Raw genomic sequence first — 72,089 nt, forward strand, 5'->3', positions numbered from 1 at the left:
GGGGTATGGAGGGAAGGCAGGTACAGGGTTCTGAGTTGGATGATCAGCCATGATCATAATAAATGGCGGTGCAGGCTCGAAGGGCCGAATGGCCTACTCCTGCACCTATTTTCTATGTTTCTATGTTAACATTGTTCTTGATTTTGAGAAGTGCTTTGTTTCGCAAATAGATACATAGTGTTTTATTTCTAACCAAGCAGGTTGTGCAATGTTTAAGGGTTGAGGGCAAGGTAGATAAGGCTACCATATATTCTCCTTCCCAGTCTGATCTGATGAAGGATCTCGACCTGAAATGTTGACTATCCATTTCCTTTCATCGTTGTTGAGTTCCTCGAGCAGTTTGGTGTTTTTGCCCCAGATTCCAGTATCTACAGCGTTGTGCCTCCCACAGTCATTTGGTTAGACAATTCCAGAAATTTGATATAGTAATCATGAAGGAATGTTGATGAACTTCCAAGTCATTGTGCTATGCAGAAACTCAAAAAAAAAACTGCAAATGCTGGAAATCTGAAATTGAAACAAAAAATGTTGGAAAATCTGAGCAGGTCAGGCAGCAACTGTGGAAAGAGAAACTTAACATTTCAGATGAGAGCCCCTTCATCAGAATAGGGGAAGAGAGGAACGAATTAGTCTAGTAGAGGGCAATGGGTACAACAAGGCAAATTTCCACCATTAAGTTTCTTTGTCCCTATAATATGTTGCTCTTGTATAGTTCAGCCTTTTAGGTCATACCCAACATACCAGAAGATATAATGAAAAACCAAGGAGTAGCAGACAAAATTGACTGCGAATAGAATGAAAGAATGAATTATCTAAGGGGGGAGGGAATTTGATATTGAGCCCTGCAGGCTGCATTTCTGTCTAGACAGAAGATGGGAAGTTTTCTCTCAAGCTTGTTTTGGGTCTTAGTGTAACAGTGCAGGAGGTCCGCCAGCAAAGTCAGAGTGGGAGTGTGCTCGTGAATTAAATCGGCAGGCAGCTGAAAACTCAAGACACACTTCTGTTGGCTGTGCAGGTGCTTCTCCTTCTCCAAGTTTAATATGAGTTGGATGAAGAAATGGAAGTGGTGATGCTCCCATGTATCTGCTGCCCTTGTCCTAGACAGTAGAAGTTGCTGGTTTCAAAGGTGCATTTGAAACTGTGCCCCATTGACTAAATTCCAATTTATTAAAATAGTTCCAACAAATCTAAAGTTGCTTTTTTAAAGGAGTAAGCTGCCTACTGAATTTATTTTGCGTTATTATATTCTTAATGCTGAGTAAAAACTGTCATAGAATCAAACTGCTTTTATTCTAATCTAAACTACCTTGGTTGAAGATGTTGAGGTAGTTTTGAATCAGATATTTACTTGTCAAGTTCTTAAAGTGATGAATCTTCTGGGAACAGTTCTTTACTCCATCTGTAACACTAGCTCATTGAGATGTGGGGCTGAATGTTTCCTTACTCTTTCTAATGCCATTAAAACCATATTATGTGTCATTATCAACTTGCTTGTGAAGGTTGCACACTGGGAGGGACCTTAGACTTTCAGATGGGAGGCTCACAGAATAGTGCTGCCAGGATTTCCTATTTAATAAACACAAAAGATTCTGCAGATGCTGGAAATCCAGAGCAACACACATGAAATGCTGGAGGAATTCAGCAGGTCAGGCAGGATCTATAGAGGAGAATAAACAAAGGTCCTGACAAAGAATCTTGGCTCAAAATGTCTACTGTTTATTCCCTTCCATAGATGCTGCCTGACCTGCTGAGTTCCTCCAACATTTGTGTGTGCTTCCCTGATTAATGCTGTTTTTGAGCTAACTGTTAATGCCCAAACAACAAAGAAAATTTCTTTTGTTTAAACAACTTTACCTTCAATGTTTCAGTTCAATACCTGAGGGCTGCGTCCTTTTTTCCCCACCACCACCCCACTGCCGACACACACGCGCATAACAGCACAAGTGCACATGCCTTCTAAGTACTTACTTAGTTCAAATGAACAGAACTCAACATTAACTGTCTCAGTATGCTGTTCCCTATCAATATATTATAAGTTCATGCTGCTTTCAGCACTCAGGCTTGCTGCTGCAAAGTTACCTCTTGGGAAAATGTAGTACAGTTTGATCAGCACTCAACTAGCCGCAGGGAAACATTAGTAAAAAAAAAGGGTTGGGAGATTACCTCTGGGAAATCGTGTCGATATGGATAGGTGGTGAAGAACAGTCCAGTAAAAACATGTCCCTTGTGCAAGGGGTCCACTGCTATAGCCATATGTTCCTGGCACAAGTCTGAGGAATAGAGTGAATCCTGTACTTTGGGGAAACCTGCAATACAAGTAAAAGCTCATGCCTGCTTCTATGGATAGAAGGAAAGACAAATAGGTGGTCTGTCTAACTGATCAGTGAGCAGCAATCTGATGGACACAGTAGATTAGCAGTAGCAGCCTTGAAATAGTCTGGAGGCTGGGAAGCTAAGACAGAAGATGACCTCGTCTTCTACAGATAAAGCAGACAAAATACATGTGATGGGTTGTACTAGTGGTGACAGGAATTTACAGAAACACAAAATACTCTGCAGATGCTGGGGTCAAAGCAACATGCACAACACGCTGAAGGAACTCAGCAGGCCGGGCAGCATCCGTGGAAACAAACAGTCAATGTTTCAGGCCAAGGTCCAAGGGTCTCGGCCTGAAACGTTGACTGTTCATTTCCACGAATGCTGCCCGACCTGCTGAGTTCCTCCAGCGTGTTGTGCATGAGGAATTTACAGATATCCATGATGATAGAATGTAATTTCAGTGTTTGAATAACATGGTTACAAAGGAAATGAGATGAGTAAATCTTGGCTGTTTTGAGGATGAGAGTTGGGACTGTAAGAACGATGGGCGATGAACCATGCCACCATGGTTCAGGGAGCCATCGAAGAGCCGGGAGAGAAGAGAAATTGTGTTGTAATTGGGGATAGTATACTCAAGGGAATAGACAATTCTCTGTCACAAGGATTGAGTGCTGTTTTGACTGCCTGATGTCCAAGTTCAGGAAATCTTATCCGACTTGCAGAGTAATTTGGAGAGGGAAGGTAAAGATCCAGTTGTCATGGATCATATGAAAACCAATGACATAAGAAGTATGAGGAAAGAGGTTCTGTTGAGGGAACTTGAGCAGCTGGGGACTAAATTAAACACAGTTGCAAAAAGGCAATAATCTCTGGATTGCGACTTGAGCTACTGTACATACAAAATTCGCACAAGGTTAACCAGATCAGAAGCTTAAATGTGTGATTCAGATTGGTGTGGAAGAAGTGAGTTTGAATCGGTGGGACATTGGCACCAGTATTGGCAAAGTATCTCCTGCTACCTGCCTTTTCCCATAACCCTTAATTACCCTACAATCTATCCAATCTTGTCTTAAATATTTTTACTGAGGTAGCCTCCACTGCTTCATTGGGCAGAGAATTCCACAGATTCACTACCCTCTGGGAAAAGCAGTTTCTCCTCATTTCCATCTTAACCTACTCCCCTAAATCTTGAAGCTATATACCCGAGTTCTACTCTTACATGTCTCTATATTATCTATCCCTTTCATAATTTCATATGCTGTATAAGATCTCCTCTCATTCTTCTGAATTTCAGCATGTACAGTCCCACGCAACACAATTTCTCCTCAGTCTAAGCTCCCTCATCTCTGGAATCAACCTAGTGAGCCTCCTCTGCACCACCTCCAAAGCCAGTACATCCTTCCTCAACTAAGGAAATCAGAAATGCACACAGTACTCCAGGTGCGGCCTCAACAGTACCCTGCACAGTTGCAGCATAACCTCCCTGCTCTTAAATTCAATCCTTCTAGTAATGAAGGCCAACATAGTATTTGCTTTCTTGATAGTCTGCTGCACCTGCAAACCAACCTCCCAAGTCCCTCTGCACAGCAGCACAGTGCAATTCTTCACCATTTAAATAATCTGCTCTTTCATTTTTCATTCGAAACTGGATGACCTCACATTTGCCAACATTGTACTCCATCTACCAGACTCTTGCTCACTCACTTACCTATATCTCTCTGCAGATTCTTGGTATCTTCTGCACAATTTGCTTTTCCACTCAATTTAGTGTCATCAGCAAACTTAGATGCACTACACTTGGTCCCTTCTTCCAGATTGTTAATGCATATCGTGAACATATACATGGGTTAAACACCAACCCCTGCGCCACACCACTCACCACTGATTACCAACCAGAGTAACACCCATGCATCCCAACTCTCTGCTTTCTGTTAGTTACCCAATCCTATATCCATGCTAATACAACACCCCAATTCTACACATCTTTATGGGCAACTCCTCTGGAAATCCAAGTAAATAATGTCCATCTGTTCTTTTCCTTATCAATTCTTGACCATCCTTTGTTGAGGTCTCAAATTCATGTTTGTACAGTTGCAAGAAAAAGCAGCAAGCATTTTCATAGATTTAATACTACATTTTATTTTCCTGTAACCCACAGCTGGAACACTTACTGTTATGCTACTTGCAACATGATACAATTCTTCTAGTTTCTAGTCTGTTTACTTTCAACATCTGTATAAATTCACAACAAAATTTGCATTTTTAGCATTAAAACAATAAGGAACTGTGGCTTTGGCATATGACCTAGCCAACTGACAACTTGCCAAAAGAAACCATGTGATTAACTTGATAATTTTAAAAGATTAAAAGCAGCCACATGCCATAAGGAACCACCCTTATATCAGCACCTCTGGGCATTCCAGAGCAGGTCACAGCCAGTGAAATATTTTTGAACTGAGGTTTTGAATTACAGGAAACAAGAGTAGTCAATTTGCCCAACAAATTAGTAAGATGATAATGACTCGATCACCAAATATTAGCCCAAGATATAAGTGAAAGGACATACTAGGGAACTATTGACAGATGGGCCATTTGCTATCTTTCTGATGAGATGCTGGCATAAGCATTTCTTATGTGAAGAAATGCTGTTATGTTCTAATGCATTACAACCAGATTATAAAATACAGAGAGTTGGGAAATACTACCAGATTCTTAATGGCCATTATATTCACCAATGAAATGTCCATTAAACTTCTAGCTCATTTATATTTGTGATTTTCTATGTGCATGCTGACTACCATGTTTTCTTTAATGGGTAAGTGCCAATCCAAAATTCAGTAATGGCTGTAAACTATAGCTGTTAGAGGTGCAATGCAAGTACTTTTTTTCTGCAATCCACTTAAGGAAAAATAGAAAAAACACCAGGTTTTAAGAAATACACATCTTCTGAGTAAAAAGTAATCTTATCTAGTTTTTCTTATAATAATTTTGAAAAATTTCTGAACAGCAAACATGTCTGAGACTTCAAAAAAAAAAAAACCTGAAGCTGTGGTTGTTTTCAGAACATGATTCGGGAATCAGGTTTGTAATTGGGGTCCACAGCATGTGGTCAGAGCCAGGATCTGGAACATCAGGAACACAGATAGGTTTACATACAGATTAAAACTGAAGTCTAGTGCTGAAACTTACACAGAAGTTATATCCAAAGACTGGTTGACCACCGTCTGTCATTATAGCCTCTGTGTCACTTTCAGTGGCCTTAATGGCATCTGCAATTTTGTAATCTGTGTCCTTTTCCCTCACAAATAAGGACTTAATGTATACCATGTTGCTTCAATCCTGTTTGATATTAGAAATTCCAATTGCTGAGCAAAAGAAGTCAAAAAATCACAGCTCTGAGAGAACTGGTAGCAATCATCCCTGACAGAAAATAAATGATACAATTCTGAGGAACTGAGTGAAATTTGTTACCACAACCTAAATGACATAGCAACATTATGGATAAAACTTACAAAGAAATGTTACCAAATTAATTTTATATAATTTAGTTCTGCAGAAGAAATAAGTATATTACTGAAATTAAAGTTACTGATAGAAACCAATACTTTTTCCTGAAAAGTGGTGCAAACCTAATGATGAATAAATATTAAAATCACAATACTGTGGTTCATGAGTATTTCCTTCAGATGAAGGATTAGAGAACAGGTTACAGAAAACTGTTTCCAGTCTAAAGCTAATTATACATTCTTATCTTCACAAGGAAGTTTGCAACATCACTGAAGCCCCATAACTTCGTAACTGTAAAATGAGGGTCATTCAATGAAATAAGAATGGAAATGCACTTCGTAAAATCTATGTGTTTGCTCGAGCAGTATTGCAACTGATTACAGAAAATTGTTAGTAAAGGTTTGGTATTTTATTGAAAGTGCAATGTTTTCAGCTAGAAGAATTTAAACTTTGACAGTTCCAATGTCAGGTGGCTCTTTCAGAGGTTTTATCCTGAGGATTTCAGTAAAACCATCTCCAAACCAAGTGGTGATGTGGGCAGTGTCCAGAGTGAAATAAAAGAGCATGTCCTGGCACTGTGTCCTCCGATATATGGATCTTGGATCAGCTGATAACACAGACATCATGGCAGATTTTATTTCCTCTACGGACTGGAAATACTTCAATGTCATTTTCTCTGGATCTGTAAATGGACAGAAGGTGAAAGATTTAGATTGGAAGTCAGATATGATAATAAAATCTAAGAAACACGAAAGAGCCATAAAACTAAAATTCTACAGACGGTGGTGGCAGTGGCAGTGGCGAGAGGTGGGGGCTTTAAAAAAAGATACCATAAATATTGAACAAATGTAAAAGCATATGAGAAACAGAACTAACATTTCAGGTCTATGACAGAAATTTCATGAGAACACTGGCTTGACACATCAATGCTGGGCCAACATTAATCAGGTAATAAGGACTGATGAGGCAGGCATGTAAAGCAACTTTCACATTCCTTTCAGGTCTTCCTAAGCATTTAATATTCAATTAAATGCTTCCAAAGTGTGCTTACTGTTGCAGTGTAGGAGCTGCAAGATTATCAGGAAATTCTGTTCTATTTTGATCAGGAATGAGAAATAAATAATGGGCATTACATCAAGGATGAGAACTCCCTGGGTAGGCCTTTTCCATTTTTATGTCTTCCTGACAACACAGCCTTACTTTAGCAATTCATCCAAAAGACAGCGCCCTTAGCAGCAGAGCAAATCTGACTTTATTCTCAATTTTCAACAATCCGTAATGTTCCGACTCAAAAATGAAAATATTTTTCACTGAATGAATCACACCCAAAAAGTATAACTAAACACTCAACACATAAATCAAGACTGTCAGATTAAGGCATCCTATACTTTTCAAAAGTAACTTCTTTTCATAGCCAACTGCACAAACTTAATTCATTTTTATCAACTTCAAAGAAATCTAAATTAATGCATACAAAATGTAACATCTTACCTGCATGAACACCCTAATGGCTCACTGTAAGCAGTGGTGCAGAATGTGTGTTTGGGTGATAACTACACTATTTGGAAAAGTACATGTCCCCCTTTCCCCACATTTCATTCTAGGATCACTTTAAACAGAAAATCCATACATGAGCAGATGGGTGGATGCAATTGTACTCATCACACAGGATCTGTAGACTTACTACTATAATGTATAAGGCAGCTTTTAGACCTCAGATGGAGTGCTGAGTTCTAGTCTGCACAAGACACCTTGGGAAAAGGATGCCAGACATACAACAGAAAAGCCTCTGACATCGATTACTTAGAAAAAGTAAAGGAATTAATGCTGTCCCTGGGTTACAAACCCTGACTTATGGACATAGTGGTGATAGAAAGTTTGTGAACCCTTTAGAATTTTCTCTATTTCTGCATAAATATGACCTAAAATGTGATCAGATCTTCATGGAGATCCTAAAACTAGATAAGGAGAACCTAACTGAACAAGTAACACAAAAAATATACTCTTTCATTTATTCATTGAGAATAAATATCCAATATTACATGTATTTGTTGGAAAAGGTATGTAAACCTTGCTTACAGTAACTGGTGTGACCCCCTTGTATAGCAATAACTTCATCCAAAGGTTTCCAGCAACTGTTGATCAGTCCTGCACATTGGCCTGGAGGAATTTTAGGCCATTTCTCCTTACAAAACTGCTTCAACTTTGGGATGTTGGTAGGCTTCCTTGCGTGAACTACTTATTTCATGACCTTCCACAACATTTCTATAGGATTAAGGCCAGGACTTTGATTCTGCCATAACAAAACATGAAGTTTCTTCTGCTTTAAACATTCTTTGGTAGGCTGACTTGTGTGTTTAGGGTCATTATCTTGCTGCACGACCCACTTTCTCTTGAGTTTCAGTTCACAGACAGATCCGCTGACATTTTCCTGTAGAGTTTACTGGTACAATTCAGAATTCATAGTTCCTTAAATAACGGCAAGCATGCTGGTCCTGAAGCAGCAAGCAGGCCCAAGCCATGACACTGCTGCTGCCGTGTTTCGCGGATGGGATGAGGTTCTTATGCTGGAATGCAGTGTTTGCTTTTCACCAACTATAATGCTTCTCATTAAGTCAAAAAGTTCTATTTTGGACTCATCCATTCACAGAACATTATTCCAATAGCCTTTGAGCTTATCCATGTGATCTTTAGCAAAAATTAGATGGGCACCAATGTTCTTTTTGGAGAGTAGTGGCTTTCACACCGCTGTTGTTCAGTGTTTGCCTGATGGTAGACCAATGAACACTAACATTAGCCAAAACAAGAGAGGCCCGTAGCTCCTTAGATGTTACCCTGGGGTTCGTTGTGCCTTGCTCTCGGAGTGATTTTTGTTGGCCGACCACTCCTGGGGAGAGTAACAATGGTGTTGAATTTCTTCCATTTGTACACCATCTGCCCAACCATGGATTGGTAGAGCCGAAACTCTTTAAAAATGGTTTTCTATCCTTTTCTAGCTTGGTGAGCATCAACAACCTTTTTCAGAGGTTCTCAGAAATCTCCTTTGATCAAGGCATGGCTCACTTCCAAAAACCAGTGTGGTGAAGATCAGACTTTGACAGTGAAGACCCAGGTTTACATTCATTAAATAGGGCAAAACCTCCCACACTCACACCTGATAGACATCTCATCGATTGAAACACCCGACTCTAATTTCCCCCTTAAGTGAACTAGATGTTCACATACTTTTTCTAACAAATACATGTAATATTGCATTATTTTTCTCAATAAATGAACCATAATGTTTTTTCGTGTTATTTATTTAATTAGGTTCTCTATCTAGTTTTAGGACTTGCATGAAGATCTGATCACATTTTATGTCATTCTGATGCAGAGATAGAGAAAATTCTAAACAGGTCACAAACTTTCTGGTACCATACAAATGGGCTCCTGTAATACTATTAAATTCAAAAGACCAATATTTGTACAAAAGCTGGTTCCAATGTAAAGTAGAAATAGTATTTTTCTCTCTCCACTTTTAGTGATTATCCTTTCTTATCAATCTTTTGAAGCCATTCCTTACAGTATTGTGAAGGTTACCATATAGAGATCAAAGTAAACTTTTTATCAAACTATATACATGTCACCATATACAACCCTGCGATTCAATTTCTTGCAGGCATACTCAGGAAGTTCAATAACCATAATAGAATCAACGAAAAACTGCAGCAACTGGGCAGATAACAGTGTGCAAAAGTCACACAAACAGTTCAAATGTGGGGGGGGGGGGGGAAGAGAGAGGAGATTAATAAATAAATAATAAATAAGCAAGCAAGCAAGCAATAAATATCAAGAACAAGAGATGAAGAGTCCTTGAAAGTGTGTCCACAAGTTGTGGGAACAGTTCAGTGATGGGGCAAGTGAAACTGGGTGAAGTGATCCCTCTGGTTCAAGAGCCCGATGGATGAGCAGTAACAACTGTTCCTGGACCTGGTGGAGAGCCCAGAGACTCCTGCACCTTTATTCTCATAGCAAAAGTGAGAAGAGTTCATGGGCTGGGTGGTGGACGTTCCTGATGAAGGACGCAGCTTTCCCAAGACAATGCTCCATGTAGATGTGCTCAGTGGTGGAGAGGGCTTTACCTGTGATGGACCAGGCCAAATCCATTACTTTTTGTAGGATTTTCCATTCAAGGGCATTGGTGTTTCCACACCAGGCAGTCATGCAGCCAGTCAATATACTCTCCACCCCAAATCTATAGAAGATTGTCAAAGTGTTAGATGTCATGCCAAGTCTTCATAATCTTCAAAGGAAATAGAGGCATTGCCGTGCTTTCTTTATAATTGCTCTTGCGTGCTGAGCCCAGGACAGGACCTCTTATAAAATAACACCAAGAAATGTAAGAGTTGCTGACCCTCTCCACCTCTGATTCCCCCCCCCCCCGATGAGAACTGGCTCTCATGGACTTCTGCTTTCCTCTCCTGAAGTAAATCATCAGCTCCTTGGTCTTGCTGACATTGAGTAAGTGGTTGTTGTTGTGGTACCGTTCAGTCAGATTGAAGATCTACCTCCTATATGCTGATTTATCACTGCTTTTGATTTTGCCTATGGCAGTGGCGTCATCAGCAATCTTAAACATGGCACTCAAACTATGGCTAGCCACACAATCCTAAGTATAAAGTAAGTAGAGCAGGGAGCTAAGCACACAGCCTTGTGGTGCACCTGTGCTGATGGAGATTGTGGAGAAGACATTGTTGCCAATACAAAATGACTAGGTCTGCAAGTGAGGAAATCGAGGATCCAATTGCATAAGGAAGTACTGAGGCCAAAGTCTTGAAGTTCATTGATCAGCTCTGAGAGGATGATAATATTGAATGCCGAGCTGTAGTCGATAAACAGCATCCTGACGTATACATCTTTGCTGTTCAGGTATTCCAGAGTTCAGTCAATGAAATGGCATCTGCTGTAGTCCTGTTGTGCAGGTAGGCAAATTGGAGCATATCCAAGTCACTTCTCAGGTATGAGGTACTGTGTATCATCAGTCTCTCAGAACAATTCATCGTTGTGGATGTAAATGCTACTGGACAATAATCACTGAGGCAGGTTACCACATTCTTAAGGCACCAGTATAACTAAAGCCTGTCTGAAGCAGGTAGGTACCTCAGACTGCCAAAGCAGGATCTCAGTGAACACTCCAGTCAGTTGATCTACACAGGTCTTTAGTACTCGGCCAGGTAACCCACCTGGGGGTATGCTTTCCGTGGGTTCACCCTCCTCACGTGGGCCTCAGAGACCGAAATCACAGGGTGATCATGGCTGTGGAAGTTCGTGATGGATCCTCCAAGTTTTAACAAAGCGATCAATACAGCACAGACACAGGCCCTTTGGTGCATCTATCCCATGAAGAACTGTTATTCTATCTAGTCCCATTGACCTGCATCTAGGCCATAGCCCTCAATAACCCTCCTTATACAAAAACTGATCTTATATTACAATCATCTTGCTCCACCACTTTGTTTCATACTCACAGCACTCTGAGTGAAGAGGATCCCCTCAGGTTCCTTTTAAATATTTCACCTTTCACATTTTGCCCATGACCTCTTATACTAGTCTCATCCAACCTCAATGGAAAAACCCTGCTTGCATATCCCATCTATACCTCTAAGTTTTGTATAACTCTATTAAATCTCCCCTCTTTCTCCTATGCTCCATGAAATAAAGTCCTAACCTATTCAACCACTCTCTAAAACTCAGATTCTAAAGTCCCAGCAACATACTTGTAGATTTTCCCAGTCCTCTTTAAATCTTATTGATATGTTTCCTATTAGTCATCATCACCATCAGGTGCTGTGCCCAGTTTGAGCTCTGACTGCTATGGCCCACACACTCCTGTTTCAGGTCAAGTGGATCAATTCATTGGTATTCATTTCCAGTTCCCTAGCTGCTCTCTCCATCATTTGTCTTTGTCTTCCTCATGCTTTCTTCCCTTCAATCTTTCCCATAATTACCGTGCATTCTAACTCCTTTTTCCGAATCACATATCCAATGAATTCCTGGTAGGAGGCTAGAACTGCACATCTTTCCAGTTAAGCCTCACCGACACCTCATACAATTTCAACATAACAGCTCAACTCCTGTACTCAGTGCTTTGATTTATGAAGGCCAATGTGCTAAAAGCTCCCTTTACAACCTTATCAACCTGTGACACCCTTTTCAAGGAATTACAGATCTGTATCCCCAGGTCCCTCTGTTCTTCTGCACTCCTCAGTGCCCCAATATTCATTGTGCACGTCCTACCTAACGTTTGTCAACCCAAAATACAACACCTCACAATTATTTACATTAAATTCTATCAGCCATTTTAGCTGATCCACATCCTCCTGCAAGCTTTGCTTCCTTGCTGTCTACTACACCCCCCAATCTTGGTGTCATCCACAAATTTGCCAATCCAGTTTAACAGATTATCATCCAGATCAGTGAGATAGATGACAAACAAAGAACCCAACACCAGTACCTGCGGCACATCAATAGTCACAGGCCTCCAGTCAGAGGGACAACTACCTACTATTACTCTCTGGCTTCTCCCACGAAGCAAACGTTGAACCCAGTTTACATCATCCTAAATACCAAGTGACTGCACCTTCTTGACCAACCTCCCATGCAGGACCTTATCAAAGGTCTTGCTGAAGTCCATGTAGGCAGTAGCCATTTCTTCATCAACTTTCCTAGTAAAAATCTTTGAAAAACTCTGTAAGATTGGTTAGACACAACGTACTACAAAGCCACATTAACTATTCATAATCAGGCTGTCTATCCGAATACTTATATATTCTTTCCCTTAGAATACCTTCCAATGATTTACCCACTACTGACATCAGAATCCCTAGCTTATTATATTATTGTTTATTTTTAGAGCCTTTCTTGAACAACAGAACAACATTGGCTATCCTCCAGTCATCTGGTATCTCACCTATGGCTAAGGACATTTTAAATAGCTCTGCTAGGGACCCTGCAATTTCTGCACTAGCCTCCTGCAAGGTCCAAGGAGATACTTTGTCATTCCCTGGGGACTTACCCACCCTAATCTACCTAAATGACAGCTAGCACCTCCTCCTCTGTAATCCTGATACAGTACATGACCTCACCACCATTTTGCATCAGTTATAAAGATTTCTGCATCCATCTCCTTCATAAATACAGATTCAAAAAATCCATTTAAGATCTCCCCCATCTCTTTTGGCTCCATTTGTATGTAGATGACCATCCTGATCTTCAAGCAGACCAATTTTGTCCCTTGCTATCCTTTTGCTCTCAGTCTATCTGTAGAGATCTTTAGGATTCTCCTTCACCTTGTCTGCCAGAGCAACCTCATGCCTTCCTTTAGGCCTCCTGATTTCCCTCTTTAATGTTCCAATGCATTTCTTATACTCAAGCACCTCGTTTGTCTCTTCCTGCCTATTCTTGCTATGCACCTCCTTTTCTTTCTTAACCAGGGCCTCAATATCCCTGGAAAACCAAGGTCCCCTAAACCTGTTATCCTTACCTTTTATTCTAACAGGAACATAAAAACACTGTGCTCTTAATATTTCACTTTTGAAGGCCTTCCACTTACCGTGCATCCCTTAGCCTGAAAACAATCCATCCTAATCTACACCTGCCAGATCTTTTACTGATACCATTAAAATTGGCCTTTCTTATCCTTCTCCATTATTACCTTGAAACTAACAGAATTTTGATCACTAGATCCAAGTGTTTCCTATACACATTCTTCTGACTTATGGACAAAATCAACTGATGGATGTATGTAAAAACAGAACCCGCTGATTATCTGGTGACCGGACAAATATTTAATACAGGTGTTCAAGATAATAGGCAAAAGAACTAGAGGGAAAATTAATTATTTTGTGCAGCTATTTGTGATTATCTGGAGTGGTCCTCTGAAAGAAAACTGGAAGCAGAATAGTAATTTTCAAATTGCAGCTGTTGGAAGCAACTAAAAAAAAAACAAAAATCACAGGACCAAATGTGAGACAGTGGATAAAGAGCAATGCAGCCAAAAACTTTATCCAATAACTCTCAAGAGGCTAGTAACCTTATGAGTCATTACTATTATGATAGTTCCATTATTCAGTTGATGATACATCTGAAAGCAGAGATCTGGATTCTACATTCCAATTTCACTATTAATTGCTACTGCACCATCATTCATACCTGACCCTCCTGGAGCCTGAAACTGCTGCAAATCCATTTCTGCATGAGGAGTGAATCGAACCTTTAAGGAAGTCACAGGTGACTGTTTTATCCAAGTTGCAATATTGCCATTGGACAATTTATTCCAAGATATGTTAATAGCAACATTATTTGTTTTCTTCCTCTTGCCGACTGTCAGAGATTTCTCAGGTTTAAGGCAACTTACTTCATCTTCTTCAGTTATGCAGTTTATAGTATCACTGTGAACTAACTGGCTTTTGATTTTCTCCACGGTTAAATGTATGCTTTCATAAGAAGCAATCCCTTTTCCAGCAAGCTGATCAACTTTCTCATTTAGTTGATGTTCACAATACTTCTCTTTTTTGGGGTTATTGTTGGTAGTTGGTAGTGACATTTTTCTGACCTTGCCTTTTTCATCCATTATCTCGCCATCTGTCCTTCTAAATGGGCATGTGGTATCTTTGGGAGAATGTCCTACCTGATCAATAGCACGGTCGGCTACTACCTTTGAAGCCACTTTGACATGGATTGATTGCTTATCCTCACTCTCCTCAGTTACCTTCCCAGAGATCGGATTGGGTATTCCTTGGCATTGCTCTTCTGGCACAAAAACCTCTTGAGTCTCATTTGCATTATCCATTGGGTCAACCCTAGGTGTGTCATAATCTGGAATATATGGTTTAATGTCCAGTACTGGTGTTCCTTGTATCATGTCAATTCCCGAAAGATAAAGAGTGTCACCTGAAAAAGGTTTGGAAATTACACAGTATCAAACACAAATAAAAATCAGTATTCATTGTTAAGCATGAGTATCCACAATATTAAAAATCGGACTGAATCAATTTGATCTATTTTTGATGGAATACAATTTAAAACATTAACATAGAGTCAAAGTTGATGTGAACTGGGATCTCCAAATCCAGGAGAAATTGATCCAAAGATAACTTTCAAAGTTGCTTCAATTAAGAAACAATTTCACCTGAATAATGTAATCCCAACCTTCCCACGTCAGAACATGTGTAACACACTTAAATCTCCAAGTTTCCCAACAAATCCTATATTAACTTGATTTTGAATTCGATCACTGTTAATCATTACTGGCTCAGAATTTTGGAATGATCCATGGAGAAACCTCACTACACATGCTGCAGCTGTTTCAAGCGGTGGTTATTCAGCACTTTTAAAGGCAAGTAGGGACAAGAGATGAGTCCCAGGAGTATCAAAGTCATCTATATGGCATGTGAACTACAAAATTTCCACTGCTTCCCTCCAGCTCTCACAACCTCCATTATGGGCACTGGCAATTTTTCAAAGGTTAATAGCATTGTTATTAAGATTCCTTTCACTGATCGTTTAAGCAGTTTGACACTCTTAGTGATTTAATGACTATTCATCTTTTTTAGTATGGAAACTGCAATTGCTCATAAAGCAAACATTCTGTCATTAAGAAAAGTTCCATCCTCAGACTTAAAATTTATTACTGCCTCCTTAATCTGGAATTCATGCAGACAGCACTAAGATCTTCACTCACAAACAACAGGAATTCTGCAGATGCTGGAAATTCAAGCAACACACATCAAAGTTGCTGGTGAACGCAGCAGGCCAGGCAGCATCTCTAGGAAGAGGTACAGTTGACGTTTCAGGCCGAGACCCTTTGTCAGGACTAACTGAAGGAAGAGTCAGGGACAAGAGGTGAGTCCCAGGAGTATCAAAGTCCTCTATATGGCATGTGAACTACAAAATTTCCACTGCTTCCCTCCAGCTCTCACAACCTCCATTATGGGCACCGGCAATTTTTCAAAGGTTAATAGCATTGTTATTCAGATTCCTTTCACTGATCGTTCTTCCTTCAGTCAGTCCTGACGAAGGGTCTCAGCCTGAAATGTCGACTGTACCTCTTCCTAGAGATGCTGCTTGGCCTGCTGCGTTCACCAGCAACTTTGACGTGTGTTGCTAAGATCTTCACTTCTGCTTTTCTGCTTTGAACGAAGTCTTACTGTATGCAGCAATGCAGTCTAGCGCCAACACTGAATATATTTGAAGCAGCTTACCTTCAATCTTATCAAGCTTCCCCAATGTTAAACCTACTGCATTGGGACGGTGTGGACTTCTTGTAGAAAACACTCCAGTTTTTAGTCCATTCAGTCGAGGTGGTTTGACTTTAGCTTTATAGCTTTGATGCCCATTCTTGTGAAAAATAAAGATAATCCTGTATAAATCAATTGTTCCACATTTAAAATTTAGATATTTAATCACATATTCAAGCAAAGAATAAGATTATTCATTGGTACAGAAATTTTTAAAGAGTATAGAACTTGTGTTGCAATATACCTATTGATTATTGATGGGATAATATAAAATGACTCCCGCACAGTGATTGCAGTATTCTGTAAATTAAGATATAGCCTTTAGTAATATACAACCACCACCATCTAAAAGACGAGAACTGCAGATACCTGGGAACACCACCATTTGGAAATCCCCCCTCCAAGTCACTCACCATTCTGATTTGGAAACATATCACCATTCCTTCATTGTCGCCTGGTCAAAATCATGGAACTCCCCCCACTAACAGCACTGTGGGTACCTAAACCTTAGGGACAGCAGTGGTTCAAGAAGGCAGCTCGTCATCACCTTCTCAAGGGCAACTAGGGATGGGCAATAAACACTAGCTTAGCTGGTGACGCCCATTATCTCATAAACGAATAAATAAAACACAAACATAACAGAAACAGCCACTCATACTTATTATATCATTCAATGAATTTTAAGGCTAATCTTTTATCTTAGCAGCACTTTACTGCACTAACCACATATCCCTTAAGTTCCCTGAATCTGAATACCTCACAGCTGTTGTTATATCAGTGCCTCTGAACTGTACAGCATAGAAACAGGACCTTCAGCCCAATTCGTCCCCGATACCCATGTACATTAATCCCATTTGCACACGTTAAGCTCATACCCCTCTTCTTTCCTATCCAGGGATCTATCCAAGTATTCCCTTGCCCATTCGTCCCTCCCCACTAATTTCCCTTTTGGCATATATACCTGCAAGTGACAGAAATGCTACACCTGCTCATTCGCCTACTCCCTTACTTTTATTCAGAGTCCCAAGCAGTCTTCCCAGGTGAGGCAACACTTCACCGATGCATCTGTTGTTGTTGTTTATTGTACCCGGTGCTTCCGATGAGGCCTCTTCTACCCAATGTGAATCTGTGGAACTGCTTTTTCAAGCAATTCCGCTCCTTGTGCCAAAAGTGGAATTTCCTTGTGGCCTATCCTCATTCCAATTCCGATATTTAAAATCCTATCCCCATCGCTATTCCGACATGATAATCCATGGACTCCTCTTTTGCCATGATGAGACCATTCTCTGGGTACAGGAGCAACATCTCATACTCTGTGTAGCTGGCCTCCAACCTGATGGCATGACCATTGATGTCTCCTCCTAGTAACTGATCCCCTCTCCCTTCCCTCTTATATTCCCCACTCTGGCTTTTCCTCACCTGCCTATGACCACCCCCTAGTGCCTCTCCTTACCCTTTCTGCTATGGTCCACTCTCCTCACCCATCAGATTCCTTTTTCTTCAGCACTTTCCCTATCCCTCCCACCTGGATTCACCTATCACTTTCCTGCATGTCTTCTTTTTCCTCCACCCCACCATTTCATTCTGGCGTCTTCCCCTTTCTTTCCAGTCCTGTTGAAGGGTCTCAGCCTGAAACTTCGAATGTTTATTCATTTTCATAGATGCTGCCTGACCTACTGAGTCTCTCAAACATTTTGTGCATTGCTCTGTCCACTCAATGCCTTTTAAACATTGTAACACATACCAAAGATGTACCAGTTGGCAGGTTAATTGCTCATTGCAAATTGTCCCGTCATTAGGCAAGGGTTGCCGGGTGGTGCGGCTCAAAGGGCCAGAAGGGCCAATTCCGCATGGCATCACAATAAATAAATAAACAAATGTATCTAGCTCTACAATTTCCTCTGGCAACTTGTTCTATATATTCAGTACCTTCCATATGGAAAACATGGCCCTCATATCCCCTACTTCAAATAAGAAGTACTCAGTCTATCGAATCTCTCCTTAGTAGAGCTAATAGGACTTGATGTTTCAATCCCTCTGATAAGTTGGCACTCTCGATGTTGGCAGTGGGCTTGGAGTGATGACAAGGAGGGTAGGTACCTCATCAGGGTCATCAGATGGGTACCCTCCTTCTTTGATGTTTCATGATAAGCCCACGGCATCTCCAGAGGGTTCAATGATGCTACCTGGCATCCCAGATACACCCCCCTCAGTTCCATACCCTCCTGTCTTCATTTTGCAGCCCAGTTGCTGTCTTTCCTTTTAATCCAAATCCAATTGCTGCTTTCTTCTGCTGCATTTGACAAAGACTTGATTGCTTGTTGGAGTGAATAACCCTCACCCCCATCTTCTTCAATAGACTGGTCATAGATGTAGCCACGAATCCCGTGCATCCCACTTCTACAGGGAAAATCTTGGTCTTCCAGCCGTTCTGGGCAGCTTCAGTCGCCAGTTCAGAGTACTTGGTCTTTTTTCCTCTCATAAGCTTCTTCAACACCATCTTCCCCTGGTACTTGGCAATTCCACAACATATGCCAACATGGCTGTTATGGACCACAGGACCATGTCTGGCCCGAGTGTTGTAGCCACAATGTCTGGAGAGAACATAAGCTTTTTTCCCTCCCAAGTCCACGTCCATTTTCCAATCCCGAGCAACCTGCAGAATGCTTACCTCTTTTGATGTTATATGGTGCTCTGGAGGTTGGCCTGCTGGTACAAATCGTGTGATGTGAACATTTCTTGCCGATGTTTGTGGGAGAGCATTTGTGATGATTCGCCTCTGTTCCAAGATTGATGCCAGCTGTCTGAGAACTTGGTTATGCTGCCAAGTATACCGCTTCTGCCTGAGGCTCATGATGCATCCTGTTAAAATGTGCCTTAGTAATGCAGGTGCTTGACAAAGAGAGCAAGCGCGGTCTTCTCCCCACCACTGGTTCAGGTTCTGGGGTGTGGGTAAGAGGTCATAAGTGGCTCTGATGACAAAGCTTAGCCGAGATCCCTCCATCTCCCAGATGTCACGCCAGCTGAGTTTCCTCTTTTCCAGGCTCTCCCAATTAGTCCATTGACCCTGCTTGGCCATTGAGATGGCTCTGCCTCCTCCTGTCTTCCCACTTCCTCCACCATGAGCCGTCTCTTCTGCACTGATGTTGCCTTGTGCCACTGAGGAGATGTTGGGACGAGCCCAAGCCCGGCTCTCCCAATTTGGACTTGGCCAACCACATCCCTGAAGCAAAGAGCAAACTTAGCACTCTGAACGGCTTCAGATGGGGTTCACTTCCTCCCCATTGCCACACGGGGGGCTGCTGTTCGAATAACAGTATCTTCAGATTCAGCGAGGGTCATGACCAATCTTGCTTTGGTGCATTTGAATTCTTCCACAAAACTTGTAACTGGTAATTCTAATTTGCCGTTCCCATACAGTCCAACAGGACTTAAGCATCGTGGAAGTTTCACATGTGTGCTGATCACTCTTTTGAACTTTTCCAACTTGTTGAAAGGGATTTCATACACTGTTAAAGTCCACGAGTCTTGGGAGTATGCCGAACTGGAAGCACCACAGCTTGAGTTTTCCTGGCAGCCAGGTCATGTTGATGAAAGCTATGTACATGATGGTGTCCTTTTTTAGTTGTTTAAACTGCTCAGTGTCTTTGAGCTTAGCATCATACCATCAGCCGAAGCCCTTCACTGGCAAACAACAGGAATTCTGCAGATGCTGGAAATTCAAGCAACACACATAAAAGTTGCTGGTGAACGCAGCAGGCCAGGCAGCATCTCTAGGAAGAGGTGCAGTTGACGTTTCAGGCCGAGACCCTTCGTCAGGACTAACTGAAGGAAGAGTGAGTAAGGGATTTGAAAGTTGGGGGAGGGGGGGTGATCCAAAATGATAGGAGAAGACAGGAGGGGGAGGGATGGAGCCAAGAGCTGGACAGGTGATAGGCAAAGGGGATACGAGAGGATCATGGGACAGGAGGTCTGGGAAGAAAGACAAGGAGGTGGGGGGGGGGGACCCAGAGGATGGGCAAGGGGTATATTCAGAGGGACAGAGGGAGAAAAAGGAGAGTGAGAGAAAGAACGTGTGTATAAAAATAAGTAGCAGATGGGGTACAAGGGGGAGGTGGGGCATTAGCGGAAGTTAGAGAAGTCGATGTCCATGCCATCAGGTTGGAGGCTACCCAGACGGAATATAAGGTGTTGTTCCTCCAACCTGAGTGTGGCTTCATCTTTACAGTAGAGGAGGCCGTGGATAGACATGTCAGAATGGGAATGGGATGTGGAATTAAAATGTGTGGCCACTGGGAGATCCTGCTTTCTCTGGCGGATAGAGTGTAGGTGTTCAGCAAAGCGGTCTCCCAGTCTGTGTCGGGTCTCGCCAATATATAAAAGGCCATACCGGGAGCACCGGACGCAGTATATCACCCCAGCCGACTCACAGGTGAAGTGTTGCCTCACCTGGAAGGACTGTTTGGGGCCCTGAATGGTGGTAAGGGAGGAAGTGTAAGGGCATGTGTAGCACTTGTTCCGCTTACACGGATAAGTACCAGGAGGGAGATCAGTGGGGAGGGATGGGGGGACGAATGGACAAGGGAGTTGCGTAGGGAGCTATCCCTGCGGAATGCAGAGGGGGGGGGAGGGAAAGATGTGCTTAGTGGTGGAATCCCGTTGGAGGTGGCGGAAGTTACGGAGAATAATATGTTGGACCCGGAGGCTGGTGGGGTGGTAGGTGAGGACCAGGGGAACCCTATTCCTAGTGGGGTGGCGGGAGGATGGAGTGAGAGCAGATGTACGTGAAATGGGGGGAGATGCATTTAAGAGCAGAGTTGATAGTGGAGGAAGGGAAACCCCTTTCTTTAAAAAAGGAAGACATCTCCCTCGTCCTAGAATGAAAAGCCTCATCCTGAGAGCAGATGCGGCGGAGACAGAGGAATTGCCAGAAGGGGATAGCGTTTTTGCAACAGACAGGGTGAGAAGAGTAGTCCAGATAGCTGTGAGAGTCAGTAGGCTTATAGTAGACATCAATGGATAAGTAGACATAGTAGACATCACTGGCATTTCTGAAACAGTTAGCACAGGTGTTCCGTCAATATGAAATCTTTGATCCGTGACTTGACCTTTGACAATGGATTTGCTTCTGCACTAGCTGGCTTGATCTTCATCCTCGCCCATATGATGTTTTGATGAAGCTTTTCCAGAAGTCTCTTGGTGCAGGGGACAGTTGTTGTCAGTATTGTTATATCATCCATACAGGCTCATATCGGTAGTTACCGTTGACCAAACTGTAGCCGTTTTCCTCCCGCAACCCATTTTGAAGCTCTGATAATAAGCTCCATTGCCATAGTGAAGGGCAATGGGAAGATGGTGTACCCTGCCACGATGCCAATTTCCGGTGGTTACCAAACTGTGGTGAAGTCTGTGTTGTGAGACAAACTTGCAGATCCTGGAAGTAGTGTTTTAGCAGATTTGTCATTGTTGCAGGCACCTGAAAAAATTCAAAACAGTCCACAGTAGAGAATGAGGAATTGATCCATAGGCATTGGCCTGTTCAAGGAACAAGACATGCAGATCCTTTCCTTCTTTCTTAGCCATCTGGATTTGATGCCATATGACACTGGTATGTTCAAGGCATCCCGAGAAGCCTGCTATGCCAGCCTTTTGGATTGACGTATCAATTAAATGGTTTTGTTTCAGATACTTTGTAAGTCTTTGCGCCAACACGCAGAAGGAGATCTTACCTTCTATGTTCAGGAGGTTTATTTGGTGAAACTGTTCGATGGTGGACAAATTCTTTTCTTTCGGGATCAGAACTGCCCCCTGCTCTTCTCCAGGCTTTGGGGATCACTTGCTTTTCCCACGTAATCCTCGTGTTTCTCCAGAGAAATTTCAGAATATCCGGGGTGTTCTTGTAGAGACAATACGGAATACCATTAGGGCCTGGCACTGATGCCGATCTTGCCTTCTTCACTGCCTCTTTCACCTCACTCAGCTTGGGAGGGCTGATATTAATTGATGTTGTGAGGGTGAGATTGGTGGAATGTCATCTCTTAGCTCATCAGTGTGGATGTTTCCGAGATATCTTTCAACCTCTTCTTTTGATACTTTCAAGGATCTGCTTTTCTCTTTTGTGAAAATGCCTTTCACATACTTAAAGGGATCTTTAAGAAGTCTGTTGTTTTCTCCTTTTTGTGTCGTTTCCTTAAATTCTCTGCTCTACACAGCTTCGAGTGCATCTGTTTCAGGTCCTCTTGAAGGAGGTTGATGCCCTCTCTTTCTTCTGCTGTTGCTTTTTTCCACGACTTCCTCAGGCCTCTTCTTTCTTTGAAAGTTGTTGGACTTCCTGGAGATGACAGAATTTGGGGGGAGGAGGCATATCATTCCTGTTGACTTGTTCCTTCACTCCAAGCTTCTCCTTTCCATAGTTATAAATCAGGTCGCCCATTTTCTCCAACTTCTTTTCTGCTGATCCCTTGATGCCACTTAAGATCAGGTTCACATCTGCATTGATGGTTTCCCACTCCTCACTGTTAGACTTTGACCATTTCACCAACGGCTTACGTCCTTACATGCTTTCCACTTTACAATGTGCTTGGCTATGACTTGAACTACAGCTTGTGCCTGAAACTTCTTCCACATCTCGTAGGGTGCTGATACTCTAAGGACTGTGGGTTTCTTCCCGCCACTGAGTTTCAACCGACTGATTTGACCTTCCTCTTAACAGAATCTGGTCAATGCAGGGCCCTGGGTTGGAGATTTTCAAGCATTTCTTCTGTCCTTGATGAATTTTAAGACCACGAGTTGATATTACTTTAGTCCAGCCACACCTACAGGTCCGAAGAACATCCCCAGCTGCTGGTTTCTCAAGAGTATTGCCACTTTTTTGATTCACTGTCATGTCCATGCCAAGGTTCGTTACCGGGAGGTCAGTCAGTGAGTCTTCTTGCGCACCCGCTCTCGCAGACTCTGGGGGTATACTTCTCTTTAAACTTCCTGTAGCCAAGTGAGGGAGGCTCTTGTGCCCTGACAAGGTGACGGAGCCTGCTGTTATGGGTAGCTAGCCTGGAACAGCCCTGTTGGGGTCTATTTCCTCCTCAGCTGTCTCTCCAGCTGTCACACCGTCATATAAATAAAGCCCTCGAATTCAGGCGCATTATGATGGATACCATCTGCACTCTTTGAATGCAACCACATCCTTCCTGTAGTGTAACAACCAGAACTGCACACAATACTCCAAGTGCAGCCTGACCAATACTCTGAACAAATCATGAAGCAGACCCATCCAGCAAATTTTGTACTTAAATGCCAGACTGATGGTGGAGAAAATCTTTCTAACTTTCAAGGAAAGTCATCATCATATTAAAATAATCCACTCTACATATTAGATAAACCTAACATATTTGCATATATTTTGTTTTCAAACTGTGGTCTTGTATCAGTACTCGAGTCCGCATCAGCACTGGACTTCGAGGTGGATGGTCCTGCGCTGGAATCTGGCCAGGTCCCAACTGGATAGCAGCAGTATCTGCGCGGAAGAAAGGCCTGGCAATTTGCTTCCGTATCTTGCCACAAAAACCCGATGGACAACTACACTATCCATAGGGTTGCCATAAGTCAACAATGACTTAATTATATTATCATTCTCAACATCCCCAGTAGAAAATTTTATGACAAGGAACTAGAAAAATATATTACAAGGCTCTATTGTTCTCATGGAGTCTTTCAGAATGAGGCTACAAGTCAGAGCCTCTCTTATTTTTTTTTCCCACTTTGCTCTTTAGTCCAAGCTGGGAACTGTATCAAAAAGGAATGCTGATCCGAGATTTTAAAAAAATACACTGTAATGCTGGTGCTCCAATTTCTTACAGCATTGTCTTCCTCTGAGAGTGTACAGTTCCTAAGTTTGAACATATTGCTACAGTTTTATTTTCTTTCTGAAAATTAATACCCAAGTTACAGAAAGTGATCACTGTAAAGCATTAAAGCAGGAGCTATATTTCATGATAGAGTAGCCCAGCCGTTTGTATCGGAATCCAGACATTCCTGAGACAATGCAAATATAAGCCAAAAAAAGAAAATGAACTGGTTTGTTATCTGCAGCATTCCTGATTGGAATCTAAGGGCTCAGATATACAAATGGCCAGAAACAAATGAAAGCTCCAAATTAATTTATAGACATGTACACTGGAATAGCAGAGAAGCTTTGTTAAGCAACACTCCACATAAATTTCTCATCTCCATTAAAAACATCAGAGAAAAGATAGAATCTGATAATTTATGTTCAAGTTTAAATTGGTTACAGTTATTTTCTCTAAAAAAAAAATAGGAGGGTGATGTGTCAACCTGAGGTTTATAATGTAACAAAAGGCCTTAACAGGGAAAATACTTGCAAACTGAGAACCCAAAACTAGGAAGTCAAAAATAAGATATAGTCACTAAATAATACAATGGGGTTTTCAGGGGAAGAACTTCTTAGAATGTGGCGTTCTGAGAGGCAGGACTGTGCAGGCGTGTGACGTCGGGCAGTGCAGCGCGGCAGATTTAAAAGGGCAGACATCCTGCTTCGGGTTTGATTCAAAGAAGGAGTCTGAGAGTCTGAGTGGGAGTGCCGAGAAAGACATTTTTGAAATTTTCGTTATTTTTTTTCTCCAACGGCGTTTTGAGAGGCGGGACTGCGCAGGTGTGTGACATCGGGCAGTGCAGCGCGGCAGATTTAAAAGGAACAGAGCCTCATAGAGCGGGCAGCGTAGTTTGCGGGCTGCAGAGTGAGCCGGGAGCAGAGTGAAGACTTAAGGACTTCAGCTCAACGGGCTTAGGCGGAAACAGGCGAGGAAGGTTTGGCATTCATTTTCTGTTGTTATTTGAGGAGAGGGGCAGTATGAGTGTGAGGGCAGTTTGTTGTTCTCGGTGTCGGATGTGGGAGGCCCTGGAGTCTCCAAGCCTCCCGGACGTCTACATCTGCGCCAAGTGCATCGAGATGCAGCTCCTAAGGGACTGCATTACGGAACTGGAGCTGCAGCTCGATGACCTTCGTCTGGTCAGGGAGAGTGAGGAGGTGATAGAGAGGAGTTGCAGGCAGGTGGTCACGCCTGCGCCACGGGAGGCAGACAAGTGGGTCACGGTTAGGAGGGGGAAGGGGAAAAGTCAGGTAAAAGGGAGTACCCCGGTGGCTGTGCCCCTTAACAACAGGTACTCCTGTTTCAGTACTGTTGGGGGGGACAGCTTACCCGGGGGAAGCGACAGTGGCCGTGCCTCCGGCACAGAGTCTGGCCCTGTAGCTCAGAAGGGTAGGGCAAGGAAGAGGAGGGCAGTTGTGATAGGGGACTCGATAGTAAGAGGGTCAGATAGGCGATTCTGTGGACGCAGTCCAGAGACCCGGATGGTAGTTTGCCTCCCTGGTGCCAGGGTCCAGGATATTTCTGATCGTGTCCAAGATATCCTGAAGTGGGAGGGTGAGGAGCCAGAGGTCGTGGTACATATAGGTACCAATGACATAGGTAGGAAAAGGGATGAGGTCCTGAAAGGAGAATATAAGGAGCTAGGAAGGGAGTTGAGAAAAAGGACCGCAAAGGTAGTAATCTCAGGATTACTGCCTGTGCCACGCGACAGGGAGAGTAGGAATGCGATGAGGTGGAGGATAAATGTGTGGCTGAGGGATTGGAGCAGGGGGCAGGGATTCAAGTTTTTGGATCATTGGGACCTCTTTTGGCGCAGGCGTGACCTGTACAAAAAGGACGGGTTACACTTAAATCCTAGGGGGACCAATATCCTGGCAGGGAGATTAGCGGGGGCTACTGAGGTGACTTTAAACTAGAATGGTTGGGGGGTGGGAATCAAATTAAAGAGGCTAGGCGAGAGGAGGTTAGTTCACAACAGGGGGATGGGAACCAGTGCAGAGAGACAGAGGGGTGTAAAGTGAGGGTAGAAGCAAAAAGTACTAGGGAGAAAAGTAAAAGTGGCAGGCCGACAAATCCAGGGCAAGCATTAAAAAGGGCCACTTTTCAGCATAATTGTATAAGGGCTAAGAGAGTTGTAAAAGAGCGCCTGAAGGCTTTGTGTGTCAATGCAAGGAGCATTCGTAATAAGGTGGATGAATTGAAAGTGCAGATTGTTATTAATGATTATGATATAGTTGGGATCACAGAGACATGGCTTCAGGGTGACCAGGGATGGGAGCTCAACGTTCAGGGATATTCAATATTCAGGAGGGATAGGCATGAAGGAAGGGGAGGTGGGGTGGCGTTGCTGGTTAAAGAAGAGATTAACGCAATAGAAAGGAAGGACATAAGCCGGGAAGATGTGGAATCGATATGGGTAGAGCTGCGTAACACTAAGGGGCAGAAGACGCTGGTGGGAGTTGTGTACAGGCCACCTAACAGTAGTAGTGAGGTCGGAGATGGTATTAAACAGGAAATTAGAAATGTGTGCAATAAAGGAACAGCAGTTATAATGGGTGACTTCAATCTACATGTAGATTGGGTGAACCAAATTGGTAAAGGTGCTGAGGAAGAGGATTTCTTGGAATGTATGCGGGATGGTTTTTTGAACCAACATGTCGAGGAACCAACTAGGGAGCAGGCTATTCTGGACTGGGTTCTGAGCAATGAGGAAGGGTTAATTAGCAATCTTGTCGTGAGAGGCCCCTTGGGTAAGAGTGACCATAATAGGGTGGAATTCTTCATTAAGATGGAGAGTGACATAGTTAATTCAGAAACAAAGGTTCTGAATTTAAAGAGGGGTAACTTTGAAGGTATGAGACGTGAATTAGCTGAGATAGACTGGCAAATGACACTTAAAGGATTGACGGTGGATATGCAATGGCAAGCATTTAAAGGTTGCATGGATGCTACAACGATTGTTCATCCCAGTTTGGCAAAAGAATAAATCAAGGAAGGTAGTGCACCCGTGGCTGACAAGAGAAATTAGGGATAGTATCAATTCCAAAGAAGAAGCATACAAATTAGCCAGAGAAAGTTGCTCACCTGAGGACTGGGAGAAATTCAGAGTTCGGCAGAGGAGGACAAAGGGCTTAATTAGAAAGGGGAAAAAAGATTATGAGAGAAAACTGGCAGGGAACATAAAAACGGACTGTAAAAGCTTTTATAGATATGTAAAAAGGGAAAGACTGGTAAAGACAAATGTAGGTCCCCTGCAGACAGAAACAGGTGAATTGATTATGGGGAGCAAGGACATGGCAGACCAATTGAATAATTACTTTGGTTCTGTCTTCACTAAGGAGGACATAAATAATATTCCAGAAATAGTAGGGGACAGAGGGTCCAGTGAGATGGAGGAACTGAGCGAAATACATGTTAGTAGGGAAGTGCTGTTAGTTAAATTGAAGGGATTGAAGGCAGATAAATCCCCAGGGCCAGATGGTCTGCATCCTAGAGTGCTTAAGGAAGTAGCCCAAGAAATAGTGGATGCATTAGTGATAATTTTTCAAAACTCGTTAGATTCTGGACTAGTTCCTGAGGATTGGAGGGTGGCTAATGTAACCCCACTTTTTAGAAAAGGAGGGAGAGAGAAACCGGGGAATTATAGACCAGTTAGCCTAACGTCAGTGGTGGGGAAACTGCTGGAGTCAGTTATCAAGGATGTGATAACAGCACATTTGGAAAGTGGTGAAATGATCGGACAAAGTCAGCATGGATTTGTGAAAGGAAAATCATGTCTGATGAATCTCATAGAATTTTTTGAGGATGTAACTAGTAGAGTGGATAGGGGAGAACCAGTGGATGTGGTATATTTGGATTTTCAAAAGGCTTTTGACAAGGTCCCACACAGGAGATTAGTGTGCAAACTTAAAGCACACGGTATTGGAGGTAAGGTATTGATGTGGATGGAGAATTGGTTAGCAGACAGGAAGCAAAGAGTGGGAATAAAGGGGACCCTTTCAGAATGGCAGGCAGTGACTAGTGGGGTACCGCAAGGCTCAGTGCTGGGACCCCAGTTGTTTACAATATATATTAATGACTTGGATGAGGGAATTAAATGCAGCATCTCCAAGTTTGTGGATGACACGAAGCTGGGTGGCAGTGTTAGCTGTGAGGAGGATGCTAAGAGGATGCAGAGTGACTTGGATGGGTTGGGTGAGTGGGCAAATTCATGGCAGATGCAATTTAATGTGGATAAATGTGAAGTTATCCACTTTGGTGGCAAAAATAGGAAAACAGATTATTATCTGAATGGTGGCCGATTAGGAAAAGGGGAGGTGCAACGAGATCTGGGTGTCATTATACACCAGTCATTGAAAGTGGGCATGCAGGTACAGCAGGCAGTGAAAAAGGCGAATGGTATGCTGGCATTTATAGCGAGAGGATTCGAGTACAAGAGCAGGGAGGTACTACTGCAGTTGTACAAGGCCTTGGTGAGACCACACCTGGAGTATTGTGTGCAGTTTTGGAAAAACATCCTTGCCATAGAGGGAGTACAAAGAAGGTTCACCAGATTGATTCCTGGGATGGCAGGACTTTCATATGAAGAAAGACTGGATGAACTGGGCTTGTACTCGTTGGAATTTAGAAGATTGAGGGGGGATCTGATTGAAACGTATAAAATCCTAAAGGGATTGGACAGGCTAGATGCAGGAAGATTGTTCCCGATGTTGGGGAAGTCCAGAACGAGGGGTCACAGTTTGAGGATAAAGGGGAAGCCTTTTAGGACCGAGATTAGGAAAAACTTCTTCACACAGAGAGTGGTGAATCTGTGGAATTCTCTGCCACAGGAAACAGTTGAGGCCGGTTCATTGGCTATATTTAAGAGGGAGTTAGATATGGGCCTTGTGGCTACGGCGATCAGGGGGTATGGAGGGAAGGCTGGGGCGGGGTTCTGAGTTGGATGATCAGCCATGATCATAATAAATCGCGGTGCAGGCTCGAAGGGCCGAATGGCCTACTCCTGCACCTATTTTCTATGTTTCTTCCAGAATATGCTTAAAACAAACTGGGCAGATCCATTACAGTGAAGCTTGGTAGCAAAAAGGAGAAAGGAATTAAAAAGGCCAATGTGAAGGGGCTTGAAGCAGTTGATTTGATACACAAATAGTAGGATAATTAAGTTGAACTGAATAGCTTGTTTTTGCAATGTAGGTTCAACGTATAAAGAATTGTTTTAAAATACATCATAGTTATGTCATAATGTACAACCTTATTTACATCCCAAAATCTTATCATTCATTGTATTTATAAAATCAAATGTACTGATTACCCACCTACTCCAGAAAGAGAAATAATTAAATATATTACACTCAGTTGATCCACTAGAATAAACTAAAGCTTCAACAATCTAATAAATAATTCACCCAAATCCTTAGCTGGATATGTGCATTCACCCATTCCAGTGTATAACTAAGTAAAGTTGACCAGCTATCAAACCACAATATATTTCCAATTATTTATTTCTGAGATTATGATGCAAGCTTGGAAACTGAGTATTTTAAAATCCCATCAATGTAAGTTGTGAAATTGAATTTGCTAATATTGGTGACATTCTCAACAAGAAGGTGACATGGATATTGGATTTTCATGAAAATGATTTATTTATTTTGTTTATTGAGATACAGTGCACGCAGAGTAGGCTCTTCCAACCCTTCGGGCCAAGCTGCCCAGCAATCCCCAATTTAATCCTAGCCTAATCACAGAACTTTTTAAGCTACCAACCGGAGCACCCAGAGGAAACCCACCTGGTCACGGGGCGAACGTATAAACTCCTTATAAGCAGCAGCAGAAATGAACCCAGGTCGCTGGTATCATGAAGTGCAGTGCTAACCACTATGCACCATGCCACCCAAATAATACTGGTTCATCCAAGTCAGGTAAGGGAACCTATGATACCAGAGGTGGCATAAAAAACTACTGTACTTTATCAGATTTACTCAAAGTGTGATTGAGTAACATAGTTGCACTAACAATCACAATGAAGCACAATAGAACATAGCCCAATAACACCAATACAGAGTAAAAACATGCACTAAATATGCCCTGCCAATTTTATACAAATGGATCAGTACAGCAGCTAACATGATCAAAGATCCCCACCAACCTTGGCCATTGTCTCTTCTCTCCTTTCCCATCAGGTGGTAGATAGAAAAGCTTGAAAGCAAGTACCAACAGGTTCAAGGACAGCTTCTATCACGCTGTAATCAGACATTTGAACATAGCTCTTGTATGACAAGATGGATTCTAGCCTCACAATCTACTATACTATGATCTTGCACTTTATAATCTACACTGCACTTTTTCTATAGCTTTGACATTTTATTTTTAATTGTTATTGTTTTACCTTGTTCTACCTCAATACGCTCCTGTGATGATTTGATCTATATCAACAGAATGCAATTTAAGCTTTTCACTGTATTTCCGTAAAAGTGACAATAATAAACTAGTAATAACGAAAGTAAAGATCACAATACAATAAAAAATTACAGGAAAATGCCAGGAGTAAGATTTTTTTAGCTGAAATTTCAGTACTTAAAGTGTATTGACCAATCAGGTTGCCAAAAAGTGCTACTGTTGGATCGAATGAGCTTGCTGACAGACAACATTTCCAGTCAATTAACCAATTTCACAAAACATTTAATCCTTTTGTTATAATCAAGTGGTTTTCCTAAAGAATAAAATGACTTCATATCAATTCAAAAGGGAAATTGGAAGTTGTTTTTCATTGAAATTTACATTATATTAAAACTGTATAACAAAACTTGAGAGACACTGCAGTCAACGTACCCTCGAATTTTCTTTACAGCTATGTGGACCAATCATTGAGTTATAGAGTCAGTCGTAGAAAACTACAGCACAGAAACAGGCCCTTTGGCCCATTTAGTCCATGCCAAACAGTTTAAACTGCCTAGTCCCATGACCTGCATACAGACCAAAATTCTCCCACCCATGCATCTATCCCAAACTTCTCTTAAACATTGAAAATGAATCCATCATTCACCCTGGCCGCCTGCTCCGCACTCTCACCACGCTCTGAGTGAAAAAAGTTTCCCCTCATGTTCTTCTTAATCATTTCACCTTTTAACTTGAACCCTGCCTCTATCAAATCTCCCCTCAATCTTCAACATTCTGGGGAATAAAGTTCTAACTTATTCAACCTTTCCTTATAACTCAGGTCCTCAAGTCCCAGCAACATTCTTGTAATTTTTCTCTGCACTCTTATTTACATTTTTCCTATAGATAAGTAACCAAAACTGCACACAATACTCCATATTAGACTTTATCAACGTCTTATACAACTTCAACATAATATCCCTATGTTTCTACTCAATACTTTGATCCAATGTGCCAAAAGCTTTCTTTACGACACTATCAATGAATTATGGGCCTGTATTCCGAGATACCTTTGTTTTACTGCTCATGTGTAAGACCTACCCTGGTATGTCCTCCCAAAGTGCAAAACTTCACACTTGTCTGCATTAAGTTCTATCTGCCATTTTTCAGCCCATTTTTCCAGCTGGTTCAGATCCCACTTCAAGCTTTAATAGTCTTGCTTGCTATCTACTATACCCCCAATCTTGGTGTCATTCACAAATTTGCTGATCCAGTTAAGAATATTATCATCCAGATCGTTAATATAAATGACAAAGAACAGATCCAGCAACACTTCACTAGTCACAGGTATTCAGTAAGAGAAGCAACCATCTACTACCACCCTCTGGCTTCTCCCGCAGCCTCAGCTTGAATGCCAAGTAACTAAATCTTCTTGACCAACCTCCCATGCGGGAACTTATCAACTGCCTTGTTGAAGTCCACTTAGATAACACCCACTGCCTTGCCTTCATCAATTTTCCTGGCAACTTCCTCGAAAAACTCTATAAGATTGGTTAGTAATGACATATCACACACAAAGCCATGATGACAATCCCTCATCAGTCCCTGTCTATCCAAATTCTCACATATCCAGTCCCTTAGAATACCTTCCAATAACTTTCCCACTACTAATGTCAGGCTCACAAACCTTCAATTTCCTGGTTTATTTTTACTGCCTTTCTTAAATAGCAGAATGATATTAGCTGTCCTGCAATCCTCTGGTACCTCACCTGTCACTAAAGATAATTTAAATATCTCTGCTAGGGTCCCTGAAATTTCTGCACTGCCTCCCACAGACTCAGAGCGAACACCTTCTCAGCCCCCGGGGATTTATCCATCCTAATTTGCCTCAAGAGAACATACACCCCTTCCTTTATAATCTGTATAGAGCCCATGACCTCACTGCTTCTTTGCCTTACTTCTATAGACTGTGCATCCTTCTCCAGAGTAAATACAGATTATCCATTTAAAACCTCCACCATCTCTTTTGGCTCCATGCATAGATTACCACTCTGATCATCCAGAGGATCAATTTTGTCCTTTGCAATCCTTTTGTTCTTAACATATCTGTGGATGGCCTTACAATTCTCCTTCACCTTGTCTGCTAGAGCAACCTCATGCCTGCTTTTAGTCCTTCTAATTTCCTTTTTAAGTGTTCTTCTGCATTTCTTATACTCAAGTACTTCATTTATTCCGATCTGCATGCACCTGCTACCTCCTTTTTTCCTTAACCAGGACCTCAAAATTGCTTGAAAACCAAGATTCCCTACACCCATTATCCTTGCTTTTTATTCTGACATGTACAAGCTTTGTACTCTCAAAATTTCTCTTTTCAAGGCCTCCCACTTACCAACTACACCTTTATCAGAAAAGAGCCAATCCATACTTGCCGGATTCTTTCTGAAACTATCAAAATTGTCCTTTCTGCAATTTAGAATCATTAAACACTGACAATGTAATTACGTTGGAGCACTAAAATGCTTCAAAGTAAAGTTGCGATCAATTTATTGTTCACAAAATTTATGGATTATATTCATTAACACAATAAATTACAAGGTATTTCCTAATTATACGAACATAGATTTTCAAAATTATATTAGCATAATTACAAAATTATATTAAAATTATGTAAAAAATGTCAGCTGCTCGGCAGGAAAGGCTACATGTGTGGGAACATTTCAGTTACTAAGCAGTCCCACACCTGCACAGCTTAGAGGGAACAGTGATTATTACACACAAAGATTAAATGATGCAGTTCAGACAAATGTGTTTTTACAATTAAAGTCAACTTACCAAACATGTGAAAATTGTTCTAAGCCCATGAGTGAATGCTCCGCATTAGTAAAAACAGTCTTGCTAATTTTAAGTCGTGCACGAGACAAACCACAAACTGTTGGTTGCCGAGGTGTGCCATTTTTGGCAAAGAAGCAGGATTCAATGTATCCTATGGGTGTAGTTTGAATGTTTCCTTCAAAATGACCAAAACATACTTGTTGGTTTCATGACATGAGTAAGAAACTACAATGAAATTATACTATACTTAATTCTGCTATAACACTTTTCCATGATGCAAATTGGATATAAAGCAAATGATGAATTGGGGAACACCATATGTATTTTGCAGACCTAATTGGTTATAATACTATTTCATTCGGGAACTAAACCCCAGTAATCAGTCTGTTAGGAACATAGTATGCCAGTTTCACCATGGGAGACCTTTTGACAGTTACTTTGGAAATTGACAGGCAATTGCTTTTATTGGTACTTAGAAATACAATTATAGTGTAATAGCAGAACCACCTGTACTTCCATTTCTAATCAGCAGGTCTGGGGAAAAATGCTTATTATATGTTGACTTGAAGTATAAGCAGACTTTTATGCAATAAAGCTACTTACCAATGCTATCAGTAACCAAAGAGATATAACTTGGCAATTTATTTATCACTTACATCATGGGTAAAGCCCTCCAAACCATTGAGATATCTACATGAAATGCTGTCATAGGAAGGCAGCATCCATCATCAGAGATCCCCCACCACCCAAGTCACACTCTCTTCTTGCTGCTGTCATCGGGTAGAAGTACAAGAGCCTCAGGACTCTCCGACTCTCCCCACCAGGTTCACAAACAGTTACTGGAATAAAAGGGAATAACTACACTCATTTGTTCCATCATTGAAATGTTCCTACATGAGATAATGAGATAAAGGATTCAATCTCGTTATCTCACGTTCTCCTTATTTATTGCTATTTATTCATATTTGCATTTGCACAGCTTATTGTCTTCTGCACTCTGACTCTGGTTGACCTTTCAATGATTCTGTTGCAGTTATTATTCTATAGATTTGCTGAGTATGCCCACGGGAAAATGAATCTCAGGGTTATATAGGGTGACATACTTGTACTTTGATAATAAAAATGACTTTACTTTTAACTTTATATATGAAAGTAAATTATCATTGACCAACAGGTATGGAATTTTATAACTGCAGCTGCATACAAAGTTTCTCCAAATTGAAAACTTTACATTTTTACATCTCTGTAAGGCCATGTCAAATTTGTTACAATTTGTTCAGTAAATGTGATTCAAGAATGTATTTTCATTAGAACCACAAAAACACACCCTCATTTCAATCTTCTATTTTCACCTGGCTTTCTAATTCAGTTCATTTTATAGATTTAATAACTGTCACTCATTGCTGTATTTTGAAATCACGTTCACACAAAGTAAAAGCTTCCACCAATGTTTATACAATAGGTTCCCAGGTTTGGACAGGTTCTATTCCTGAGAACTGTTCGTACATTGGAAATAAGCAAAATTTGTGTGTGGGATAGGACCTGCTGTGGTTCAGGAAGAGTGACAGCTGGCCAGCCTCAACAACTCAGTGAGTGAGTCTGCTCAATGCTCAACTTAGCTTAGTTCGACAGCTGAGTTGTTGCTGCTCAGGAAGGGTTGCTGAGAGAAGCCATGCAAAAAATGACCTGTTCCCACTCAGCAGAAGTTACCCACAGCCAGAAAAATGTAGGCCCATCCATCCCGCCAGTCCCACAAATGCTGATATGTATGGGAAATCCACTAAATTGAGTATTCATAACTCAGTGAGGACCCATATCCTAAAGTTATAATCTAGGACCACTAAATCAATAAACTTAACCAAACACTACATGTGCCCTCAGACAATTATTATTTTGATACCCAAAAATCACTATCAGAGTCCTGGTTCACCCAAGGCATGTGATACGTGACTACGCCACCCAGGATTTAAGAGCCACCACTAACATCCAAAGTACTTTCAAATGTATAACATCATTTATTAAATAAGAGCTTACCCAGCCTAATGCAACCCAACCCATACTCAAGGACATCATTTTCTTCAAAATCAACCCAACCTAAATCTTATACATGCAGTTTCCTCTCGCTAGATCCTAATTCCTTATTTAGTCGTTCTTTGAACAGAGGCAGAATGGCATAGGACAAAGGACACCATGATAACCCTGCTGTATAGAATTTTATTCTGGTACTTGAAAAAGAACCAGTAGTTCTCAATTCAAGTACAAAGACGTATTACTTCAGCAATCAAACCCACTTCAGCAACATAGACAAATACCATCTGAAATGAAACAAAAAATGCTGTGAAACTCAGCAAGTCAGAGAGTGTTTACATAAAGAAAATTTGTCAATGTTTCATGTCTTGGCCATTCATCAAAATTTTAAAAAAGGGGTGCCAGTTAAATTATAATTTGGAGAGAAAGCATGGGAGGGATAGGTAGAACAAGTCAAGAGTTAAAAGGACATAATGGCAATAGTTAGCCGGCCAGTGGTGAAGTGGCATCAGCACTGGACTTCAAGGCGAATAGTCCCAGGTTTGAATATGGTCAACTCTTTGCATGCTCTCCATCCATGCTGGATTGAACATTCAGCTAGCAACTAGGGCTCATAAAAAAAGTCAAATGCTACAGGAATGGCTGCCCATGTGTCAGAAGGCACGAAAAACAAACAACAATAATAGCAATAGTTACTATGCATAAAGCTTCTTGTACTGTGCAATGAGTTGTTAAATGTAAGGCACTGAGACCACCTAGTAGGTTTAACTATTACAGAAGGTTAAGAAAAACCAAGCCCATTGCCTGTTTATTATTTCAGTAATATTGTAAAGACAGACGCATTCGACTGCACAACAGGTAACTGGGTGATGCATACTGAACAAATTGATCAGTATTTTAAAGAAAATCGAATAGCCGATGAGAAATGAGTGCCAGTTTTGCTAAGTGCAATTACCTAGGCGTTTGACTGCTCCAACCAAACCAGACAAAGTGAGTTTTGCTGATATCGTGAACATAACAGAGGAACGTTTAGAACTGAAACCATTGTTGATTGCACAATGCTTTAGGCTTCATAAACAGAATCAAAAGGCAGGAGAGTCCATTTCAGTTTACATGAATTGAAGAAGTTTTCTGAGCACTGTCAGTTCAATAATGGGCTTAATGATGCACTCAGAGATCACTTGTCGAATCTTACAAGAAAGCAATCAAAAACTGCTCTGAACTGAAACATTTAAAAGAGCAGTTGAAATCACTGTATCAATAGAAACAACAGCCAGAGATGCAATTGAGTTGCAGTCAAGAATGAAAGTAAGCATGAACAAAATTGCAATGGCTAAACAGAAACTGTCCTGGCTGAACTAAATGTGTTGTTGTTGTGGCAGGGGCTCACAAACACCAGCCCAATACAGGTTACATACTAAAAGCAGGTCGGACAGACAAAAATAAATGGACTGCACAGAGGAGAGAAAAAGATAAAATAAAAATCAAGTTGCAGTTTCAAAAAGAGCACTAAATCTGCATGCCATTGATGAAAAGTCTGATAATGATGAAAGTGACACAGGACTGACAGCCTAGAGACTTACAATGTGAAATCGGACAGGAGACAAGCAATGTGGCCAGAAGTGAACGGCATATTCATCAAACGCAAACACGAGGAAATCTGCAGATGCTGGAGATTCAAGCAACACACACAAAAAATACTGGTGAACGCAGCAGGCCAAGCAGCATCTATAGGAAGAGGTACAGTCAATGTTTCGGGCCGAGACCACTTTTCCCGAAATGTCAACTATACCTCTTCCTATAGATGCTGCCTGGCCTGTTGTGTTCACCAGTATTTTTTGTGTGTGTGGCATATTCATCAAAATGGAATTGGACACTGGCTCAACTAAGAATTTATACTGGAGACAAGATAACTCCTGAGGGAATGACAGCTCTAACTGTGAAATAAAACAACCCACAACTGTGTTGCCACCCACAGCTCTAAGCTGCTAATTAAATTTGGGAATGACACTACATTGATTGGCCTAATTGCAAACAACAACGAGGTGGCCTACAGGGAAGAAGTCATCACTCTGACACAGTGATGTCATGAAAACAATCTCTCCCTGAATGTCACAAAAACAAAGGAGCTAGTTGTGGATTACAGGAGGAATCCCTATTAACCCCAATTAACATCAATGGCTCTGGTGTTGAGAGGGTAAACAGCTTCAAGTTCCTCGGCATCCACATCACCAAGGATCTCACATGGTCTATACACACCAGATGTGTTGTGAAAAAGGCACAACAGCGCCTCATGTTGAGGAAGTTTGGTATGGGCCCCCAAATCCTAAGAACTTTCTACAGGGGCACAATTGAGAGCATTCTGACTGGCTGCATCACGGCCTGGTATGGGAACTGTACCTCCCTTAATCGCAGGATTCTGCAGAGTGTGGTGCGGACAGCCCAACGCATCTGTAGTTGTGAACTTCCCCTGATTCAGGACATTTAAAAATATAGGTGTGAAAAAAGGGCCTGAAGGATCATAGGGGACCTGAGTCACCCCAACCATAATCTATTCCAGCAGCTACCATCCGGGAAACGGTACCGCAGCATAAAAGCCAGGACCAACAGGCTCTGGGACAGCTTCTTCCACCAGGCCATCAGACTGATTAACTCACACTGATTTGAGTGTATTTCTATGTCACACTGACTGTTCTATTTATTATAAATTACTATGTTTGCACATTGCACATTTTGGCAGAGACATAAGGTAAAGTCTTAACTCCTCATGTATGTGAAGGATGTAAGAAATAAAGTCAATTCAATTCATTTCAACCAATGAACCACATTGGGCTTGTATGTGGTACAAACAGGAGGGTCAGAATTGTGGGGCATTGAATGGCTGAGACAACTACAACTTGATTGGAGATCCATCCACTATTTGCATGCCACATCCACTGCAAGAATCAGCTGAAAGGGAATTAATTAAGGTACTGGTTCCTTAGATAATCTGTGATAATGCAGCCAGTGAACTAGATAGTATGGAGGCTGGAGGAATTCTCTTCAATGTTGAGTGGAGCCCATGGGCAACGCCAGTGATTCCAGTAGCTAAGAAAAATGTATCTGTCAAAATCTGTAACTATTTTAAGGTCACCATCAACTCATTATTGAAAGTAGATCAATACTCTCTGCCCAGGATAGAGGATATCTTTGCAAAGCTTTCTGGAGGGAAACTTTTCAACAACGTAGACTTAGCTCGGTTAGCTGAGGCTTACCTACAGATGGAGATGGAAGAAGGGTCCAACAAATTTCAAACCATAAACACTCACAAAGGGCTATAATGGGCTTATTTTTGGAATAGCATCTGTACTCTGGCAGAAAGCTATTGACCGGATGCTGTAAGGCTTCCCAGGCAGTGTTACCTGGATGACTTCACTATTACTGGTGAGCATGACAAGCAACATCTCCAAAATCTCAAAACAGCATTAAAAAAATTAGTAGATTGTAGGCTCAGAGCACGATGCAGCAAGTGATTTTTAAACCAAGCATCACTTCCTGGTCACACCAATGACGCACAAAAATTACACGAGGGCACTGAGAAAATTCAAGCAGTGATTGCTGCCACAAGGACAAAGGGTGTGTCACAGTTCAAGTGCTTTCTAGGAGAGAGGCCTTCAGCCTGGTTTGGGGTGTAAAACGTTTAAACCAGTATTGTATTGATCATTACTGATCATCAATCACAAGTGTCCATTTTCATTCCAGACAGCAGCAACATGAGTGCAGAGATGGGCTCTGTTTTTCTGAGGACACAATTGCAAGAGTGCATTCAAGAGGACAACTAATCACAGAAATACTGATGGACTGTCCCATTTACGTCTGGATAAGGAAATAGCTGAAATCTTAATCCTCTAGACATAATCTCCCTATAGTAAATTGAAAGTCTCCTTATTACAGCAGAGATGATCCAGAGGGAAACCAGAAAAGACCCCACATTGTCTCAAGTCTACACGGCAACCCAAAATGGCTGGAATGTGCATCAGAAATTTCAGTTCCTCCATTCTTACCAGCACTGGGGTGAACTTCCCCTCGATGGGGTTTCCCTTGCATGGGGATTGAGAGTTGTTGCACCATCCACGCTGAGAGCTAAGATGATGGAGCAGCCACATGCCTGTCATCTAGACATGGTCAAAGCTCTGTTTGGTGGCCTGGGATAGATCAGCAGATCGAGCAGCTTGTCATGCACTGTTCAAGATGTCAACACGTCCAGAAGATGCCAAGAGCACTGCATCTCCATCTCTGGGAATAGAATGATGACTGACAAATATTATTTGGTCTGCTCTGATTTTTAAAAACGATAATCCAAAGGCCAGCAGATCAAATAAAAATAATTCACCACAGCCAAAATTAAATTCTACATTAAAGTTAATAGCTTTTTCATCCCTAGTTATCAAAGTTCGAAGTAAATTTATTATCATCGCATAAATATATACGTCACCATATACAACCGAGATTCTTATTCTTGTGGGTAGATCAATAAATCTAATAACCATAATAGAATCAATGAGAGACTGCGTCAACAGGGCGGATGTACAACCAATGTGCAAAAGACCACAAACTGTGCAAATACAAAAAGAAAGAAAAAAAGCAAAAATAATAATAATAAAGAAATGAGCAGTAAATATCAAGAACATGAAGTAATAAGTCCTTGAAAGTGACACCAAGGTTGTGGGAATAGTTCAGTTGAGTGAAGTTATTCTCTCTGTTTCAAGAGCCTGATGGTTGAGGGTTAGTAACTACTCCTGAACCTGGTAGTGTGAACCCTGAGGCTCCTGTACCTTCTTCCTGATGGCTGCAGCAAGAAGAGACCAGGCTGATGGGGATCTCTGATAATGGATGCTGCTTTCCTGTGATAACAGTGGCTCCATCTATGGCCAGCATCCTACAGATACCAAAGACTAATTTTATGACTTATTGAATATGAATCATTCTTTAAAATACTACGAACCATAATGCACCCTAATGAATGCTTGATAATATTAAATAATGTACTTTTCTACTGCTGCTAAGGAATATAGAGGTTAATTTTCAAATTAGAACTTTAGCTAATTATAATTTCTTACCTTTCTCCAAAGATAGAGATTGTTGATTTCTGGTGGGAACATCATTCTGGATGGGCACATCAGCTTGGCTAGATCCTCTTTTCAAACTATACAAGAGAACTCGTAGATCTTCAATTGATTTCTTATGTACATGAACAGCTTTGTTAACTTCTTGCCTAAGATTTTATATATTTAAAAGAGATCATTAGCAATATGGATACATTTCAGAGTAACTCTTCCTTTGCAAAGGAATCAACAACTCTGAATTAATCTAAAAGTTACCCATGTCGGAAGACTTGGTAATTAGACAATTTTGTAACAGTATAATACACAATACAAAAAGAAAAAGTACATTAAACAAAAGGATTACCTTACAAGAAGTGTTAAGGGAACCTTTAGAATTCCACCTGCTATGCATGATTCTTTCTACAGATCACTTTTAAGATATTTTGATTCTAGAATGCATTTAGAGCACCACTGCGTGATTTCAACAACTTGCGTACGGTATGGTCTCTTTAGAAAAAGAAAGACGGGAATTCCTGACAAATGCAGATACTGAGCCTATAAAGATATTACGAAGGGCTGGGAAACGCTCCTTTAAAAATATAATAAAGGACATGTCTAAAAGAAGAGCATGAAGGCCTTTCGGAATAGGGAATTCCAAGGCCAAAGCAACACCATGAACACCAATGAGGAGATGATGGACATGGAATGATTTGCTGGAAGAAGAGCACTGTTGAAGAGCAAACTGTTTCCATTTACAGAGCGTTGCTGAAAAATTGTGGGCTAGATTTACACGGAAGAAAGCTTTTGAGATATCTGGAGGACCAGAAGCCAACATATTTGTACAGAACCATTTTTGAAACAAATGCAGCAAAACAATTTCACATTCAACTAATTGTATTTTTTAAAAATCAGCATTAACTCTTTATTGACCTTTAGGTTTCCTTGCTCAAGTTACTGGTCAAAAGCTACCTAATAAAATTTTAGCAACACACACAAATCTTACAAATCAACACCTCAGCTTTTTTTCCTCTAGTCCTGCTGAAGGGTTTTGGCCTGAAACATTGACTGTATTTTTTTCCATAGATGCTGCCTGGCCTGCTGAGTTTCTCCAACATTTTGTGTGTGCTGCTCGGTTTTCCGGCATCTGCAGACTTTCTCTTGTTGATGAGCTAATAAAATTTGAAATGCATTAATCAAAGAGTGTGTTCAATATAAGTAAAAACAGAACTGACTGTATTTTCAGAAATATTTTCATTTACCGAGCACCTCCCTTATCTTTTCCTAGGTCATCCTAATCCATTTTACAACAAATGGAAGTATTAAGATGGAGTTATGACTTTAATCTAGTGAAGAATATCCAACAATTTGTACACAGCAATTGTCAAAATGCATTCCAGAATCTAAATATCTGTTCAAAGTGATCTGTTTGTCCACAAACAGTAATGAAAAAGAACACTTCAGATGCTGGTAAAGTGGAATAAAAACAATAGAAAGTTGAATATAGTCAGTAGGTCAGGCTGCTTAAATGTCTCGCAATCTAACATCTGTCCAATACAGAGTCTCAACCCTAAATGTCAACCATTCTTTATGCTCCACAGATGGTGCTTGACCTAGTGAGTTCTTCCAGCAGTTTATTAGTTAACCACTAGAAATAGATTATCTTCTTTGGGATGCTGGTTCAAGGTATAACCAAGTAATTGGAAGGAATGCCCTAATGATCTTCAAGGTGGCAGCCAGAAAATCTTTTATATCCAGATGGGGCTCAATTTAATGTCACTTCAAAGAAAACTGCATTCCATTCAAACTAGCTGGAAACACAGGTAGCAAAATAAGAGTGAGATTATACCAGGCAATCCAAGAATCAAATAAAAACAGAAAATACTGGAAAGATTTAGCAAGTCAGGCAATATATGTACAGTGAGTGATACACACAAGATGCTGGAGGAACTCAACAGGCCAGGCAGCATCTACGGAAATGAGTACAGTCGATGTTTTGGGCCAAGCCAATTTCCAGCATCTGGAGATTTTCTTTTGTTTGTGATCTGTACAGTGAGAACTGTTAATGTTTCAGGTTAATGGCCTGTTAAATAATTTTCAGCATCTGCAGTTTTGTGATTTTTAAGCAATTAATAAATCCCTCTTTTCCAATTGGAAGTATAACCAACCTATACCCAAACCAATTCCATTTGTTCCTCTACATCAGGTTTCTGTCCTACTCAGACTGAAACTCCAATGGAGTAGAAGTAGTGCTATACTGTCAACAAGATAAAAAAGGCTATCTGCCCTCACAACTGAGCAAAATTTCTAGTAAATTTTAAAAAATGAAGATGTGGATATTTAACAAAGGTCTGCTACCCCATTTCTTTCTCCACATATGGTGTCTAGCCCGAGTTTTTTAAGCATTATCTGTTTTATTATAAAATATTCCAGGGCCACAGTATGAAAGAATGGGGCAGTTTTATCAAGAGTCCCGGAGGCAATGTTTATCTTCTAGTCAGTATCAATAAAGCATCTAGTCTTAATCGCATTACAAAAAATGGCCATAATCAAAAGCCAAGACAAAAATAGGAATACTGAAAATGCTCAATAGGTCAGGCTGCATTTGTGGGAAGAAACAAAATCAATGCTTCAGATTGAAACCCCTTCATCAGAACTGAAAAGGAAACAAAAGTTTGTAAAGCTACGGAGAGGGGGACGTGTCTGACAGGTTAATATTGGGGTAATCATGGTGTTAGAACTGGGGTAACTATGAGGATGAGCTGAATTAGTTGATCAATGAGGGAACAAGGACAAAAGAATGAGTGAGATTTGAAATGCAGAGTGCAAAGACAGGCCCAACTCAGGCTGGGGATATCCTCCACTCCCAGAGGGAAATAAGGTTTAAAAAAAAGATGAGCTGGTATGATAGGATGAACGACTGATCCAAACTAGGAAACCTCATTACCTAAAGTTGTAGAGTTCAATATTATGCTAATAAGACTCCATCCTGCCCAGACAGAAAATGAGGTATTGTTCTGGACACATTACAACCTTTTGGGCTCATTATTGAATGCTGTAACTTCAGGTATTTTGATTCCTGTCATCCATCATGTAATATTACCTCAGCTTATAGATTTATTTAAATTCCTTGTTTACCTCTTTGGTAGCTCTGGACTGGGCCCATTAAACAGCACAAAAACAGACCCATAGGCCCAGCTGGACTGTGCCAACCACAGCATAGCCCTTGCTGGTCCCAGTTGCCTGCATTCAACACAAACTCTCAGAGCCCTTTCCCTTCAGGAAAGGACCATTTGCCTTTCCAAATGTCTCTTAATTGTTATAATTGGAGCTGCCCTGGCCACATCCTCTGGCAACTCATTCCAGAAACCACCCATTCCTCTCTGTGTAAAGCAGTTACTTTTCAGGTGTATTTTAGATCTCTACCCCCTATCTTTATCCACTAGTTGTAGCTCCCCAACCCTCAGAAGAGAATATGACTTATTTATACTCTTCATTTTATGAACTTTTGTGAGGTCATCTCGCAATCTCCTATACTTCAACCTCTCTCTATAATCAGGTTCTCTAGCGCAGGCAGCATCCTTGTAAATCCCTTCTCTACCTTCTCCAGCTTGACGATGTCTTTCCAATAAGAGTGACCAGAAGTGTACACAATACACCAAGTGTGTCATTACTTGCATAACATGGACATAATGCCCCTACTCCTAAACTCAATGTCCTCACAGATGAAGGGTAATACACTAAATGTCTTCTTCACCACCCTGTCTATGTGTGGGCCACTTTCAGCACACTTGTAGCCCCAGGTCCCTATGTTCCACAACATTTGTCTGTATCCTGCCATCCACTGCAGAGGTCCTATCCTGGTATGAATGTCCAAAATGCACCACTTCATGCTTGACCCAGTTGAAATTTATTTGTTGCATCTCACCTCATCTCCCTTACTGATCAAGATCTCCTCATAATTCATTGTAAACTGCTTCACTATCAACAAGACCTATAACTTTGCATCAGCAAACTTGCTAATCATACCATGTACAATCATATCCAAATTATTTACATAGTGAGTAAAAGGTCCCAACACTGAATCATGAAGCACCCCACTAGTCAGAAGCCACCAGGAAAAGAAATGACCTTCAGTCATCACCTGTTTCTTAACAATGAGCCAATACTGAATCTCATGTAACCTAATCTTTCAGATAAGCCTGCCAAGCAGGACCTTGTCAAAGGCCTCACTGACATCCACATTTATTTATTTATCGATACAACCTCCACTGCCCTACCTTCACCTATCTCCTTAGTTAGCTCTTCAAAAAAAAGTCGAAATGATTCATCAGACATGAACTCCTGGACATGATTACGTGATCAGAGGTGGAGGGGGTCAGTAACTTTAAATTTCTTTGCATTATCATGTCAGAGGATCTGTTCTGGGACCAGCATGCAAGTGCCATTTCAAAGAGAGCACAGCAGTATCTCTACTTTCTTAGAAATTTGCACAGATCTGGCACGTCATCGAAAAACTTAACAAACGTCTACAAATGCATTGTGGAGTATCCTGACTGCTTGCCCCATGGGCCGATACGGAAACACCAACGTCCTATAACAGCAAAGCCTACAGGCAGAAAGCCCTCCCCAACATTGACATCTACAAGGAGCACTGCCTCAAGAAAGCAGCATCCATCAACAAGGACACCTACCATTCAGGGTATACTCTCTTCTCACTGCTGCCATTGGGAAGGAGGTACAGGAGCCCTAGGTTCCACACCAGAAGGTTCAGGGGCAATTATTACCTTCCACCCATGAAGCTTCTGAGCCAGTGTGGACAACTTCACTCACTTCAACACCGAACTGATTATTGAACACAACCTACGGACTCACTGCAGCTCATGTTCTCAGTATTGTTTATTTATTATCTGTGTTGTGTTTTTGTATTTGCAGTGGTCTTCTTTTGCACTCCAGTTACGTGTCAGTCTTTGTGTGTAGTTTTTCATCGATTCTATTGTACTCCTTTGTTCTACTATGAATGCCTGCAAGAAAATGATTCTCAAGTATACGGTGACATACACTCACTTTGCCATTAAATTTACTTTGAACACTTACAAAACCATGCTGACCTGATTCCTCATCAGGTATTGACCATCCAAGTGATGGATGGCTTTGCCCCTCAGAAATCGCCCCTTTTTCTCCTCCTGTACATAACTACCTCATCCTTTTGTCTAACTTGTCGCTAAATAACTGCTCCCATTCACTGAATGATAATCTACCCTTGTTTACAACTAATTCCCTTAGCCACCCAGTATTTTATCCCATCACAGACTGCAGCTCACCAAGTTTATTCAGTTCCATTCTGTTTTGACAGTCTTCAATCCAAGTTACCTAATCATTTCTCGCCCCACAAATGCAGCCCATTCTGTTTTGTTTTGCTTTATCACATTGCTGCTTGTGGATCACGCTGTGCATACTGGCACTTCCTATTTACATTCCAAAAAATCGGACAGGTGTATGGATAGGAACGGTTCGGGTGGATATGAGTCAAATGCAGGTCCAGTTCAGGAAGAAACCTTGACCAACATACACGAGTTAGACACAAGGGCCTATTTCCGTGCTCTGTGATTATAGACCTTCGGGAACGGCGTGAAGAGCGTCCTACAACCGGGACTATTGTCTGTGGCCGCAGACCCCACCCCCCTTCGCTTCGGTCCCGCTCCCTCACCTCAAGTTCTTCAGTTCAGCCCTCAGGGTGCGGGCCTGAGCCAGCAACAGCTGCAAGCTCACCGCCCGCGCTCCAGCACAGCTATCGGCTCCTGCTCCCACCGCAACATCCAATCCACTCACATCCATGACACCAACAAGCGCTCCACAACCACCCACGCGATCTGCCTCTGCCGCTGCCGCTGCCGCTGCCGCCGCCGAGCCCCCACCACGTGATCTGCCGCCGCCGATTCCCACACCACGTGATCTGCCGCCGCCGAGTCTCCACCACATGACCCGGAGGGCCTCGGTTACCGTGGCAGCGGATTGGCCAGTGGGATTCCCTTCGCATTCAAAGTTCAAAGTGCATATAATCCTGAAGAAGGGTTTCTGCATGAATTGACCTGACGAAAGGTCTCGGCCTGAAACGTCGTCTGCACCTCTTCCTAGAGATGCTGCCTGGCCTGCTGCGTTCACCAGCAACTTTGATGTGTGTTGCTTGTCAACTGTTTATTTATTTTCCGTAGATGCTGCCTGACCTGCTGAGTTCCTCTAGCATTGTGTGTGTATTGCTTTGGATTTCCAGAATTTTCAGACTTTCTCGTGTTTATATTATCAACCATGAGATTGTATTCCTGCAAACAGCCACGAAACTAACACCATAGAACCTGTTCAGAGAAAAACCCCACAGAGAAAAAGATCAAATGCCCAACAAGCAAAAAAAGAATAAATCATGCAAACAGCAAAAAGTGAGCAGATAACACCCAGAACATTAAACAAAAAAACCACAGTCCCCAAAATGATTCCAGAGCCACAACCCCCAAGTCAGTCAGTTCAGTGCTGTGTCAATGGCTGCAGGCCACAATGTGCATAGCTAGTTCCATGCCTCAATCAAATTGCATAAACGGTAAAAAAGAGTAAACACAAAATACATGGAAAGTGAACTGCAGGCTCCCCAAAAATGAGTCCACAGCCGTGGAGGGTGTTCAGCATTGAGGACATCAAACATCAAACTACAGAGTCCCCTGAAAATGAGCCCATAGTCACGAGCCTCTGGGATGATTGAACCTTGCAGCATGGGATCTAAGACTCCTACAGCTTCAAGAGGAGACCAGTTAAATGCAAGCAGAGGGTGCTGAACACCTGTTCGTTTTCTGCTCTCATTTTTATTAATCTAGCTCGACACCTCAAATGGAGTGGTGTGATGGAGCCGACATCTGGTTCACGTTTCCCCATTAGGGATCAATGGGCACCCTTGCGTCCTCCACTATCCAACCTCGACGAATCCCCCTGGAGATTGCAGAAGTGCCCGATCCAATCCCGCTAAGAGCGGCAGCGGTTTTTACCTGCAAATGGAGCAGCGTCAATGCTGCCTGTTGTAGAGCACAGGTTTGGCTACACTAACCTCTCTCACAAGAACACAGCAACAGGCTACTCAGCCCATCCAGCCTGTCCAACATGGCTGATCTGCCCTAGGCCCCTACTCTTCTTCCTTGTCACTTTCCTACTCAATTCTCCTCTTTAAATACCCTCAATGATCAATGTGTAAAACCCTCTGTGGTAGGTAATTCCGGATGTTCACCACCCACTTCAGGAATAACTTCCCTCGCACCTTAGTTTTAACCACAGGCCTCTCCAGGTTACAAATGCTCAACTTGTGTACATACGACCAATGGAATGAAGTTGCTGGCTGCTGCAGGCTTGCAGGCCTCTTCAGCCTGTGAGAACTTGGTTTGTGGCTACATTTCCCACTTTCTGACTTTGGTTTACAGAGTTTACAGGAACAGAAGCCTGCCACAGCCTGGAAATGTTCTGCAACTGTCCCTTATTTATAACTATAAACCCTCTCACCTAGTGCTCTGATCAGCCTGGAGGTTACATCTGTGCTCATAGACCCATGCTAGCCTCTAGTTAGTTTTTTTTAATTTTAAGATTTTTATGCTTGTTTTTAAATTTCTGTGTTGTCTTACTGCTCTCTATCTCTGTGACCTCCTCCAATCATGCAACCTTCTAAACAAAAATATATTTTTAAAAAACTGCAGATGCTGGAGATTTGGAAAGCAACGATGCTGGAAACAGTCAACAGGTCAAACAACATCTTTGGAAAAAGAAACAGAGCTAATGTTTCAGGTAGAAACCCTTTTATCAGATCTTTACAAGTGTTGTCTTGAGCTGCTGAGCACTTACAGGTACATTTTGGTCCAATTAAACGGCTGCCTCCAATTAGCCAAAATTTCACGGAAGTAATTAAAATGTATAAAAAAAGACAAACTACCATTTAACTGAGTAACAAATTATATATTTGAATGAAATACAGAACAAATTAGAACACTAACAATACTACTACAGTATTAGTAATTGATGGCTGAATTCATCCAGGGAGTACACTGCCATGTTCTTTTGATTGACTGTAAATTAACAAAATCAGCACAGTCATCTAACTCAGATAATGGACATCCTTCATACAATGCTTTCGATGATTGCCTCTTCCAAATCTTCATTTACCTTGTAACTTCCAAGATGATTGTTGATACCTTCAAATTCTTCATAGTTCGGAACTTGTTGAAGTAGTGAAATTATTTCATTTTCACACTCAATCGTTTCTGGCATCTCCAAGCCTGAATGTTTGAGACCACATCGATCAAAATACTTCCAAATTGTCCTACTGCTTATTTCTCACCAACTACAGTATCAGTAACAAAAATCACTGCTTTTTAAACACAAATACACTCAGCCAATGCTATTTAAAAACTCTCCGCTCTAAATGCAGTGTAGTGTTTAATGGCCACACAAGTGCATGCAACTGACACTAGTTAAAAACTTGGGCAACAATCTCCTGCCCCACTAAGCAGCAAATAAACAAATGGAATCCCAGCTATTTTCTCGATTAGTTTTTTTTGTTCTTTAAAAGTTGTACTAAATAAGCAACTGTCCTAATTAACAGATGCCCAATTAACCAGAATCCATTGTATTTTGTTTCCTTGCAATCTTATGCCCCACTACGCATCTCATGTGGATAGCCTATTTTGATAAATCTGCCTTTGATAGCTGTGCCTTCAGCTGTTGTGGTGGTAAACCGGAATTCTCTTCAAAACTTCTGGAAAACTCCTTGAGACATATTATTGCTTAAAAGGTGTCAGATAAATTCAAATTCTGGTTCATAGATGAAGCATAGAGCACAGTAGCTGAGGAAAAAGAATAATGGGCCGTTTACGGTTTAGTAAGTTTCTCTTCTGAGTTACACAAATCAAAAGATTGTGGGATCATTCAAATGGCCTGAGGGCAGTAGGGATGCCAATTGTTTCTAAATTCTATCAGTATTGTACAAATTTCCAGTTCACCAGAGAAACCTGCAGTGCTCTCTGTGTTGATTTTGCACATTCGTCCTTTGACTGGGTTGGTTTACCCTGCAGTGCTCCAGTCTCCTCTCACAACCCAAATGTGTGGGTTGCTAGGTTAACTAGTCATTGTAAATTGCGCTAGTGTAGATGAGCGGTAGAATCTGGTGTTGGGGAAGTTTATGATAGGATCGAGAGAATAAAATGGGTTATGGAAAGATTAGTGCAAAAATGGGTGCTTGGTGGTCAACAGCTTCGAGACATAAAGAACTTGGGATTTCCAAAGGGACCACTCTGAGGAGTTCAGGAAGGGTAAGATGAGGGAACATAAACCAATTCTCGTAGAGGGATCAGAAGTGGAGAGAATGAGCAATTTCAAGTTCGTGGGTGTTAAAATCTCTGAGGATCCAACCTGGTCCCAACATATCGATGCAGCTGTAAAGAAAGCAAGACAGAGGCTATATTTCATTAGGAGTTTGAGGAGATTTGGTTTGTCACCTAAAACACTCAAAAACTTCTTCAGAAGTACCATGGAGAGCATTCTGACAGGCTGCATCATGGTCTGGTCCGGGGGCTACTGCACAGGATTAAAAGAAGCTACAAAAAGTGTTAAAATTAGTCAGCTCCATCTGGGATACTAGCCTCCGTAGTATCCAAGACACCTTCAAGGAGCGGTGCCTCAGAAAGGCGGTGTCCATTATTACGGACCTCAACCACCCAGGACATGCCCTCTTCTCATTGTTACCATCAGGAAGGAGGTACAGAAGCCTGAAGGCATGCACTCAGTGATTCGGAAACAGCTTCTTCCCTCTGCCATCCGTTTCCTAAATGGACTTTGAACTCATGAAACACTACTTCACTTTTGTTCTGTTTTCCACAATTAAAATTGAACTATTTAATATGCATATATATTTACCTGTTGTAATTGATTTACTTATTTTTTTCCATATTATCATGTATTGCATTGTACTGCTGCTGCTAAGTTAACAAATTTCACGGCATATGCTAGTGATATTAAACCTGATTCTACCTGACTCCCTTGTCCATTAGTTCTTCTTGGCACTTATCCCTGCAAGTGTGACAAATGCTACACTTGACCCGACACCTCCACCCTCACCAGAACTTAGAACACCATACGGTTCTTCTGGGTGAGACAATGGTTCACCTGTGAGTCTGCTGGGGTCAGCTATTGTATCTGATGCCACCCAGTGCCAGCTCCTCCACATTGCTGAGACTTGACTGCTTCATTGAGCATCTTCATTCTATCTGCCATCAAAAGCAGGATCTTCCTGTGGCCACCCATTTCACTTTGACTCCCATTTCCAAACTGGCATGTCTGTCCATGACCTTTTCTACTCCCATGATGAGGGCAAACTCAGGTTGGAGAAGCAACACATCATATTTCATCTGGGTAGCCTCCAATGTGATTACACGAACATTGATTTCTCTAACTTCGATTAATTACTCCCTTTGCCCTCCCCTCTCTTTCCATTCCCCATTCCAGTTACCCTCTCAGCCCCTTTCTCCTCACATGCCCATCACCTCAATCGGTTCTCGTCCTTCCTTTTTTTATCATGCTCCATTATCCTCTCCTATTAGCTTCCTTCTTCTTCAGCCCTTTACCTCTTCCACCTATTCCACCCCCCAGCTTCTTACTTCCTCTCTTTCCCTCACCCACCCACTTTCCTCCTCATTTGATTTCACCTACCACTTGCCTACTTGTTCTCCTCCCCTCCCCCCCACCTTCTTATTCTGGCCCCTTCTTTTTCAGTCCTCATGAAGAGTGTCAGCTGAAATATTGACTGTTTCTTTCTCTCCATAGATATTGTAGCACCTGCTGAGTCTCTCCAGTATTTTCTGTGTTGCTCAAGATTTCCAGCATCTGCAGAATCCCTTGTGTCTATGTTGTACAACAGTTTGATAAAGTGAGATCAAGTCGAGTGGGAGGAGCCTAGTGCAGAGCAAGGACCTCATTGGACAACATCGGCTACTTCTATACAGTTAATACTTATATTTCTATAGATTATTTTCATTCAATGGGAAGCTTATCAGAGCAACACACACAAAATGCTGGAGGAACTCAGCAGGCCAGGCAGCATATATGGTAAAGAGTTAACAGTCAATGTTTCAGGCTGAGACCCTTCATCAGGGTGGGTACTGAGAGAATGTGCGGCACAACTGGCAAGTGTGTTTACAGACATTTTTAATCTCTCCCTCTCCCAGTGTAGAGTGCCCTACTGCTTCAAAACATCCACCATTGTCCCATGAAGACCAAGGTAACATGTCTGAACGACAAACGTCCTGCCGCACTCACCTCAGTAATAAGCAAATGCTTTGAGAGGCTGGTCAAGGAAGACATCTGCAGCATGCTGCCACCCACACTGGATCCCTATGAGTCGCCTACCGACACAACCAACCAATGGATGATACAATCGTCTCAGCTCTACACACCGTCCTTATGCACCTGGAGAGGAGGGATGCTGATGAGAGAATGCTGTTCATGGACTGCAGTTCAGCATTCAACACCATAATTCCCTCCAGGCTCGACAAGAAGCTCAGAGACCTCAGCCTTCACCCTGCCTTGTGCAGCTGGATCCTGGACTTCTTGTCAGATCGCCAGCAGGTGGTAAGAGTGGACTCGCTCACCTCTGCCCCTCTGACCCTCAACACAGGAGCCGGCCAGGTGTCCTAAACCCCCTCCTTTACTCTCTGTACATCCATGACCGTGTCACCATCCACAGCTCCAATCTGCTAATTACACTTGCAGATAATACTACATTGATTGGCCTTATCTCAAATAATAACAAGGCAGCCTACAGGGAAGATGTCATTACCCTGACACAGTGGTGCCAAGAAAACAACCTCTCCCTCAATGTCGCAAAGACAAAGGAGCTGGTTGTGGACTACAGGAGGAACAGAGACAGGCTAATCCCTATAGACATCAATGGATCTGGGGTTGAGAGGGTGAACAGCTTTAAGTTCCTCAGCATGAACATCACAAAGGACCTCACTTGTTCTGTACATACTGGCTGTGCGGTGAAAAAAGTACAACAGCACCTCTTTCACCTCAGACGGTTGAAGAAGTTCAGGATGAGTCCCCAAATCCTAAGGACTTTCTGCAGGGCACAATTGAGAGCATCCTGACTGGCTGTATCACTGCCTGGTATGGGAACTTTACTTCCCTCAATCACAGGGCTCTGCAGAGAGTGGTGCGGACAGCCCAGCACATCTGTGGATGTGAACTTCCCACTATTCAGGACATTTACAGTGACAGGTGTGTAAAAAGGGCCCGAAGGATCATTGGGGACCCGAGTCACCCCAACCACAAACTGTTCCAGCTGCTACCATCTGGGAAACAGTACCGCAGCATTAAAGCCATCACCAACAGGCTCCAGGACAGCTTCTTCTACCAGGCTATCAGACTGATTAATTTACGCTGACCCAATTGTATTTCTAAGCTATATGTTTTCTCTGTTGTATGTCTTACTGTACATATTATTTATTACAAATTACTATAATTTGCACATTGCACATTCAGACTGAGATGTAACTTAAAGATATTTACTCCTCATGTATGTGAAGGATGTAAAAAATAAAGTCAATTCAGTTCAATTCAATTCATATACTTTGTCGTTGGTTCTGCTGCTACAATTGTCTTGATGGCCTCAAAACAAGTCTGTTCTGATAATTTATTTTACTTCGGGATACAATTTGGAGTAGACCCTCTCAGCCTTTCGAGTCACAGCGCCCAACAACCCCTGACAACCCTGATTAACCCTAACCAAATCGTGGGACAAATTACAATGACCAATTAATTTACCTGGTACGTTTTTGGACTGTGGGAAGAAACTGAAGGACCTGCAGAAAACCCATGCGTTCTGTTATAATATGAACAAAGTCAACAAAGAGATACTGAAGCTAGTGGATATTAAAATGTTTATTCAAGAAAAACAAGCAACAGGCATCATATTTTGAGACACTCTTAGAAGAAGAGGCCTGCTCGACCCAATATTGTGTGACATTCTTTTTGCCAAAGATCAAATGTAACAGCAGGACAATTCTATAGTTACGATGTATCTACAATGCTTCTTTGAATTACAAGTAGTTTTCAAACACCCCCTTCTTCACACCCACACTCTAGACACCTGAAATGAATGTTAATCCCCTCTGCCTCCAGGCCTCATGGAGTGGAGTGTTTCTTTGTTTGCAATTGACTCCAACCTGCAGCTCTAGGAAACCCACTGTTCTGAGCTGCGTTTTAAATTCAATCTGCAATCCACATTTAAATCTGAAGAATGGCTACTGTTGAGTTTAATAATTGCTATATACCCTAACTCCAGAATACGTCCTTACACTTTCCACGGGGCCCCGTATAGAGACCCCCTCACAGAGGACCCTGGGATTGAACTGTGAACACCAGAACAGCCCGAACAGCATCATGATAACTGCTACATTACTGTTACGTCCTAAAGAAACTCGGCAAGAAGGGAAGTGTGGATTACTTCCACAGCTTGGAACCATTTATTAGCAAAGGCAAATATCAATAGTGACTTTCCTCATCACCATTAATGCATAAGCACAGCCTTTGGACATCAGAGAAAACGGTATTTGAAAACCAAGACCTCAATGCTTGTTAAAAAAAGTTTTCCTTTTCCTCCTGACATTGTCTTTATAAAGTTTTCCAAATCCAATGGCAGGATAAGTGAATGAGCATTGGTGTCCCCTCTCAGCCCATCGTCCCCAGTAATGAGGCCATAATGTCTATATTCTTTGCATTCCTGACATCCGACTTCCAAAACAGTTTATCCGTACCCCTGTAATGGGAAGGGGTTGTCCGATGGACAAGATTTTAAAAGTTTAAGTAGGCTTTTAAAGCTTCCTTTAGCAATGAAACACATGACACGTAGTCCATGTCTGGTTATGACCAAAGCAGCTGTGAGGATGGCAATGAAAACCTATGAACCTGGACCATTCGGAAGTTCAATGAAAGGAGCACACTACTCAGAAAACTACCCTGCCCATCTACAGTTGAGTCTGCAGGTCCCACATTGACCTCATCTGTCTTCCTTGAACCTACTGGAGTAGAAGCAAATCATCGTGGATCCCAGAAGACCCGCTAAAAGAATACTTTGTAAGACCGGGTGAATACATGCTGAAGTCCATCAGTGGATGTTCAAAATGAATTGACAATACAAGACTCACTCACTTTACCAAGCACACACAATTCAAGCAACAAAATTAAAATCTTCTTGCTGGATAGATATGAAATACATTTAACAAGAGAAGCCAAAGGGTAGCAGCGGATAATGTCTCTCTGATTGGAGGCCTGTGATTAGTGTGTGCTGTAGTGACTGATGCTAGCTCCATTGATGTTTATCATTTATATTGATAGTTTTCCTGATTCTCTTTACCGCATCATCATGTATATTAATAATTTAGATAATAATGTGGTAAACTGGTTCAATAAATTTGCAGATAACACCAAGACTGGAGCTATAATGGACAGTAAGGAAGGCTACCAACAGTTGCAAAGTGATCTGGACCAGCTGGGAAAATGGGCTGAAAATACCAGATGGAATTTAATGCAAACATTAAGACTGAGATGCCCATACTGTAAAAGGATTGAATGGGATAGCATTTATCAAATGTATTCAGGAAAATGTCCTGAATCAATATATACAGTACTGTGCAGAAGTCTTAGGCACATATACATCTACATATAGGGTGCCTGAGACCTTTGCACCATACTGAATATTATGTCTTTCCTGTTATTGAGTCATATCATATGCAGAAATTCTCTGATGACTCAGCAATAGTTGGGTCTATGGAGGGAAGATGGGAGGATGAATACAGGGCTCTGGTGGAGGACTTTGTCAAATGGTGCAAATGGAATCATCTGCAGCTCAACATTGGTAAGACAAAGGAGATGGTGATGGACTTTAGGAAGACTAAGCCTGGATTGCTCTTTATTACAACTGATGGTGAGGATCTGGATGTGCTGAGGACCTACAAGTCCCTAGGGGTGTACCTAGATGACAAACTTGAATGGAGCACCAACACAGAGGTTGTGTACAAGGAGGGCCAGAGTCACCCCTACTTCCTGAGCAGACTGAGGTCCTTTGGAGTATGCAGGCCTCTCCTTCACCTGTTCTACCAGTCTGTTGTTGCCAGTACATTTTTCAATGTGGTGGTGTGCTGGGGCAATGGCATCAACACGAGTGATGTCAACAGGCTCAATAAACTGATTAGAAAGATTTGCTCTGTTATAGGAGTCAAACTGGACACACTAGAGGCTGTGATGGAACAAAGGACCCTACAGAAAATCCTGCAATTCTGACAATATTTTTTACCCTTTTGCATGACACCTTGGCTGGAACAGAGGAGTACTTTTAGTAGTAGACTAGTACAACTGCACTGCTCCAAAGAGCGCTATATGAGGTCATTCTTACCCTTGGCTATTTGGCTCTACAATGAGTCAACCTATAGCCAGAGAAGTGATGACCCCCCCCCCCGTAACTATAAGTTTGTGGTAACTTATTTTTTATTCTTTCTACTTCTCTTCTAATATTTATATCTGTATACTTGGAATGCTACTGTGACACTGTAATTTCTTTTGGAGTCAATAAAGTATCTACCTATCTACCTATCTATCTTACCAAATAACACTTAATACTACTGAGCTAATACAAAGCTAAGTACTCTTATTTCCTTTTTCCAACTAACTTCCTATTTTAACCAATAACCTATAGGCATCCTAGCTCTCTCTCTCTCTCTTTCTCTCTCTCTCTCTCTCTCTCTCTATATATATATATGTGTGTGTGTGTGTGTGTGTGTGTGTGTGTGTGTGTGCCCAAAACTCTTGCACAGAATTGTAGAGGCCCAACTAGAGAGAGAGTGATACTGGATCTCTTATTAGGGATCGAGACAGGGCAGGTGACAGAAGTGTATGCGAGAGAACACCTTTGGTTCTTGCAATCATAGTCGTATTAACTTCAGGATAATTATGGAGAAGTTTAGGTCTGGTCCTCGGGCTGACATTCTAAATTGAAGAAAGGGTCATTTTAATTGCATCAGAAAGAATCTGGCAAGTGTGCTTTGGGGAAGATTGTTTTCTGGCAAATCTGTGGTTGCAAAGTGAGATGCCTTCAAAAGTGAAATTTTGATAGTACAGGGTTTCTATGTTCCTTTCAGAATAAAAGGCAAGACTAACAGGTTTAGGGTACCTTGGTTTTCAAGATATATTGAGCCCCTGCTTAAGAAAAAGGAGATGCATTGCAGGTATGGGCAGGAAAGAACAAATGAGGGACTGGTGGATATAGGAGATCCAAGGGAAAACTTAATAATGAAATCAGGAAGGCTAAAAGAAGACACAAAGAGGTTGTTCTAGCAGACAAGGTGAAGGAGAATCCTAAGGACTTTTACAGATATATTAAGAGCAAAAGGATTGTAAGGGACAAAATGATCCCCTTGAAGATCAGAGTGATAATCTACACGTGGAGCCAAAAAAATGTGGGGGAGCTCTTAAATGAATGTTTTGCATCTGTATTTACTCAAAAGAAGGCACAGAGTTTATAGAACTGAGGCAAAACACCAGCGAGGTTATGGAACATATATGGATTACTGAGGAAGAGGTTCTCACTGTCTTGAGGCAAATTAGGATGGCTAAAACCCCAGGGCCTGACGAGGTGTTCCCCTGGACATTATTGGAGGTGTCAAATCTTTCCATCGGTCCTTGTAGGATGCAACTTGTGTGAAATCACGTTCAGGGGCTCAGTGAGTGGAGACAGAAGACAATCACTACTGGTAAATAAGTTACCCGTTTATTTACAGCACACAACAAGCATTAAATATTCAGTAAACCATTGCACTCAGTTACAAATACTTATCTAATGTGCACCCAGGCCCTCTCTTACTGCAGCACAATTTCACTGTTTCCATGTCACCATCCACAACCTGGCCTACTGTGACTCAGAGAGCAAAAGGATAGCTTTCAGCATATTAGATTTATACCCTATGTGTGCTGTTGCAGGTAGGAACAAATAAGGGAAAACACAAAAAATGCTGGAGGGACTCTGCAGGTCAGGCAGCGTCTATGGAAATGAATAAACAGTCGACATTTCGGGCTGAAACCATTCATCAGGGCTGGAAAAAAAGATGAGAATGTAAAGCAAGAAGGTGGTGGAGGGGAGGAAGAAGCACAAGTTGCAGGTGATAGATGGAACCATGAGAAGGGAGTGAAGAGTTTTGGCATGAAACGTCAACTGTACTTTTCCATAGATGCTGCCTGCCCTGATGAGTTCTTCCTGCATTTTGTGTGTGTAGCTTGGATTTCCAGCATCTGCAGATTTTCTCTTGTTTGAAGTTGATTGGTAGATGCTCAGCGAAGCAGTCTCCCAATCTACATCGGGTCTCACTGATATGTAGGAGACCCCACCGGATACAGTATACCTGACAAAGATCTGGAGACTGCTTTGCAGAGCATCTACCCTCTGTCCACTAGAAAATGCAGGATCTCCTGGTAGCCACCCATCTCAATTCCACTTCGCATTCCCATTCTGACACGTCAGTCTATGGCCTCCTCTATTGCTTCTTCCTCCCCTCCCCCCACCTTCTTGCTGTGACTTCTCAGAGGGCTACAATGCTTCTTAAACAGGTCAATTCTAGCTAGCACAAGGATGTGGCTCTCGATAAACAGGTAAAATAAGACATCTACTGCAAATTTCCACTCCTAGAAATCTGCAACACTGTGACATCTAGTTCACAGGCTAGTATAATCTCCTGTAGGTCCCACTGTTCTACGTACAAAATGTAACACTATGATGCCCAGAACTATTGGCTCACCAGTTGCTACCCAGTGTACAACAGTAGTTCACCAACATATCAGTGCCCCATTTTCTTAACGTTTGGCTGATGCATATGTGAATGTCTCATGGCTACCATTTCGTAAATGTGTGCTCTTAACTTCAATTTACTGCTGCTTCTTGTTTGAATTAATTTCTGCTACATTCACTTAGCTCCAGAATACTCCTTAACATACCCTCCTCTTGGCCCCTGGACAGAAATCTGTCCCAGCAAGGCCAAACTTTAAGGCTGGTCTAATTAAGTAGGTCAGCTAAAATGCCTTTCATTTCAGGTAAGGATTATGCAGTGAATGGTAGGACACCGAGGTTGCGCGGTTGAACAAGTAAACCTGGGAATACTGTTTAAACAAGTCATTTCATTTACACAGTGTAAGGAGAACAAAATAATTGTTACTCCAGATCCAATGCAGCACAAAGTAAAACACAAAAGATAAGGAACACTTTAATAATAATAATAATAATAACACATAATAAATATAAATTCATAAGATAGCTTAAATTGATAGATTGACAAGATGCAACTTGACATCTAATACTTTGACAAGCTAATGTAGATGTTTGGTGGCGAGTACGTTGATTGGTTGCATCACAGCCAGGTACAGTAAGTACACCAATGCCCTTGAAACGAAAATCCTACAAAAAGTAGTGGATACGGCCCTGTCCATCATGGGTAAAGCCTTCCCCACGATGGAACACATCTACGTGGAGCATTGTTGCAGGAAAGCTGCATCTGTCATCAAGGACCCCCAACACCTAGGTCATGCTGTCTTCTCGTTGCTGCCATCAGGAAGAAGGCATGGGAATCTCAGGAGTCACACAGCCAGGTACAGAAACAGTTAGTGACATTCAAATCATACTCTTGAACCAGTGGGGATAACTTCACTTGCCCCAGCACAAAAATGTTCCCACAATCTACGGACTTACTTTCAAGGACTCTTCATCTCATGTTCTCAATACACATTGGTTACTTATTTATTATAATTTTTTTATTTTGTATTTGCACAGCTTGTTGTCTTTTCACACGGGTTGTTTGCCCGTCCTGTTTTTGCAGCCTTTCATTGATTCTATGATGGTTCTTGAATTTACTGAGTATGCCTGCAAGAAAATAAATTTCAGGGTTGCATATGGTGACACACACACACACACATATATATATATATACATACGTATACTTTGATAATAATTTTAATTTGAATTTTGATATATGATGTTGGTGAGACCAGTTTCTGGTCACCAACTTGGAGGAAAGATATTAATCAACTTGAAAATTTACATGGATGTTGCTGGGACTTAAGACCTGAGTTACAGGGATAGGTTGAATAAGTTGGTACTTTATTTCACTGATTGCAGGAGAATGAGGTGTGCGTAATTATGAGGGGTGTAGATAGGATGAATGCATGCAGGTTTTTGCCCCTCAGGTTGGATGAGACTATCACTAGTGGATGTAGGTTTAGGGTGGAAGGTGAAATATTTAAGGGGAAAATTTTCACTCAGATGGTGGAACATGCTGTCAATGGAAAGGGTGGAGGTGGGTTCATTTAAGAGAAGTTTGGATAGGTACAAGGATGAAAGAGGTGTCGAGGACTATGATTCAGATGCAGGTAGATGGGGCTAGGCAGAAAACCGGGCTGGCACATACTAGAGGGGCCGAATGGCCTGTTTCTATGTTGCATGATTCTATAACATAAAAGGAAATTTTCTGGACATTGTGCATTTTCCTGCAAATACCTGTAGAGGGAGCGAAAGTGCTGTTAAAGGAAGATGTTCTCTTACCACTGTTAACTTCAATTACTGTGTGCTTCAGACCTTGAAGAGCTAAGTGACAGGAAAAACATCAAACAAATGGTGCCATTAAAATGTTGTAGAGAAGTAAACATCTCAGATGTGTCAGCTTTACTAATTTGATTGTTTTTAATAGTTCTGATCAGTGAAATTATTGCTATTGCTGTTGTCTTGTATGATCTAAGGACATTCTGTGACACATTATAGTTAATGAAGTATTTCTGATGTTTGGTTACTGTTGTAATGAGAGAAAGACGGCAGCCATAAGGACCCACTAAAAAGTGACAAAGTAAATTACATGCCTGATTATTTTAGGTATTGGAGTATAAATATTGATCACAAAAACAGGATCCTTCCATTCACTTGGTGGCATTTTCACCAGTGTAGCACTCCAAACAGTAATGGAGTGGTGCATCAGTCTGCATTTTCATGCTCACCCCAGAGTGAAACTTGAATGAAAAGCCGACTAACTCCCAGCAATAGTGTTACCAACCAAGCCATATACTGTATTCCCCTGAGAAGGTCAGCACATTTTATTTTGCCTTCTCTGAAATAATAGCACTATAGCACCAATTTTAAAAAATGTCATAGGTCTCTGCACAATTGGGTTTGGGCTAGGTTCCAGAATTTTCAAATTAATGTACCTCATTTCGTCCTATACTCAGAGTGTGACTATGCTTACAAGCAATATTGAACTTTTGGCAATTGCACTTAAAGTTGTTTCATAGCAGTAGGATCTTTTTGAATTGCATCATATCATGCAGCAAAACAGAGCTCAATTCGTTGAGTAGGTTTATTTGTACAATCAGTCTGTTGAACACTGATGAGGAACCACCCACTCTCCTTCACAAAGTAATAGCATATTGCAGAGCTTCAAAGCGTTACCTTACAATTGAATATAATTAGGATTGTCTGGAAAGCCTTTTGCAGCTGTCTGATTTTCTTCCAAGGTTGCTCCCTCAGAGCCAGATTAAAATGAATTATGGATCGGCCATTTTTCAGCTCATTGGTTGGCTTGTTTTTAATCAAAAGATTTCTTAGATTAATACCAAAGGGGAACAATGGTTCATCAAAGAAGCACAATCAAAGTCAAGTCCACGGTATTGTGGTAGACTCAACTATATGGAAATGGGTCTCGAAAAGCTGCAGTGATGAATGATTCAATATTTGGTGGGGTGGGGGGCATTTCACTGACCACGTACAGAATGTAATTCCAGAATGGTGTGTTGCCTTCCAGTGCTAGGGTCAAGGAATTTGCTAAATAGCTACAGAGCATTTCGATGGGAGAGGTTTCACAACTAGAGTTCATGGTCCACTTTCTGGGAGATTAGTAAGTAGGATCACAAAGGTAGTAATATCAACACCACTACCTGCACCATGTGTCAATAAATATAGAAGTATGAGATTAATATAGCTGAATGTATGGCTTAAGAGAGATGGTGCAGAACAGGGCTCTTTAGATTCATGGGATATTGAGAACTGTTCTGGGAAGATTGGACCAGTACAATCTATAAAATCATAAGACATAGGAGCAATATTAGACCATTTGACCCATCAAATCTGCTGCATCATTTGATCATGGCTGATGTATTATTCCTCTCAACCCCATTCTCCTGTCTTCTCCCTATTACCTTTGATGCCCTTACTAAACAAGAAACTATTGACCTCCATCAAAGTTGCTGGTGAACGCAGCAGGCCAGGCAGCATCTGTAGGAAGAGGTGCAGTCGACGTTTCAGGCCGAGACCCTTCATCAGGACTAACTGAAGGAAGAGTGAGTAAGGGATTTGAAAGTTGGAGGGGGAGGGGGAGATCCAAAATGATAGGAGAAGACAGGAGGGGGAGGGATAGTCTGAGTCAAAGTGTGGTCGAAAAGTTGAAGAGCCGAAGAAATTACAGATGGGGAGCAGTGAGAGATGGTTTCACTGAACTCCCGTCGAAGAGAGGATCTAAACTTCTTCGGTGTAGGCATCACCGGAAGAGGCTTCGCAGTAGTGAATTTAAACGCAAACAACAGGAATTCTGCAGATGCTGGAAATTCAAGCAACCCACATCAACTTTGATGTATGTTGCTTGAATTTCCAGCATCTGCAGAATTCCTGTTGTTAACTATTGACCTCCACTGGGTTGAGTTGCAATCCAGGCAGTTTGCAACTCAAATGGGCTGGGAAAATTGTTACTGCAGTTGGAACTAGATTGGGAGGGGATGAGAAACTAACTGCACTATACGTTGAATGCATCTACATTTTTCAGAAACACCTGTACCATGTAGTATGACTTTTGAATCATTGATGTATTGGTGATTGTTGTCAGAGTATTGTATACCATCAGTAAAGTAAGGTCTATCTTGTTATTTACCTTATTAAGCAGCAATATGAAGAACATTGGTGACATGGATAAGTATCTTCTGAGTAAGTGGCAAGGCAGTGATCAGGTGTTAGGTAAAAGAAGGTAATAATGACCGTTGGTGAATGTGGCGTGTATGTTACACAGCCAGAAAATATGGGAGGTCGGAGACATGAGAGACCCGCAGATTTTGAAATCTAGATCAACACATAATCTGCTGGAGCAACTCTGTGGGTAGACCTGCATCTGTGAGGGGAATGGAATAAGACTGGCAATTTTCACAAGTTATACTGTGTATTTGGACTAAAAGAGGTGGGTAAAGGGTGTAATTTTAAGACCGTTTTAGAACAAGCCCCATGAGATCATTTAGATGGCAATCAGAGGAATTCAAACAAAACAGTTTGACGCCCTGGACCTGAAGTTTGGGGAGTTACATTTTGCTTAGAGCATGATATTGAGGGGCAGACATTGAGCAAGCCATGCAGTAAGTAAGTACCCATTTAAGAAGGGTCCATTTTTAAAAATCTGCTGGATAGGGCATATTACGTGGTTATGCAGGCCATTCAGGAAGGCAACCTCTGCTGAGGATAGTCGTCTCTTTTTTGGCATAAATACAAGGGAACAATGACGTAGAACAGTCTCATTGGAGAACCATCCATACATTGGAGTTAGAGAATGAAGAGACAGAAACAAAAGCAGAGAATACTTAGCAGCTCAGACAGTATCTGTGGTAAGAAAAAAACAGTTCATTTTTCAGGTTGGAGATCTTTTGTCAGAATGAAGAGGTAGAGCTGGGTACTTAAATGGAATTTATTCTACAGTTGTAGAGGGAGTTATGAACAATGCATTGGTAACTCTCTTATCAATTGAAGACATAATAATAACCGTGTTTATCACAAGAAGACAGTTGGAATAAAGATTATTTTTCATGCTGAAAGTACGGTATGACTGTCCTAAGGAGCAGTTGTTGCCCCTCAATTATTTATGATTTATGTGGAGGAGGGGACAGAGAGTAAGCTATCCAAGTTTGCGACTAACTTTTACAAAATTCACTGACAGAACATGTAGTATTAAGAATACTTGGTCTCCCCCCAACAGGATATAAGTGGTTGAATGAGTGGACAAATCTTGGCAAATGCAGTCTAATGTGGGAATACATGACTTTCTGGACTGATATGAAGAATTTAATGGTAGACTCTTTTCTAAACGGAGAAAGATTTCAGTTGAGTGAAATACAAAAGGATTTGGGAGGTCTTGTCTTTGAATCACAAGTTAAATAGTGGGGGGGGGGGCTGCAAATTATTAGGAAGGCAAATGGCGTATTCCCCTTTATTTGAAGACAATTGGAGTTTAGAAATAAGGAAATAATGCTAAAATTATACTAAGTACTGGTGAGATCACATCTGGAGTATGGTGCACACTTTGGTTTCCATATTTAAGAAAGGATATAGATCAAAAGAGATACACTGACATTATTGCTGGGGGTTGGGGTGGGGCCAGTATTGTCCTACCGCAATCAGCTAAATATATATAGTCATCCGTTAGTTTCATGAAACCACGGATTTGCGCCTTGGAAGGTTTCCAGGGCGCAGGCCTGGGCAAGGTTGTATGGAAGACCGGCAGTTGCCCATACTGCCAGTCTCCCCTCTCCATGCCACCGATGTTGTCCAAGGGAAGGGCATTAGGACCCATACAGCTTGGCACCAGTGTCATCACAGAGCAATGTGTGGTTAAGTTCCTTGCTCAAGGACACAACACGCTGCCTCAGCCAAGGCTCAAACTAGCGACCTTCAGATCACTAGACGAATGCCTTAACTTCCTGGCCACGCGCCAGCAGATGGTATGATACTGTATGACAATAGAAGTTGCACCGTTTCCAGTGGGAATTTTGAATGAGTGGACATAGTTACAAGATTGGAGGGCTGCTATTCAAAACCGAAATGCATAAGGATTTCTCACAGATGACAGTGAATCTCTGGAATTCTCTACTTTGGAGGATTGTGGAAACTAGATTGTAGGGGGTAATTAAAAAGAAACTAAATATCATTTTGAAAGGTGAGGAATTGACTATTCTTGCAAAATGGCATGAAGAGGACAGGAGGCCTGGGGCATATGAGCCAAAATCAGATTGAATAGTAGGGCAGGGACAAAGTGGCGTACTCCTAATCCTATTTTCTGGTGATTCTATATTATTAACAGCCAGTTAGTTTTAGGAAAAGTGAATACCAAAATATCTTAAGCATTCTTTTTTGTGAAGTTGGTGTTGTGTTTTTATGTGGAGATACATTCTAGGTTCTTGGAGGAAAAGTTTTTGGGATTTCATTGGAATCAGCTGGTTCCAGGGACTTATCATGGTGATAGGCATGAGTCATGTTCCTGTTGGGTGTTGATTGAATTAAGCCACTTGAGTTGAGAGATTGTAAGTATTAAAGAAATGACTATGACAAGAACCCAGCATCAATCAAGCTGAAGGATGTATTGTCATATCCAAGAACATTTAATGGTGACTCAAGAGATGCCTTGAAGTCTTGAGCCTGGAGAATGAAACAGTGGATATTTTTTCACTCCCTAGAAAGGTAAAAGAAGGAAGCATGCACAGAGAATATTGTGAAGACTTGTGATGATAGCATAGAAGTAGTAAACAATGATTGCGATGTAGTTGTGATACGCAGTCATCATTACAAGTGGAATCCAAAATGCAAGGCTTGGGCCATAAAGCAAGAGAAAGGAAATGGAAATTTTCCTCCAGAGGGGTAAAGGTAAACATTGGGTTAATGCATGTGAAGACTCCATATACAAGAGACTGCAAAAATGTGGAGTTATAGAGGAATTACAGGATTGCATGGTCCCAGATACAATGTAGAAATATTAATGGAGAATACATATAGTGGAAAATTTTTAAAATCATAATTGAAAAAATCTGCAGGTGCTGGAAATCTAATGCATATTTCCATATGTTTTTTGAAGCCTGAGTAATTGGCGCATCTCATCATCCACAGAAGCAGCTGTGCAGGTGTCTATTTGGCTGCGGGGTAACAGGTAAAGCAAATATTGCAGAACACTGGCAAGGTGTCCATGGTAGAAATAATTTATGGTGACTGCCATCAGCTGAAGATGAGAGGGTACTGTCTGCAACTTCATTGAAGCTAAAAATGTGTATGTTCTGCAGTGACAAACAGTACTTGATGAATTGTTCAAGTCAAGGTCATAGTAGAGACAACGATATTGCTTTTTCAACCTGATGGAGTATACACAGTCTTCAGTAGTAATCAGCTTGGAGGTGTATTCTATAACTTATTTAGATGAAACAAGATAGGTACATTAGGACAATAATTACACCATTGCTTAAATTACTGGGAAAACAGCAGGTGAGAAATTAACACTTTACTGTAGCAAAGCTAATCCAATCAAGTTGGATACTGCTGTTGTAGTGGAAAAGGCTTCCCAGGTTTTGGAACAGAATGTGGCATATATGGCTCTTTTGCCATTCATGGAGCTACAAAAGCAGGCCTTGAATGTTTGTGTTGACAGATTAAGATTGCCTTAAAGAAATTGAAGGTGACCGTGCCTCGGGCATGGTTTTACTGATGTTGCTTCATTTCATAGCAGCCCAGGTGCACAAGAAAAGCTGAAGCTCACAATTGGTGAGTTGCATGCACTGGAAACCATCCAGAAAGGGAAGGTCGATTGCAAATCAACCTAGCTTTGAAGGAGTAAATTGGTAAAAAAGAAAGATCCAATGTATACGGAAAACCTCTGGTGCTCACTACTCATTGTGCCCAGTGCTTTGGATGTACAGTATGTCCTCATGTTAATCTAATCTTACTAGATTCCATTCATTTTGGAATTTGAAGTTACATTTTAACAGAACAAAATAAGATTCATATTGCCATGCAATGTAGTGTCAATAATTATTTTCTTTTGATACTGAGCGTTGCAATTTAAAAACACCAATATGTATTGTAAAATTTTAAATTTTGTGTGCAATAAGATCCTCCCTTGGAAATACTGATAAAGATTGTCCCAATAGTTCATGGTATGGCTGTTGCTCTGGTAACAGGAGAGCATTGTGCTGTGTTTCTTGTGTGGTAACAGCAAGAGCCATATGGCAACTGTTAAATTTTTTATATATTCAATTAACACCCTGTGCACCTGCTATTAATTCTTTTCAATGCATAGTGATTATATTAGGAAAATACGAACATCTGAAACCTCATCTTTTGTCATAATTAGGATGTTCAAAATGACTTAAAAAGTTGTAAAGATTGATTAGAATCCATATACTGTGGCAGGGAACCCAGAGCGAGAGAACTTCACTTAAAATTAGACTCAGACTCTCCTCATCATAAAGGCTGGTGGAAATCTAGAACAGCCTAATAAAATGTTTTTGAGTAAGTGAATCAATTAAAAATTTCAAAGTTTAGACTGATTATTTTTGTTAGACAAAGGATGTTAAAAATTGGACAGCAATGGTGTTAATGCATATAAGATATAGATCATCAATGATCTAATTAACTGTTGAGTCAGGTTTTGAAAGACTGAATAGCCCATTGCTGAACCAGTCATAAAATCGTAGAATCGTACAACACAGAAACAAGTCCTTTGACTCAATGCATCAATGCTACCCAAGGTTTCTTCATGAGCTGATCCCTTTTGCTTGCCTTTGACCCATATCTCTCTAAACATTTCCTATCCAGGAACCTATCCAAATATCTTTTAAACATTGCAATTGTACCCATTTCTGTCACTTCATCTGGTAGCAGCTCATTCTATATACCTATCATCCTCTGTGTGAAAATGTTTCTTCTCTGGTCCCTTATAAATCTTACCCTCTCACCTTGAATCTATACCCTCTAGTTTCAGCTTCCCCTACCTTGTGGACAAGACTGCTTCAATCCATCTTACCTATTCCCTTCATGATTTTATAAACTACCCCTTAGTCTTCTTTTCACCAGGGAAAATAGTCCCAGCCTGTACAGTCTCTCCAGTCCAACACAAGACTTCCAGTCCAGCTACATCCTTGTCTATATGTAAGCCAATTTGCTCCAATTATTTCACATCTACTTACCAAATGACCTAAGAATCTCGGATGGAGATGACAGGGTGTACAAGAGTGAAGTATATCAGCTTGTTGAGTGGTGCCGCAGCAACAACCTTGCACTTACACCGAATGTCAGTAAGACAAAAAAACTGATTGTGGATTTCAGGAAGGGTAAATGTGGCAACATGAATCCTCAGAAGTTGAGAGAGTGAGTAATTTCATGTTCCTGAGTGTCAAGATCTCTAAGGATCTGACCTGGCTCCAATATATCGATAAAGCTATAAAGAAGGCAAGACAGCAAACATCTGGACAGCAAGACATTAGGAGTTTGAAGAAATTTGGTTTGTCAACTAAAGCACTTGGAAACATCTATAGCTGTACCATGGAGAGCATTCTGACAGCCAACATCACTGTCTGGTATGGGGGGGGGGGCGCGGGAGTGCTACTGCACAGGACCAAAAGAAGCTGGAGAAAGTTGTAAAATTAGTTAGCTCCATCTTGGGTACTAGTCTCTGTAGTGTTCAAGACATCTTCAAGGAGAGGTACTTTAGAAGGGTCCATTATTAAGGACCCCCATCACCCAGGACATGCCCTCTTCTCATTGTTACTGTCAGGAAGGAGGTACAGAAGCCTGAAGGCACACACTCGGTGATTCAGGAACAGCTTCTTCCCCTCTAACATCCAATTCCTAAATGAACATTGAACCCATGAACACGACCTCACTTTTTAAAAATATTATTTCTGTTTTGCACTATTTTTAATCTAATGATTTAATATACATATATCTACTTACTGTAATTGATTTGCTTTTTTTTCTATATTATCATGTATCACATTGTACTGCTGCTGCTAAGTTAACAAATTTCACAACACTGCCGGTGATAATAAACCTGATTCTGATTCTGATTCAATGATGGGCCAAGTGAATGAAGTTATCCCTTTTGTTCATGAGCCTGATAGTTAAGGGGTTTACCTGTTCTGATCCAGTATTATCAGGCTGGTATGTTATCTCTATATCTGCCTCTACAGAGGCTGATTGGCCTTCTGCGTATACTTCCAGCATTTTCTTTTCTTTTCTCGCCTCCATTATCTTGTAAGGCTATGTAACTCTAAGTTTGTAGTTTATCCACAAATGTGATTTGCACCCTTGGATTATAGATAAATATTAAATAAATGAACAGAAAAGCAATTTTAAATAAATAATGCTAAATTTAGACATAAAGTTTTGAATTGTTTAAACTTATGTAAAGTAAAATTATGTCATTTATGATTTTTGGTTCTCTGTTTTATGGATAAATATGCATTCAGAAATTTTGTGACAATTTTTGCAGCTGTTGTACATTATGACTGCAACAAAATGCTTCCATTTTCAGGTGTAGAATATATCATTTATATTACCAATAAGTGCACGCACCCAGGATTGGAAAGGGAAGTCCCTATCACTTCAATTTGCTCAGAAATAATCTTTGAACAATCTATTGAAATACAGGGGTAAATAATTTCTTTATTTTCACATTCTTTACATTTTTTTCTTTTTTTGTACATCCACTGCACAGTATAAAATATCATGTATAAAAGTCATATCATGAACATAACTAATTTCATAAAAGTGAACTATTTGAATGGGAAATGCCGTGTAACATTTACAAAGATAACACAACCTCTGTCTAACAGGTGTTGTCAATCATGCACATTACCATGGGGAGACACCTACAGTTGCTAATAGGGTTGTTGAATTTCTGTACTGTATTTTCTGATGACGGAGACATAATGAGAATTTTGCTCTGCTCTTCAGCTTTGTAATTGGTGTCTGTCTAGGTAGTTAAATTGTATCATTTCAATGTGTGTCATGCTAAATGTCATATGAATTTTCCCAATAGGTAGTGCTAGTTGACAAGTACATTGGGAAAAAATAATTTGTAAAGTGTAGTTGATTGCATTTATTATCTACTAATCCTTCTCACTAATATATCCAGTGGGGAATTCAAAGGAAACTCCTTTATTCAGAGTCTGGTGAAAATGTGAAGCTCATTATCGCATGTAGTTAAGGTGAATAGGTGAGATGCATCAGTTGACAGTTAAATAAACATATTGGGGAGAAATGAATACGAGGATATTCTAATACATAATATTAAACAATCATCAGTTGACCAAAATATTAGGGAAAATAGGGCAAAGACAGATACAGGGAGTTAGATCAAGTTAGTTATTTTTGGATACTTAGTCATAGGAATGCAGAACATTCTGTTTGCTTGTTAGACTCCAAGGGAAAGTGTTGAGGTAAATATAGATTACTATCGCCTTCACCCATCCAGGAAAATCTAATAAATATTGGTGTAAGGATGGATCTTGATATGTTGATTCATGAGGCAGAGGAAGTAAGGAAGAAGAAAAACAGTTATAGAGAGTCATACATCATAGAAGCAGGCTCTTCAGCCAGCAAAGTCTATGCTGACCACCAGGTACCCATCCCTACTCATTTATGGTCTGCATAGTTGGCAGCTCCTAGTTCATAGCCATCTATACCTCAGTGATTCAAGTGCTTGTCCAGACACTTTCCAAATGTAATTAGTATATGTAATTATGTAATTCACCACCTATCTAATCACCCTTTGGGTGATTTTTTTTTCAGGTCATAGGAAAAACTCTCCTTATTAATTGCATCTATAATTCTCATAATTTGTACACTTCTTACAGGTTCCCCCTCAGCACCTGCTACTAAGGAAAATAAACCCAGCCTATCAAGTCTCTCCTCTTAACTAAAGTGTTCCGTATCAGGCTACGTATAAATAGACCTCATTTGCACCTCCTCCAGAGTAATCACATCCTCTATGTAGTTTGACCACCAGAAGTAAACACAATATTTCAGCTGTAGCTGAGCCAATGTTTTATACAATAGTACTGTGGCCTCCATGCCCTCATATTTTGTGCCCCCGTTAATGAAGGCCAGCATTCCGTATGCCTTCTTTGACCCTCTTATAGAAGTTTGGTCCCATTACATAAAGAACAATGCAATTGTTTTGGAGTCAGTGCAGCAGAGATTCATTAAGTTCATTCAAAGGATGAAGGAATTGCCATATGAATTGTGATTTAAGTAAGTTTGGCCTATATTCAGTACACTTTACAAGAATAAGAGTGATGTTTTCTGAAAGGAATAGACGGGGAAATGCTGGGAGGCTGTTTCTTCCAGATGGCGAGTCTAGAACTAGGGTGTATCGTCTCAGGCTTTGAGGTCAGCGCTTGGAACTGAGATGATGTGAGCTCTGCATGTTCAGTCACTGAATATATTCAAGGTGGAGACTGTTGGATGTGTGGATATAAGGGGAATGAGAGGAGAGGGGGTACCAGAAGAAAATAAAGGCATATAATCAGTCAAGACCTTATTGACGGCAGAGCACACTCAAGGGCATTTGATTTATTTCTGGCTCAAATCCTGATCTTTAACCATGATCTTAATGAAAGGCCAACCAGTTACAGGGAAGTAAATGGCTGTACCTAATGTTGTGTTCCTCTGATGGACATTTGCGTAGAATATAAATACCTGCACACACTGGCTGAGCTGAATGCCCTGTTTCTGTAATATGTGGTACCCTGTATAATTTTTCTGTCATAGGGTCAGCTCTCTTCTACATTAAGATACTCCTTTATCATTTTTTGTGTTTCCTTGCAGAATGCATCATAAATGATCAGGAGACTGTAGGGATTTTGTTTCACATCCTGCCAGAATGTGGCACATTAAAGAAAGATGTCAACCGTCATCAAAGTCCTGATGCATCAAACTGTATTGTGACAGGATGCAAGTCTGCACCTTCTATAATGAGTGTTTTGGCCTGTGGTGACAAAAGTACTATTGTTATCTCCCCTGTGTAATAACAACTGTCAGAGAAAACTCAAAAAAATCTCTGAAATTCACAAAGTGTTGATGTTTTTATATGGACAAAACTATTTGTTCTTCAGATGGGGCATTTTCCCCAGGCACATCTTCTGCCTGTAGTGACAAACTCTCTGGTATCTTCATACAAGCTGGCTGTATTCTTCCAAGCTCATCTAGGATAAAGGGGAAGAACAGAGTATTTTAATTTCATCGTTGAAGTGCAGTATGATTATTTTCCTGACTGCAAACCATCATAGGCATTTCATGACATTTAAGCCATGTTGATTAGGCAGTACTGTAAATATTTCATGACGTATAGGAACCATCAAATTGATTCCTATAAGGTTCATTCTACACAATTTTTATATGAACCTGATATCATTTGCATTTAGATAACTTTTTTAAATGTAATAACCTTTGTAATAATCTGACTAAGTTGCAGATTTAATAAATTGGGCTGAATCCGAGGCCCTAAGCTTAGTAGAATATAGAACAGTACAGCATTGGAATTGGCCCTTTGGCCCATTACATCTCTGCTGCCCATGGTCCCAAATTGAAGTAATTCTATCTGCCTGCACATGATCCATAGTGCGCATGCTGAGTACCTGTTGAAGTAGAAGCAGGATACCCAATTATCGGAAGGGTTGCACTTTGCTGCAGTGATGTAGGCCTCTCCCACTGAGGACTCGATTGTTCTACTTTGTATCTGACTTCCTCTTTTTGATCTTGTAAAGGCTGTGGTTCTTGGAGTGGTGCAGGTTCAGGTGCAGAATGAAACACCAGCTCAGGCTCAGGAAGAGACACCAGCTCAGGTTCAGGAAGAGACACCAGCTCAGGTTCAGGCTCAGGGTGAGAC

The 72,089-nt window shown here is 41.3% G+C and overlaps 2 protein-coding genes across 5 annotated transcripts in view; both read right to left on the minus strand.

The window, feature by feature from the left end:
- Nucleotides 1–4,455: 4,455 nt before the first annotated feature.
- Nucleotides 4,456–46,260, minus strand: trmo (tRNA methyltransferase O). Of its 3 annotated transcripts, none has more exons than XM_072258052.1 (6): nucleotides 46,138–46,260; nucleotides 40,324–40,478; nucleotides 33,197–33,371; nucleotides 16,068–16,225; nucleotides 14,017–14,757; nucleotides 4,456–6,508 (listed from the first exon to the last, which is right to left on the minus strand). In XM_072258052.1, coding segments are annotated over exons 1-6 (1,470 nt in total). In that variant the 5' UTR covers nucleotides 46,140–46,260; the 3' UTR covers nucleotides 4,456–6,269. The 3 variants fall into 3 exon arrangements, with proteins under 3 accessions (XP_072114153.1, XP_072114152.1, XP_072114155.1); XM_072258051.1 differs by having other exon boundaries at nucleotides 46,016–46,259; XM_072258054.1 differs by lacking the exons at nucleotides 40,324–40,478; nucleotides 46,138–46,260 and adding exons at nucleotides 39,268–39,499; nucleotides 46,016–46,031.
- Nucleotides 46,261–68,848: 22,588 nt separating this feature from the next.
- The window catches only part of hemgn (hemogen), a 16,327-nt gene continuing 13,086 nt past the window's right edge, over nucleotides 68,849–72,089 (minus strand). For both annotated transcript variants that reach the window (XM_072258056.1, XM_072258055.1), the window contains exons 3-4: nucleotides 71,839–72,089; nucleotides 68,849–71,406 (exon numbers count right to left, since the gene is read on the minus strand). The exon at nucleotides 71,839–72,089 is cut by the window's right edge and continues 87 nt beyond it. In XM_072258056.1, the coding sequence (XP_072114157.1) occupies nucleotides 71,288–71,406; nucleotides 71,839–72,089 (370 nt within the window). In that variant the 3' untranslated portion in view covers nucleotides 68,849–71,287. The remainder of the gene's footprint in view (nucleotides 71,407–71,838) is intronic.

This window comes from Mobula birostris, chromosome 5 (assembly GCF_030028105.1).
Source record: "Mobula birostris isolate sMobBir1 chromosome 5, sMobBir1.hap1, whole genome shotgun sequence".
Taxonomy (NCBI): domain Eukaryota; kingdom Metazoa; phylum Chordata; class Chondrichthyes; order Myliobatiformes; family Myliobatidae; genus Mobula; species Mobula birostris.

What these genes read in the sequence shown, in the direction of transcription:
- trmo (XM_072258051.1), bottom strand. Translation starts at nt 46,143, where the DNA reads ATGGATGTGAGTGGATTGGATGTTGCGGTGGGAGCAGGAGCCGATAGC. An exon ending in GCTGAACTGAAGAACTTGAG is followed by an intron (nt 40,479 to 46,015) that starts GTGAGGGAGCGG and finishes ATAAAATCTTAG; the next exon opens with GCAAGAAGTTAACAAAGCTG. An exon ending in GAAGCTTGATAAGATTGAAG is followed by an intron (nt 14,758 to 16,067) that starts GTAAGCTGCTTC and finishes AACCTTTTTCAG; the next exon opens with GTGACACTCTTTATCTTTCG.